Consider the following 60,567-nt stretch of genomic DNA (forward strand, 5'->3'; position numbering starts at 1 on the left):
TTTCTACACAAATTTTGCGCTCTAGAAACATGATGTACAAAATTTGAAGCAAACTTTTGTGAAAACGCTCCCTAAAGTACCGGAGTTGTAAAATCATCAGTTTTCTGGTCATTCCAGCTTTCCACTCGTAATCTCCGTGATTGAAACGCGGCAGGAAATGTAGGAAGAATCTATTTGCTTTTATTTCCAGTGTTTCTTACAAGTTTTTAATCATTTCTGGAAACTATAATTGCGAATTTTAAGAGTTTTACCACAAATAGACAGTTATTTTAGAAGCATATACTTGAATCGTCAGCATTTTAACTGATTCACACAAAAAACGCAGAGAAATTCAGCTTCAATTTAAGCAGAAACAGTATAGTCCTCACTTACAGTCTTTCCACCCAAATTTTGCACTCTGTAAACATGAATTCCTAACATTTGAAAGCAAACCCTTGAAAACGCTCCCTAAAGTAGCTGGAGTTGTACATATTATCACTTTTCTGGTCATTTCCCACCTTTCCACTGGTAATCTCCGTGATTGAAAACGGCAGGAAATGTAGTAAGAATCTATTTGCTTTTATTTCAAGTGTTTCTTACAAGTTTTTAATCATTTCTGTAAACTATAATTGCGTATTTTAAGAGTTTTACCACAATTATACATTTTTTTAGAAGTATATACTTGAATCGTCAGTATTTTAGCTGATTCACAAAAAAAAACGCAGAAAAATTCGGCTTCAATTTAAGCAGAAACAATATAGTCCTCACTTATAGTCTGTCTACACAAATTTTGCGCTCTGTAAACAAGAATTCCTAATATTTGAAAGCAAATCCTTGTGAAAACGCTCCGTAAAGTAGCCGGAGTTATACATATTATCACTTTTCTGGTCATTTCCCAGCTTTCCACTGGTCATCTCTGAGATTGAAAATGGCAGGAAAAGTAGTAAGAAACTACTTACTTTTATTTCAAGTATTTCTTACAAGTTTTTAATCATTTCTGTAAACTATAATTGCGTATTTTAAGAGTTTTACCAAATTAGACAGTTTTTTTTGAAGTATATAGGTGAATCGTCAGCATTTTAACTAATTCACACAAAAAAAGACAGACAAATTCGGCCTCAATTTTAAACAGAATCAGTACAGTCCTCACTTAAAGTCTTTCCACACAAATTTTGCGCTCTGTAAACAGGAATTCCTAATATTTGAAAGCAAATTCTTGTGAAAACACTCCCTAAAGTAGCCGGAGTTGTACACATTATCACTTTTCTGGTCATTTCCCAGCTCTCCACTGGTAGTCTCCGTGATTGAAAATGGCAGGAAATGTAGTAAGAATCTATTTGCTTTTATTTCAAGTGTTTCTTACAAGTTTTTAATCATTTCTGGAAACTATAATTGCGTATTTTAAGAGTTTTACCACAATTATACATTTTTTTTAGAAGTATATACTTGAATCGTCAGTATTTTAACTGATTCACAAAAAAAAACGCAGAGAAATTCGGCTTCAATTTAAGCAGAAACAATATAGTCCTCACTTACAGTCTGTCTACACAAATTTTGCGATCTGTAAACAAGAATTCCTAATATTTGAAAGCAAATCCTTGTGAAAACGCTCCCTAAAGTAGCCGGAGTTAAACATATTATCACTTTTCTGGTCATTTCCCAGCTTTCCACTGATCATCTCTGAGATTGAAAATGGCAGGAAAAGTAGTAAGAAACTACTTACTTTTATTTCAAGTATTTCTTACAAGTTTTTAATCATTTCTGTAAACTATAATTGCGTATTTTAAGAGTTTTACCAAATTAGACAGTTTTTTTTGAAGTATATAGGTGAATCGTCAGCATTTTAACTAATTCACACAAAAAAAGACAGACAAATTCGGCCTCAATTTTTAACAGAATCAGTACAGTCCTCACTTACAGTCTTTCTACACAAATTTTGCGCTCTAGAAACATGATTTCCTAAAATTTGAAAGAAACTTTAGTGAAAACGCTCCCTAAAGTACCCGCAGTTGTAAATATCATCAGTTTTCTGGTCATTTCCCAGCTTTCCACTCGTAATCTCCGTGATTGAAAACGGCAGGAAATGTAGTAAGAATCTATTTGCTTTTATTTCAAGTGTTCCGTACAAGTTTTTAATCATTTCTGGAAACTATAATTGCGTATTTTAAGAGTTTTACCAAATTAGACAGTTTTTTTCGAAGAATATACTTGAATCGTCAGCATTTTAACTAAGTCACACAAAAAAAGACAGACAAATTCGGCCTCAATTATGAACATAAACAGTATAGTCTTCACTTACAGTCTTTCTACACAAATTTTGCGTTCTAGAAACATGATGTACTAAAATTTGAAAGCAAACTTTTGTGAAAACGCTCCCTAAAGTACCCGGAGTTGTAAATATTATCAGTTTTCTGGTCATTTCCCAGCTTTCCACTCGTAATCTCCGTGATTGAAAACGGCAGGAAATGTAGGAAGAATCTATTTGCTTTTATTTCCAGTGTTTCTTACAAGTTTTTAATCATTTCTGGAAACTATAATTGCGAATTTTAAGAGTTTTACCACAAATAGACAGTTATTTTAGAAGCATATACTTGAATCGTCAGCATTTTAACTGATTCACACAAAAAACGCAGAGAAATTCAGCTTCAATTTAAGCAGAAACAGTATAGTCCTCACTTACAGTCTTTCCACCCAAATTTTGCACTCTGTAAACATGAATTCCTAATATTTGAAAGCAAATCCTTGTGAAAACGCTCCGTAAAGTAGCCGGAGTTATACATATTATCACTTTTCTGGTCATTTCCCAGCTTTCCACTGGTCATCTCTGAGATTGAAAATGGCAGGAAAAGTAGTAAGAAACTACTTACTTTTATTTCAAGTATTTCTTACAAGTTTTTAATCATTTCTGTAAACTATAATTGCGTATTTTAAGAGTTTTACCAAATTAGACAGTTTTTTTTGAAGTATATAGGTGAATCGTCAGCATTTTAACTAATTCACACAAAAAAAGACAGACAAATTCGGCCTAAATTATGAACATAAACAGTATTGTCCTCACTTACAGTCTTTCTACACAAATTTTGCGCTCTAGAAACATGATTTCCTAAAATTTGAAAGAAACTTTAGTGAAAACGCTCCCTAAAGTACCCGCAGTTGTAAATATCATCAGTTTTCTGGTCATTTCCCAGCTTTCCACTCGTAATCTCCGTGATTGAAAACGGCAGGAAATGTAGTAAGAATCTATTTGCTTTTATTTCAAGTGTTCCGTACAAGTTTTTAATCATTTCTGGAAACTATAATTGAGTATTTTAATAGTTTTACCACAATTAGAGAGTTTTCTCACATGTATGTAATGGAACCGTCAGGATATTAACTGATTAACACAGAAAGTGCAGAGAAATTCGGCCTCAATTTGAAACAGACACAGAATAGTCCTCACTTACAGACTTTCTACACAAATTTTGTGCTCTGTAAACATGAATTCCTAATATTTGAAAGCAAATTCTTGTGAAAACGCTCCCTAAAGTAGCAGGAGTTGTAAATATTATCAGTTTTCTGGTCATTTCCCAGCTTTCCACTCGTAATCTCCGTGATTGAAAATGGCAGGAAATGTAGTAAGAATCTATTTGCTTTTATTTCAAGTATTTCTTACAAGTTTTTAATCATTTCTGCAAACTATAATTGCGTATTTTAAGAGTTTTCCCACAATTATACTGTTTTTTAGAAGCATATACTTGAATCGTCAGCATTTTAACTGATTCACACAAAAAAACAGAGAAATTCAGCCTCAATTTTAAACAGAAACAGTATAGTCCTCACTTACAGTGTTTCTACACAAATTTTGCGCTCTAGAAACATGATTTCCTAAAATTTGAAAGCAAACTTTTGTGAAAACGCTCCCTAAAGTACCCGGAGTTGTACATATTATCAGTTTTCTGGTCATTTCCCAGCTTTACACTGGTCATCTCCGAGATTGAACACGGCAGTAAATGTTGTAAGAATGTATTTAGTTGTATTTCAAGTGTTTCTTCCAAGTTCTTAATCATTTCTAGAAACTATCATTGTGTATTTTAAGAGTTTTACCACAATTAGACAGTTTTTTAAGAAGTATATTCTTGAATCGTCAGCATTTTAAGGGATTCCCACAAAAAAGGCCAGAGCAAATCAGCCTCAATTGTAAACATAAACAGTTTTCTCCTCATTTAGAGGCTTCATACACAAATTCTGAGATCATTAAACATGAATTCCTAATGTTTGAGAGCACATTCTTGTGAAAACGCCACCTGAGGTAGCCGGAGTTGTAAATATTATCAGTATTTTCGTCATTTCACAGCTTTCCACTGGTAACCTTGGTGATTGAACACGGCAGTAAATGTAGTGAGAATGTATTTAGTTGTATTTCTAGTGTTTCTTACACATTCTTTTTTTAAATTAAATATTTATTCAGATTATTACATTTGTTCCTCTTTTTTCCCCCCATAACTCCCCTCCTCCCAGTTCCCGCCCTACCCTCCGCCCTCACTCCCCACCCACTGTCCTCATCCATAGGTGCACGATTTTTGTCCAGTCTCTTCCAGCATCTCCCACACCCCTTTCCTCCCCAAGAATAGTCAGTCCATTCCCTTTCTATGTCCCTGATTCTATTATAATCACCAGTTCATTCTGTTCATCAGATTATTTATTCACTTGATTCTTAGATTCACTTGTTGATAGATGCATATTTGTTGTTCATAATTTGTATCTTTACCTTTTTCTTCCTCTTCCTCTTCTTAAAGGATACCTTTCAGCATTTCATATAATCCTGGTTTGGTGGTGATGAACTCCTTTAGCTTTTCCTTATCTGTGAAGCTCTTTATCTGACCTTCAATTCTGAATGATAGCTTTGCTGGATAAAGTAATCTTGGTTGTAGGTTCTTGATATTCATCACTTTGAATATTTCTTGCCACTCCCTTCTGGCCTGCAAAGTTTCTGTTGAGAAATCAGCTGACAGTCGTATGGGTATTCCCTTGTAGGTAACTGAGTTTCTTTCTCTTGCTGCTTTTAAGATTCTCTCTTTATCTTTTGCTCTTGGCATTTTAACGATGATGTGTCTTGGTGTGGTCCTCTTTGGATTCCTTTTGTTTGGGGTTCTCCGCACTTCTTGGACCTGTAAGTCCATTTCTTTCACCAGGTGGGGGAAGTTTTCTGTCATTATTTCTTCAAATAGGTTTTCAATATCTTGCTCTCTCTCATCTTCTGGCGCCCCTATAATTCTGATATTGGTACGCTTGAAGCTATCCCAGAGGCTCCTTACAATATCGTCGCATTTTTGGATTCTTTTTTCATTCCGCCCCTCCGGTTGGGTGTTTTTTGCTTCCTCGCATTTCAAATCATTGACTTGATTCTTGCGCTCCTCTGGTCTGCTGTCAGGAATCTGTATAATAGTCGTTATTTCAGTCCGTGTATGCTTAATTTCTAGTTGGTTCCCCATCAAAACATCGAGGGTCTCATTAGTTTTCTTGTAGATCTCATTAAGTTTATCGGCAGCTTCTAAACATTTCTTGAGAGATCTTAAAAGTGTGGTTCTGAACTCTATATCTTCCATTGACAATTTTGTCCTGTTTCTTTGTCTCCGCATTTTGTTATGCTTTCTTGGTGCACCCCCTAGTGGTCTTTGTGCGCAGTCTTGTAGTTAAGCCTTGATTGTTGTAGCTAATACCAGGGAGGGTTTGACCTCCAGGCCAAGTGGCTATGAGAATCAGCTGTGTCTGCAGTGAGAGAACTTCTGTCCTCTGGGAGGTGCTAATCTGGCGTTTGCCTGAGGCTATCCGGCAAATGCCTCTGTGCAGGGCTTGGGCGGGGCGGGTCGCACAGGATCAACAGAGTGGGCCACAGAGAGCAGTTATGGTGGCTCTCAGTCCTGTCCCCAGGGGCTCTGCCTCTCTGAGTCCCAGCAACTGCTACACACCTCGGCGAGAAAGCTGCACTCGCTCTGACCAAAGCGAGACAGTCCCGCTTCTCCCGTTTGAGTCTGGGTCCCTAAAGACTCGCCAGTATCTGGAGCTCAGAGTCTGCGACTCCCTCCCGATTGAAAACGCCAACCGCGCCCTCCTCCGCCAGCCCACTCCGCGCACTCCGCACCTCAGAATTTGATTTCAGCACTGCACCTCCTCTGAGTGTCCGTATGCGTTTCTCTTTCCTCCTAGTTGTAGGACTTCCGCTCAGCCAGCGTTCCTGTGGTTCTGGGTGATGTCTGTTCCGTCTTTTATTTTCACTTTTGAAGTACTTGTTCAAGGCAGCAAACTCCGGCATTAACCTATGCCACCATCCACGTTCTTATTAATTTCTGGAAACTATGATTGTGTATTTTAAGAGTTTTACCACAATTAGACAGTTTTTGTAGAAGTATATACTTGAATCATCAGCATTTTAACTGATTCACACAAAAAATGCGAGAGCAAATCAGCCTCATTTTTAAACATAACCAGTATTCTCCTCACTTACAGTGTTTCTACACAAATTTGCGCTCTAGAAACATGATTTCCTAAAATTTGAAAGCAAACTTTTGTGAAAACGCTCCCTAAAGTACCCGGAGTTGTAAATATTATCAGTTTTCTGGTCATTTCCCAGCTTTACACTGGTCATCTCCGAGATTGAAAATGGCAGGAATAGTAGTAAGAAACTATTTGCTTGTATTTCCACTATTTCTAAGAAGTTTTTAATCATTCTAGAAACTATAATTGCGTATTTTAAGAGTTTTACCACAATTAGAGAGTTTTCTCACATGTATGTACTGGAACCGTCAGGATATTAACTGATTAACACAAAAATGCAGAGAAATTCGGCCTCAATTTTAAACAGAATCAGTATAGTCCTCACTTAAAGTCTTTCTACACAAATTTTGCGCTCTGTAAACATGAATTCCTAATATTTGAAAGCAAATTCTTGTGAAAACGCTCCCTAAAGTAGCCGGAGTTGTACATATTATCACTTTTCTTGTCATTTCCCAGCTCTCCACTGGTAATCTCCGTGATTGAAAATGGCAGGAAATGTAGTAAGAATCTATTTGCTTTTATTTCAAGTGTTTCTTACAAGTTTTTAATCATTTCTGGAAACTATAATTGCGTATTTTAAGAGTTTTACCAAATTAGACAGTTTTTTTCGAAGAATATACTTGAATCGTCAGCATTTTAACTAAGTCACACAAAAAAAGACAGACAAATTCGGCCTCAATTATGAACATAAACAGTATAGTCTTCACTTACAGTCTTTCTACACAAATTTTGCGTTCTAGAAACATGATGTACTAAAATTTGAAAGCAAACTTTTGTGAAAACGCTCCCTAAAGTACCCGGAGTTGTAAATATTATCAGTTTTCTGGTCATTTCCCAGCTTTCCACTCGTAATCTCCGTGATTGAAAACGAAAGGAAATGTAGGAAGAATCTATTTGCTTTTATTTCCAGTGTTTCTTACAAGTTTTTAATCATTTCTGGAAACTATAATTGCGAATTTTAAGAGTTTTACCACAAATAGACAGTTATTTTAGAAGCATATACTTGAATCGTCAGCATTTTAACTGATTCACACAAAAAAACGCAGAGAAATTCAGCTTCAATTTAAGCAGAAACAGTATAGTCCTCACTTACAGTCTTTCCACCCAAATTTTGCACTCTGTAAACATGAATTCCTAATATTTGAAAGCAAACCCTTGAAAACGCTCCCTAAAGTAGCTGGAGTTGTACATATTATCACTTTTCTGGTCATTTCCCACCTTTCCACTGGTAATCTCCGTGATTGAAAACGGCAGGAAATGTAGTAAGAATGTATTTGCTTTTATTTCAAGTGTTTCTTACAAGTTTTTAATCATTTCTGTAAACTATAATTGCGTATTTTAAGAGTTTTACCACAATTATACATTTTTTTTAGAAGTATATACTTGAATCGTCAGTATTTTAACTGATTCACAAAAAAAAACGCAGAGAAATTCGGCTTCAATTTAAGCAAAAACAATATAGTCCTCACTTACAGTCTGTCTACACAAATTTTGCGCTCTGTAAACAAGAATTCCTAATATTTGAAAGCAAATCCTTGTGAAAACGCTCCCTAAAGTAGCCGGAGTTATACATATTATCACTTTTCTGGTCATTTCCCAGCTTTCCACTGGTCATCTCTGAGATTGAAAATGGCAGGAAAAGTAGTAAGAAACTACTTACTTTTATTTCAAGTATTTCTTACAAGTTTTTAATCATTTCTGTAAACTATAATTGCGTATTTTAAGAGTTTTACCAAATTAGACAGTTTTTTTTGAAGTATATAGGTGAATCGTCAGCATTTTAACTAATTCACACAAAAAAAGACAGACAAATTCGGCCTAAATTATGAACATAAACAGTATAGTCCTCACTTACAGTCTTTCTACACAAATTTTGCGCTCTAGAAACATGATTTCCTAAAATTTGAAAGAAACTTTAGTGAAAACGCTCCCTAAAGTACCCGCAGTTGTAAATATCATCAGTTTTCTGGTCATTTCCCAGCTTTCCACTCGTAATCTCCGTGATTGAAAACGGCAGGAAATGTAGTAAGAATCTATTTGCTTTTATTTCAAGTGTTCCGTACAAGTTTTTAATCATTTCTGGAAACTATAATTGAGTATTTTAATAGTTTTACCACAATTAGAGAGTTTTCTCACATGTATGTAATGGAACCGTCAGGATATTAACTGATTAACACAGAAAGTGCAGAGAAATTCGGCCTCAATTTGAAACAGACACAGAATAGTCCTCACATACAGACTTTCTACACAAATTTTGTGCTCTATAAACATGAATTCCTAATATTTGAAAGCAAATTCTTGTGAAAACGCTCCCTAAAGGAGCCGGAGTTGTAAATATTATCAGTTTTCTGGTCATTTCCCAGCTTTCCACTGGTAGTCTCCGTGATTGAAAACGGCAGGCAAGGTAGTAAGAATCTATTTACTTTTATTTCAAGTATTTCTTACAAGTTTTTAATCATTTCTGGATACTATAATTGCGTATTTTAAGAGTTTTCCCACAATTATACTGTTTTTTAGAAGCATATACTTGAATCGTCACCATTTTAACTGATTCACACAATAAAAACAGAGAAATTCAGCCTCAATTATAAACATAAACAGTATAGTCCTCACTTACAGTGTTTCTACACAAATTTTGCGCTCTAGAAACATGATTTCCTAAAATTTGAAAGCAAACTTTTGTGAAAACGCTCCCTAAAGTACCCGGAGTTGTAAATATTATCAGTTTTGTGGGCATTTCCCAGCTTTCCACTGGTCATCTCATAGATTGAAAATGGCAGGAAAAGTAGTAAGAAACTATTTGCTTGTATTTCCACTATATCTTAGAAGTTTTTAATCATTTCTGGAAACTATAATGGCGTATTTTAAGAGTTTTACCACAATTAGACAGTGTTTTTAGAAGTATGTACTTGAATCGTCAGCATTTTAACTGATTCACACAAAAAAAGCCAGAGAAATTCGGCCTCAATTGTAAACATAAACAGTATAGTCCTCACATAAAGTCTTTCTACACAAATTTTGCGCTCTATAAACATGAATTCCTAATATTTGAATGCAAATTCTTGTGAAAACGGTCCCTAAAGAAGCCGGAGCTGTAAATATTATCAGTTTTCTGGTCATTTCCCAGCTTTCCACTGGTAGTCTCCCCGATTGAAAATGGCAGGAAATGTAGTAAGAATCTATTTACTTTTATTTCAAGTGTTTCTTACAAGTTTTTAATCATTTCTGGAAACTATAATTGCGAATTTTAAGAGTTTTACCACAATTAGACAGTGTTTTTAGAAGTATATACTTGAATCGTCAGCATTTTAACTGATTCACACAAAAAAAGCCAGACAAATTCGGCCTCAATTGTAAACATAAACAGTATAGTCTTCACTTACAGTCTTTCTACACAAATTTTGCGTTCTAGAAACATGATGTACTAAAATTTGAAAGCAAACTTTTGTGAAAACACTCCCTAAAGTACCCGGAGTTGTAAATATTATCAGTTTTCTGGTCATTCCCAGCTTTCCACTCGTAATCTCCGTGATTGAAAACGGCAGGAAATGTAGTAAGAATCTATTTGCTTTTATTTCAAGTGTTTCTTACAAGTTTTTAATCATTTCTGGAAACTATAATTGCGTATTTTAAGAGTTTTACCACAAATAGACAGTTTTTTTAGAAGTATATACTTGAATCGTCAGGAATTTAACTGATTCACACAATAAAACCAGAGAAATTCAGCCTCAATTATAAACATAAACAGTATAGTCCTCACTTCCAGTGTTTCTACACAAATTTTGCGCTCTAGAAACATGATTTCCTAAAATTAGAAAGCAAACATTTGTGAAAACGCTCCCTAAAGTAGCCAGATTTGTAAATATTATCAGTTTTCTGGTCATTTCCCAACTTTCCACTGGTAGTCTCCATGATTGAAAACAGCAGTAAAAGTAGTAAGAATCTATTTACTTTTATTTCAAGTGTTTCTAACAAGTTATTAATCATTTCTGGAAACTATAATTGCGTATTTTAAGAGTTTTACCACAATTAGACAGTTTTTTTAGAAGTATGTACTTGAATCCTCAACATTTTAACTGATTCACACACAAAAAGCCAGAGAAATTCGGCCGCAATTGTAACCATAAACAGTATAGTCCTCACATACAGTCTTTCTACACAAATTTTGCGCTCTATAAACATGACTTCCTAATATTTGAAAGTAAATTCTTGTGAAAACGCTCCCTAAAGTAGCTGAGTTGTAAATATTATCAGTTTTCCTGTCATTTCCCATCTTTCCACTGGTAGTCTCCGTGATTGAAGACGGCAGGAAAGGTAATAAGAATCTATTTACTTTTCTTCCAAGTGCTTCTTACAAGTTTTTAATCATTTCTGGAAACTATAATTGTGAAATTTAAGAGTTTTACCACAAATAGACAGTGTTTTTAGAGGTATGTACTTGAATCGTCAGCATTTTAACTGATTCACAGAAAAAAAGCCAGAGAAATTCGGCCTCAATTGTAAACAAAAACAGTATAGTCCTCACTTACAGTCTTTCTACACAAATTTTGCACTCTATAAACATGAATTCCTAATATTTGAAAGCAAACCCTTGAAAACGCTCCCTAACGTGGCCGGAGGTCTAAATATTATCAGTTTTCTGGTCATTTCCCACCTTTCCACTGGTAATCTCCGTGATTGAAAACGGCAGGAAATGTAGTAAGAATCTATTTACTTCAATTTCAAGTGTTTCTTACAAGTTTTTAATCATTTCTGGAAACTATAATTGCGTATTTTAAGAGTTTTACCACAATTACACAGTTTTCTTAGAAGTATATACTTGAATCGTCAGCATTTTAACTGATTCACAAAAAAAAAGCAAAGAAATTCGGCTTCAATTTAAGCATAAACAATTATAGTCCTCACTATACAGTCTGTCTACACAAATATTGCGCTCTGTAAACAAGAATTACTAATATTTGAAGCAAATTAAAGTAGCCGGAGTTATACATATTATCACTTTTCTGGTCATTTCCCAGCTTTCCACTGGTCAGTCTGCATGATTGAAACGGCAGGAAAGTAGTAAGAAACTCTTACTTTTATTTCAAGTATTCTTACAAGTTTTAATCATTTCTGTAAACTATAATTGCGTATTTTAAGAGTTTTACCAAATTAGACAGTTTTTTTTTGAAGTATATAGGTGAATCGTCAGCATTTTAACTAATTCACACAAAAAAAGACAGACAAATTCGGCCTAAATTGTAAACATAAGAAGTGTAGTCCTTAATCACAGTCTTTCTTCACAAATTTTGCGCTCTAGAAACATGAATTCCTAAATTTGAAAGAAACTTTAGTGAAAACGCTCCCTAAAGTACCCGCAGTTGTAAATATTATCTGTTTTCTGGTCATTTCCCAGCTTTCCACTGGTAGTCTCCATGATTGAAAACGGCAAGCAAGGTAGTAAGAATCTCTTTACTTTTATTTCAAGTGTATCTTGCAAGTTTTTAATCATTTCTGGAAACTATAATTGCGTATTTTAATAGTTTTACCACAATTAGAGAGTTTTCTCACATGTATGTACTGGAACCGTCAGGATATTAACTGATTAACACAGAAAGTGCAGAGAAATTCGGCCTCAATTTGAAACAGACACAGAATAGTCCTCACATACAGACTTTCTACACAAATTTTGTGCTCTATAAACATGAATTCCTAATATTTGAAAGCAAATTCTTGTGAAAACGCTCCCTAAAGTAGCCAGAGTTGTAAATATTATCAGTTTTCTGGTCATTTCCCAGCTTTCCACTGGTAATCTCCGTGATTGAAAACGGCAGGCAAGGTAGTAAGAATCTATTTCATTTCATTTCAAGTATTTCTTACAAGTTTTTAATCATTTCTGCAAACTATAATTGCGTATTTTAAGAGTTTTCCCACAATTATACTGTTTTTTAGAAGCATATACTTGAATCGTCACCATTTTAACTGATTCACACAATAAAAACAGAGAAATTCAGCCTCAATTATAAACATAAACAGTATAGTCCTCACTTACAGTGTTTCTACACAAATTTTGCGCTCTAGAAACATGATTTCCTAAAATTTGAAAGCAAACTTTTGTGAAAACGCTCCCTAAAGTACCCGGAGTTGTAAATATTATCAGTTTTGTGGGCATTTCCCAGCTTTCCACTGGTCATCTCATAGATTGAAAATGGCAGGAAAAGTAGTAAGAAACTATTTGCTTGTATTTCCACTATATCTTAGAAGTTTTTAATCATTCTAGAAACTATAATTGCGTATTTTAAGAGTTTTACCACAATTAGAGAGTTTTCTCACATGTATGTACTGGAACCGTCAGGATATTAACTGATTCACAAAAAAGAGGTTAGAGAAATTCGGCCTCAATTGTAAACATAAGCAGTGTAGTCCTTACTCACAGTCTTTCTACACAAATTTTGAGCTGTATAAACCAGAATTACTAATAATTAAAAGCAAATTAGAGTGAAAACGCTCCCTAAAGTGGCCAGAGTTGTAAATATTATCAGTTTTCTGGTCATTTCCCAGCTTTCCACGGGTAATGTCCGTGATTGAAAATGGCTGGAAATGTAGTAAGAATCTATTTACTTTTACTTCAAGTGTTTCTTACAAGTTTTTAATCATTTCTGGAAACTCTAATTGCGTATTTGAAGAGTTTTACCAAATTAGAAAGTTTTTTTCAAAGAATATACTGGAATCGTCAGCATATTAACTAATCACACAAAAAAGGAAAGACAAATTCGGCCTCAATTATAAACATAAGCAGTATAGTCCTTCCATACACTCTTTCTACACAAATTTTGAGCTGTTAGAAACATGTGTACTAAAATTTGAAAGCAAACTTTGTGAAAACACTCCCTAAAGTACCCGGAGTTGTAAATATTATCAGTTTTTGGTCATTCCCAGCTTTCCACTCGTAATCTCCGTGATTGAAAACGGCAGGAAATGTAGGAAGAATCTATTTGCTTTATTTCCAGTGTTTCTTACAAGTTTTTAATCATTTCTGGAACTATAATTGCGAATTTTAAGAGTTTTAGCAGAAATAGACAGTTTTTTTAGAAGTATCTACTTGAATCGTCAGGAATTTACTGATTCACACAATAAAACCAGAGAAATTCAGCCTCAATTATAAACATAAACAGTATAGTCCTCACTTCCAGTGTTTCTACACAAATTTTGCGCTCTAGAAACATGATTTCCTAAAATTAGAAAGCAAACATTTGTGAAAACGCTCCCTAAAGTACCCGGAGTTGTAAATATTATCAGTTTTGTGGTCATTTCCCAGCTTTCCACTGGTCATCTCCGAGATTGAAAATGGCAGGAAAAGTAGTAAGAAACTATTTGCTTTTATTTCAAGTATTTCTGAGAAGTTTTTAATCATTTCTGGAAACTATAATTGCGTATTTTAAGAGTTTTACCACAATTAGAGAGTTTTCTCACATGTATGTACTGGAACCGTCAGGATATTAACTGATTAACACAAAAATGCAGAGAAATTCGGCCTCAATTTTAAACATAATCAGTATAGTCCTCACTTGCAGTCTTTCTACACAAATTTAGCGCTCTGTAAACTAGAATTCCTAATATTTGAAAGCAAATTCAAGTGAAAACGCTCCCTAATGTAGCAGGAGTTGTAAATATTATCAGTTTTCTGGTCATTTCCCAGCTTTCCACTCATAATCTCCGTGATTGAAAACGGCAGGAAATGGAGTAAGAATCTATTTGCTTTTATTTCTAGTATTTCTTACAAGTTTTTAATCATTTCTGGAAACTATAATTGCGCATTTTAGAGTTTTACCACAATTAGACAGTTAATTTAGAAGCATATACTTGAATCGTCAGCATTTTAACTGATTCACACAAAAAACGCAGAGAAATTCAGCTTCAATTTAAGCAGAAACAGTATAGTCCTCACTTACAGTCTTTCTATCCAAATTTTGCGCTCTGTAAACATGAATTCCTAATATTTGAAAGCAAATTCTTGTGAAAACGCTCCCTAAAGTAGCCGGAGTTATACATATTATCAGTTTTCTGGTCATTTCACAGCTTTCCACTTGTCATCTCTGAGATTGAAAATGGCAGCAAAAGTAGTAAGAAACTATTTACTTTTATTTCAAGTATTTCTTACAAGTTTTTAATCATTTCTAGAAACTATAATTGCGTATTTTAAGAGTTTTACCACAATTAGACAGTTTTTTTAGAAGTATATACTTGAATCCTCAGCATTTTAACTGATTTAGACAAAAAACGCCAGAGAAATTCAGCCTCAATTGTAAACATAAACAGTATAGTCCTCACATACAGTCTTTCTACACAAATTTTGCGCTCTATAAACATAAATTCCTAATATTTGAAAGCAAATTCTTGTGATAACGCTCCCTAAAGTAGCCAGAGTTGTAAATATTATCAGTTTTCTGGTCCTTTCCCAGCTTTTCACTGGTAATCTCCATGACTGAAAACGGCAGGAAATGTAGTAAGAATCCATTTACTTGTATTTCAAATGTCTCTTACAAGTTTTTAATCATTTCTGGAAACTATAATTGCGTATTTTAAGAGTTTTACCAAATTAGACAGTTTTTTTTGAAGTATATAGGTGAATCGTCAGCATTTTAACTAATTCACACAAAAAAAGACAGACAAATTCGGCCTAAATTATGAACATAAACAGTATAGTCCTCACTTACAGTCTTTCTACACAAATTTTGCGCTCTAGAAACATGATTTCCTAAAATTTGAAAGAAACTTTAGTGAAAACGCTCCCTAAAGTACCCGGAGTTGTAAATATCATCAGTTTTCTGGTCATTTCCCAGCTTTCCACTCGCAATCTCCGTGATTGAAAATGGCAGGAAATGTAGTAAGAATGTATTTGCTTTTATTTCAAGTATTTCTTACAAGTTTTTAATCGTTTCTGGAAACTATAATTGTGTATTTTAAGAGTTTTACTACAATTAGACAGTTTTCTTAGAAGCATATACTTGAATCGTCAGCATTTTATCTGATTCACACAAAATAAGCCAGAGAAATTCGGCCTCAATTGTAAACATAAACAGTGTAGTCCTCACTTGCAGTCTTTCTACACAAATTTTGTGCTCTATTAACATGAATTCCTAATATTTGAAAGCAAATTCTTGTGAAAATGCTCCCTAAAGTAGCCGTAGTTTTAATATTATCAGTTTTCTGGTCATTTCACAGCTTTTCACTGGTAATCTCCGTGACTGAAAATGGCAGGAAATGTAGTACGAATCTATTTACTTTTATTTCAAATGTTTCTTACAAGTTTTTAATCATTTCTGGATCTATAATTGCGTATTGTAAGAGTTTTTCCACAATTAGACAGTTTTTTTAGAAATATATTCTTGAATCGTCAGCATTTTAACTGATTCACACGAAAACGCCAGAGAAATTCGGCCTCAATTGTAAACATAAACAGTGTAGTCCTCACTTACAGTCTTTCTACAGAAATTTTGCGTTCTATAAACATCAATTCCTAATATTTGAACGCAAATTCTTTTGAAAACGCTCTCTATAGTAGCTGGATTTGGAAATATTATCAGTTTTCAGTTCATTTCCCAGCTTTCCACTTGTAATCTCCGTGATTGAAAACCGCAGGAAATGTAGTAAGAGAGGCTGAGGAAGCTCTTTCTTGCTCTTATTTGCAAGATCAAAATCAGAAGTTCCAAAGCTAGAGTGGCAGCCTTGGTTTCTATGGCATAGGTGTGAAATTGTAAGATAGCCATAAAGTAATCAAGCAGGTGGTTAAAATGCCATGTCTCAGCTGAGGTCAACTTCAGTTTATATTTCAACTTGTAGTAATTTTAAAATATATAGTATTGGTTTCTGAGAGGAAGGGAGAGGGAGTGAGGGATAGAAATATCAATGAGGAGAGCGAATCATTCATCAGCTACCTCATGCACACCCCACACTGGGGATCAAGCCCACAACCCAGGCCCTGACTGAGAATTGAACCATGACCTCCAGGTTCATTGGTCATAGCTCAACCACTGAGCTTTGAAACCTATAGAAAGGAGGATATAAAACCCTTGAATTCCCACTACAGGGTGCTCATATCAGCTGAACTGTCTGCTTGTGCTTTATGCCAAGTGTATTTTTAATAAATTTGCTTGCCTTGCTTGCTTAATAAATTTTCTTGCTTCACTACAACACTGCTGTCACTCATCTGAAATCTTTCTTAAAGTTTGACAAGAGCTGTAAAAGGGCTCTTGTCATGGAGCTGTCCACTAACACTAGGACAGTGCCAGTGTTTGTTACAGGTAAGTGAGTCTTGTTACAGGTGCAAGGTTCATGTGCCTGCTGCTTCAAAAGAAAGGCCAACCGTACTTCAGAGTAGTGAAAGGTTTATTGATCAAGAAGGCCTAGCTCAAGGATATGGGAGTGTTTAATGACTTCCACAAATCCAATTTAAGAGACCTTAAGTTTCAAGCATCTTTTATTGCCAAAGGAAGGGAGGAAGGGTGAGGCAAGAGGTGGGTGCAGGCAGTAGACAGTCAGTCATCTAGGTGTCAAAAGAGATCCAAGGACGATTGCAAAATTTCTAAATCTAAATTCACTTGTTCCTGGTTGGTCTGCTGATCTGGGTCAGGTTCTGGAGACTCTTATAGTAGGTGTACCAGTTAATAATGTAGATTTTTTTCAATAGATGGAGTTACACATATGTTGATATATATGCAATTTGATATATATGCTATTTTGTTGTATTGACAGCAAGCTTTAAAACTTCGTATGTGAAATTTGCTGAAGGTGTTAACATCATAGATATTTTTATGCTTAAAAGTGTCGAATTTTGAGCCAAAAAAAGAGCATTTGCGGGAAGTTTTAATTCATTAATTTATTTTGAAGAAAAAGTTATATACTTCGGGAAGCTTATGGTGAACATGCTCCATCTCAAGATACTTGTGTACGATGGTTTACATGCTTTAAAACTGATAATTTCTATGTGAAAGACAAAGAATGTCCAGGTCAACCAGAAAAGTTTGAAGACCAACAATTATAAGCATTTTTGGATGAAACTGCGTGTCAAACTCAAAAACAACTTACAGAAAGATTGAACATTGCTCAGCAAACAATTCTCGATCATTTACAAGCAATGGGAAAGATTTTAAAGGAAGGAAAATGGGTGCCACATCAACTGAACAAAAGACAAATGGAAACCCAAAAAGTCATCAGTAAAATGTTACTCCTACGGCACGAAAGAAAATCTATTTTTGCATCGAATTGTGACTGGCTATGAAAAGTGGATTTATTTTGAGAATCCCAAATGCACAAAATCACAGGTTGATCCAGGTCAACCATCAACATAGACTGCAAGGCCAAATCGCTTTGGAAAGAAGACAATGCTCTGCGTTTGGTGGGATCAGGAAGTTGTGGTGTATTATGAGTTTCTAAAACCAGGTGAAACCATTAATACTGATCGCTACCGACAACAAATAATCAATTTGAACCACGCTTTGATGGTGAAACGACCAGAATGGGACAGAAGACACGGCAAAGTAATTTTGCTTCATGATAACTACCATCATACACTTCAAAACCAGGTAAAGACGCGTTAAAAGATCTGGCCTGGGAAGTATTAACCCACCCGCCGTATTCACCAGACCTTGCTCCTTCAGATGACCACTCGTTCCGATCGATCGATGGCACACGCACTTTCTGAGTGAAAGGTTCAGAGTGAGCCGGGGTCGAGCACCTATGACATGAGGCCATAATGTATCAAAAGAGATTTTATTCCGACTGTGTGGGTGCAGGTGGGCTGAGACCGAGAAAGGCATCAGCGAAGAGAGCAGGGAGAGGGAGGTTTTTATTGATTTTTGCTGACTGCAAGCTGCTCTGCTCAAGTAAAGGCCTGGTCCGTCCTTGGTTCCTCCCGTCCCAGGTGCCTTTTGGTTATCTAAGCTATGCTGTGCTCAGGCTGTAAGCTTTCTGCAAGATCTCTGCTAAGCACAATAAGTCTTTCTCTGCCCCATTATTCTCTTTAACCCTTTCACTGATCAGCACTTCAAAATGTACGAAGAAGTGGAAAATTGGGTCTCTGAATGGTTTGCCTCAAAACAAGAAAAGTTGTATTGGGGTGGTATCCACAAATTACCTGAAAGATGGGGGAAATGTGTAGCTAGCGATGGGCATTACTTTGAATAAAGCACTTTTGATGTTTCTCTTGAAATTATCGTGTTTTCTTTGATTACAAAATCTGCATTATTATCCAGTACACCTAGTAAATCTTTGAAAAAAATTAATTACTTTGTGCTTATTTCTCCACTTCTTGGCTGACAAGGGGTTGCTCAAGCCTCAAAAAGCATTCCTGTAGCTAATTAGCATCATTGCAGGAGCTATCAGTCTGAAGGCCAGAGAGAGGAGCATTTCACTCTGTTACAGCCTCAGTAAATATTTAATGACTAAAAGAGTGAAGGAAAACAAAAACAAAAAACCTTCATTAAATAGGAAAAATAGCTTTTCACTACAAATTCTGTGCAATAAAAATGTTACAGGGCAGTGAGAAGCTAGAAAATTTTTAGGACAAGTGGAATAGGGAAACTGAGACAGGAAAGTTAAAACAAGGCCAAACAGTGAGGGCAATTTGCAGCTGGCCTGCAGATTACAAGCCATTATCTTTGAGAGCAAATGGTTAGTGCCTCCCTCCAGAGAGAATGCAGACAGGAGGGGGAGGAGAAAGGAGAAAGGCAGTTTCATTTCTTCTACTAAGCAGAGAAGCCAGCATCCTCAAGGCTGGGCAAGATAAAGCGCAGACGCTTCTCATGTGTCCTGGGAAGGCCACACAAAGTAATAAGGAACCTTGAGAATTAATCTGCACCAACATATGCAGCAGGGAATTCTGAAACCTATAGCCAGGATGGTACATAACGCCCCCAACCCCCACCTGACCTGCTCTGCAGATTAGCTGAGCGCCCGTCTGCGCTGCATAAGCCAGATGGATAGGTTTGCTAGCCTAGCTTCTGTGATAAATGTGCATGCTTTAATTTTTAAAATAAATTCACTTTAAGACAATGTGGTGATTGCCCGGATTCACCCATTTGAATGTATTCCTCGGAGTAGGACTGTCACTGAGGTGGGGACTTAGGGGCTGTCCCAGGGCACCTGCCTGTGAGAGGCGCCGGCACAGAACACCTGCCCAGCCAGTCCGGGCCCGTCCCAGGCGCAGCGGCGGGGGAGCGCGTGTGCAGGTCGCGCAGCCACGAAGACAACTCCGACCCCGCCAGCTCGCTCCCCGCGCTAACCTTGGGCCTCCAACCCAAGAAGCCAGTTGGCGCCGGTCTGAAGCCGTCGCCTTTGACAGACTGTTTATACTTCCTGAGGAGGCACAGAGGCGACGAGAGCGAAGGATCGGGAGGTAGAAAGATTTTTGATTCTCACGCCACGTCTGGCACGTGTTGAATAATTTTGTAACCGCTGCAAGGAACAACGTTCGGACAAAAGCAGAGCTCGGCCCACACGGACCCGGACAACGGCCTCCCCCTCCCAGCCCCCTCGCACGGCCCCGCTCCTGGCCCCGCCCCTCCGCCCTGGTGCCGCCCTCTATCGCAGGGCGTCCTGTGATTGGCTGTCGGGAGTGCGGCCGCTTCTCCGGACGTTGCGTCACGCCGCGAGCCGGGGAACTGCGCGCGCCGACGGCGGGGGCGGGTGGACCGGCTGAGCTGCGCGCCTGAGTTTCGCTGCCGGAGGGTCTGTGCGGTTGAGGCGACCGGGACTGAGGTGCGGCTCCCCGCTGCGGGCACCCGAGGTCGCCGCGCTCTCGGGGGCCTCTGGGGGCGCGAGGGCGGTGGCTGCGACACAGCTCGCGGCGCGTCGCCGGGGCCGCCCGCGGTGACCTGTGGCCGGGGCGGCGCGGGGCCTGGGCCGGGGGGGCTCGCCCTCGCGGCCTCTTCTCCCCGGACGGCGAGTGCTGAGTCACCCCGCCGCCCCGCAGAGAAGGGGGTGCCCGCGGCGGTGTGGGGTGCGTGGACGGGGCGAGGCTCGCGCGGGCGCTCGTAGCGGCCCGGTGCTGGGGCGGCCTCTCGGGCGCCTGGAGGGCCAGGATCCGAGGCCCCGGTCCGACTCCCGGGGCCCCTCCGGCTGCGGCGCCCGCGGCCGCCCGTCCTGGGGGCAGGGCCCCGCGAGCCGGGCCTCCGGTCGGTGCGGGGCCCGAGGGCGTCCCCGCGAGGGCAGGCGGGCCGGTGCCGGCGGACCGGGCTGGAGCTCGGGGTTCCCGGGGCCGGGACGCGCGGACGGGCGTGTTGAGCGGGAGTTGGGCTTCGGGTGCGGCCCCCCCGGAGGGGGGAGCGTTGGGACCCGCAGAGCGAGCTCGGGATCCACACCTACAGGTGCATCCCGGAGGTTTCAGGAACTGGAACATTTTACACCCTATTTGAAGGGAAGTCGTTTTGGGCATGTTTGGCAGAAATGTGCTTGGGTTCCGTTGATGTCTGGTCACCGTGCGATGCAGGATGACCTTGAGAGTTGCTGGTCTCTCTGGGTTTTGTCGGCTGAGTTCCCCGAATTAACCAGGGACGCGCAGGGGTTTAACGTCTGGAAGCTACTTGAGTCCGCCCTTCCGCCGGCTCACGGTGGCCTCTGTCTGTCTGTCCCCCAGCACCTGCGCCATGCTGGCCGCCAGGCTCGCGTGTCTCCGGACGCTGCCGCCCAGGGCCTTCCGCCCGGGCCTGCCCACCAAGGCCGCCCCCGGGCTGCGGGGCCCCGGCGGGCCGGGCCCGTGGCCCTCCGCCCCCGGCCGGGTAAGCGCCGCCCTGCCCCGCCCCGCCGCCAGGCATTTCCCGGAGCAGTTGCCGGAGGAAGCCCCGGGTTCGCGCTTCCTCCCATTAGTGTTGTGTCTTTCTGTTCCATCTTCATCTCGTGTGAGAAAGGACCCGGGACGCCTCCGTTTTTGCGGCTCTCGGTTTCTCCTGGAAATCACCAGGGGGTGGGAGCGAGGGGGAGCCTAGCACGACGGACTGGCCGGGACGAGCGCCCGCTGCCAGGCACGGGCCGAGCTGTGTCGTTCCAGCTTTTGTTTAGGAAATAGCTGTCCGGTAAGAGCGAGAGCGACTTCCTTAGATGATAGATTCCTCCTGGCATTCAGAGACGTATACATTTTGAGACGTGAGGTAGATAAGGACATACAGAACCTAGAAGAGATTTACCTTTTCAATGGACCGTTTCACTCTTGAAAAGGAGCTAAAATGGAGGTAGTAGTCGTTCCTCCTTTTGGCTTTATGTTAAGGAAAGAAACTTTCTTGAGCCCATTTTCCAGATAAAAAAAATGTAGCTAATAAAGTTTGTAGTTTATGGAATATAAATTCTGAAACTTAAACTAAGAAGTTCAGTTATAAAAGATTAGCAAGTCACTTTGAAGATAGAGCACAAATACAATAGGGTCTCCATTTAACATTTAAATTGGCTACCGTACTTTAATAGTGAAAGTACATGCACATAAAGCACCAACTTTATATGGAGGTTTCTAGTGTAACGAGATCCTGTCTTATCGTTAACTTTCTGTTTTGTTGTGGGTGGTGTATGTCTTGTTTTCATGTGTATCAGGAATATGCCACCAAAACAAGAATTGGGATCCGGCGTGGGAAAACCGGACAAGAACTCAAGGAAGCAGCATTGGAACCGTCAATGGAAAAAATATTTAAAAGTAGGTGCCTGACCAGATCCTCATAAAAGCCTAGTGTTGAGGGAGGGTCCTATTAACTGGCTGCCCCAGAGGCCTCTCGGAAGCAGGACCGCAGTTTGCAATTCAGCTTTGCAAGTTGAGAAACTAGATTGCTAATCTACCCAAAGCCAGCCCAGGCTCCTTAACCTTGCAAAATGTCCATCTATTATGCGGGAGACAGCCCTCATTGGTATCCTTTGGGGTATTTCTGGTCAGTAAATTGGCCCTAAAAACCAAATTATATGAATCCTATAGCCATGGAATAGTAACGTTTGTGAACAAATGGAGACTAAAGGGAGTAAGCTGGTCTTTATGAATACCTTTCACCAGTTAGAGTTAATAAGTTGTTTCTTTCTCAGTATTAAAAGCAAAAGCACCCTCTCCCTTAATTCAGCGGCATAAACATGGGTTACGTTTTTCTTTGATTCTTTTTTTCTTGACTCCATATAAAGCACCATCTTTGCTAATGTCACTGTAGACACAATGCGATCTAACTCAACATTTCTTTCTCATGTTTAAAATTATTTTATTGCTTGATGGATTTTAGAGAGAGAGAGGAAGGGGGGGGAGAGGGGAAAAAACATCTATTCTACTTTATATACACTCATTGGTTGATTCTTGTATGTGCCCTGAACAAGGATGGACCCCGAAACCTTGGAGTATCGGGATGATACTCTAACCAACTGAGCTACCCAGCCAGGGCTCTTTCTCATCTTTGCTTTCTAAATGTTATGAGGACACACCCCAAATTCTTATGAGTAAAATAACGTATCACAGAAGTCTCCCCACATCTACAGATACACTGCCTCTAATTTTGTTGGAGACGAAAGGTTAACCAAGTCTGATCCTTTTTGTACTAATTATTACACCTTTGTTTCAGCAGTGTTCTTACTAGTCCCCTAATTATAAGGCCATTTCTATATATACTAACTAGAGGCCCGGTGCACAAAAATTTGTGCACTCGGGAGGGTCCCTCAGCCCAACCTGTACCCTCTTGCAGTCTGTGACCCCTCAGGGAATGACCACCTGCTGGCTTAGGCCTGCTCCCTAGGCGATTGGGCCTAAGCTGGCAGTCAGACATCCCTCTGGCAGCCCCGGAGTCCTCAGAGGATGTCCAGTTGCCAACGGGGAGCAGGCCTAGCTGCAGTTGGACATCCTTAGCGCTGCTGAGGAGGCGGGAGAGGCTCCCACCACCACCACCGCTGTACTGGCAGCCATCAGCCTGGCTTGTGGCTGAGCAGAGCTCCCCCTGTGGGAGCACACTGACTACCACACACTCCTGCATTGAGTGTCTGCCCCCTGGTGGTCAGTGTGTGTCATAGTGACCAGTCATTCCCAGTCCTTCTGCTGTTAGGGTCAATTTGCATATTACCCTTTTATTATATAGGATTATAGCTATTACAAAGAAGTGTGGTGTATAGTTTGATTTCCCTCATTTACTGTAAGTATGGGGAAGGGCTTACTGCCAGCATTTTAATTTAGTTAAAACATGACAGTGTTAACCTGCATTTCCTCCTGTGTTCTGCAGTTGATCAGATGGGAAGATGGTTTATTGCTGGAGGGGCTGCTGTTGGCCTTGGTGCATTGTGCTACTATGGCTTGGGAATGTCTAATGAGATTGGAGCAATTGAAAAGGCTGTGTAAGTAAATTGTTCCCAAACAGTTCTAGCCTTAAAGCCTCCAATTTTCTTCTCATACTTACCTTTGGCCACTTTGGGAATGTTTTATGTCTAGTCTTCTTGTGTAGGAGAAAAATGAATACAGATAGAATCTCTTGTTTCCATGACCTATATTTATTCAAACCTAAATAAACTTCTTTTTCCAAGGTTATATGTATTCAGGTAAGGAGAAAATGTGTCACTTTGTATATAAGCCAAATGCTTATGTCTTTTATTATGGTCGTGCTTATTTTTTAAAGCAGATTCACTAAGGCATAATTTATATAAGTTCACCCATTATCAGTATACAATTCAGTGATTCTTGAATGTATAGAGGTTCAACTATCACCACACCTGTTTTAGAACATCCCCATCACCTCGAAAAGATCCCTTATGCTTAATTGAAACCCTTTCATCCCCAGTCCCAGGAAACCATTAATCTTCTTTTTGCCTTTGTAGATTTACCTTTTTTGGACATGTAGTCAGAATAAAATCATGCTGTGTGTGGTCCTTTGGGCCTGGATTCTTTCACTTAGCACAATGTTTTTGAAGTTCAGCATTTTGTAGAATGCATATATCTCATTCTTTTTTGTGTGTTTTATTTTATTTTAATTTTTTCAAACTTTTCCATCACCATTTATCCCCTCTGTGCCCTCTTCCACCTCCACCCATTCTCCGCCCCCCCTTATATGTCTTTTATCATTTACGTTTTATGGTAACTTCAATGTATGCATCATTTTCGTTCCAAATGAGGTGAATAAGATTTAGAGCAGTAACATATTTCCCAAGACCTCCCAGCTAATCTTATTCAACCAAAATTCATATTCAGAATCTTATAAATTAACTTTTTTTTTTTTTTACAGAATTTGGCCTCAGTATGTGAAGGATAGAATTCATTCTACCTACATGTATTTAGCAGGAAGCATTGGTTTAACAGCCTTGTCAGCCCTGGCAGTGAGCAGAACTCCTGTTCTCATGAACTTCATGATGAGGGGCTCTTGGGTGGTAAGTCAGCTTGTTTTTGCTTACCTTTTCTACTCCGTATCAAAAGATTAGACAAAAAATATTGGGGCGGGTGTTAAAGGGAAAGAATACCTTATTAAATTGAACAGGTTTTTGTTCAAATAATATATGAAATTAGTAGTGCAGCTGAGATAGAGTAAGAAGTATACAGTGAAGTACTTCAGCTATTCTTTGTTAAATATATATTTTATAGTGGCAAAGGGGTTGGAAACCAAACTTACAGGAATGTCCTATCTAGCAGCAGATACCAAACTGCCTGTATTTTGCATATCTTACAGCAATTTACTAAAATTAAGGGGGATTCCAAACCATCTTAGAGGTCAGTGGGAAATGCATATCACAAAAACCCTAACATTCTATACTATTAAAAGTAGAAAGTGCCACAACTATTCTGAGTTTTCTTGACCCTGTATAAGGAATATTGAATGAGTGTTTCTTGTGCATTTGTTATTTTACTAGATACCAAAAACTGATTTCAAGTGTGTTGACTATTTTTCTACTCTCTGGTTGAAGAAATAAACTAGAGTAAGTGGTAAAGAATATACAATAAGAACTAGAAAGTTTAAAATCAGTGGAAAGATTATTTTTGTCTTGGACTACTAGGGAAGTTCCATGAAGGACAATTTTATCTCATCAGGGCCATTGAAGCCTGGCATTTCTTATTTTAGGAGAGTACAAGGGTAGTCCAAGTTTGCAAAACAGCTTGAGCAAAGAAAGCAGTCATTAAAAATGACTTTACAGTTCATTAGCATATTTGAGGTTTGGTGTGTGAAGAAGACAGAAAGGGGCTGTGTGATTGGCAAGCTGAGAGTAGTGCCTAAGCAGTGGGAGGCCATTATAGATAACTGGACCAGCAAAAGGCCGATGAGCATGGAGAACTAATGTGGAAGAGCCGGTGTACTAGCTCTGCCTTTGCAAGATCTGATGATAAGAGTGTGAACTAGAACAATGAGTGTGAGGCTGGACAGGAAGGGAAGATGGGAGAGTCTATGTAATACTCAGAGATGTCCCATGGCAAACCAGTTCTCCACAGGTAGCCCAAATCCATCTAACCTCCAAATCTGTAGTATTTCCACATTATACATTCCAAAAGGAGAAACACTTACAGTAGCATAGTTAGTATTCTTAGGATATTGCTTCCCAGATGGGTGTCATGAATTACCTAGCCCCGTGGTCAGCAAACTGCAGCTCGCAAGCCACATGCAGCTCTTTGGCCCCTTGAGTGTGGCTCTTCCTAAGCCTTAGGAGTACCCTATTTAAGTTAATAACAATGTACCTGCCTATATAGTTTAAGTTTAAAAAATTTGGCTCTCAAAAGAAATTTCAATTGTTGTACTGTTGATATTTGGCTCTGTTGACTAATGAGTTTGCCGACCACTGGCCTAGCCTACAGGTTCTAGAAGACAGAGAATAAGCATGTGCATTCTCACCAGGAATGTTAGTTTAATCAGTAGTACGTAATTTACAATAGTGCCTTTTGTAATTAAGCATGCATGGCTATATGAGGGAGATCAAGATATGCAAAGGAGTTTAGCCCCTAAAATAAGACATTAAAGAAGGTTTGTGCATGGGCCATAGTCTCAACTCCCTGTGGGCATTAGATCACTCTCATGTGCTTTTGCTCTCATACTTAAGTAAAAGTTTAGAAAGCCAGACAGATGCTACAGTGGTGAAGATGTAGTCTTTTGGGGAGGGGGGGGGGGGTGGGGTTCCACGTCTGTAGACACTGATCACTGTACTAAGTGTCTTTGGACAGAGGAGAGTCATCTGACACCTCTTGGCAGCAAGGGGACCCACCATAAACCTTCCCAGACAAAGGGAAGTCCTTGAGTAAGTCAGACGGGAAAGAGTTCTTGGGCACAATGAACAGAATTGTAGAGGTATGAGCCAGAGGCATGTCTGTAGCCCTACTAGTTCCCTGCAGCTGGAGTGGAGACTGGAAAGCTGAAAGGCAAAAAGTGGAACTGGATCATGAAGGACCTTAAAAGAAAAAATGTGTAAATTGTGATAAATAACCTGAAAATGCTTTGCACAGAGATGTATGAAGTAGTTTTTAGTAATTGTGCATTGGAAAATGGTAGACTAGAACTCAGCATGCTTTTCTGTTTAATGTGAATGAAAGCAGCAGGTGCCTGCGTGTCAGACAGTGCAGACGACGAGGCAGGTCTGGAGCATCGCACGGGATTCTTAGCATCTGGAGAAAAGCCTTCCCAACCAGAAGCATTCGCGTTCAGTTATGGTGTTTTTTTAGTAATTGGCCAAATACCTGCTACCTGATTCTGTCCAAAAGCTACAAGGTTACAGTTTTTCCTTTAAATTTCCTGGATATTATCATCTTTCTTCCATTACCTATATTTCTTCCTTGTTATATATACAAGGGATCTTTACAAGTCATAACAATAGAAATCTAAGGCAAAGAAAAGGAAAGGACCAAGTCAGCCAGAAAGTTTGAAGGAGAGAAGCAGTCTTATTTCTCATCTTTTCCATGTGCTTTTATTTTTTCAGGTTTCTTTTAGCAAGTGTGCTGTATATATTTTAATTGGTATATCATGACTAATATTTTTAAATGCTATTAGTGCTATACTAAAATATAATTGAAAATAATTCTGGGACTTTTAAAGAGATTTTGTGAAACCTTTGTCTAAAAATAATAAAGTTTTTTAAAGATGACGTTATTAGTCAAAGCTTAACTCATTCACTTAAAGCTGTCTGCAAGTCTAAGGGCACCGGCCTTCTCGTCACGTGGCCAAACGGAAATAAAGGCCTTTAATATGTTGGGAAAACATGGTTTCTTGGAAACACTAACTGAAAATTAGAACTTGTGGGTTTCTACTTTGTTATTGTATAAGGATAGATTTTTCTTAGTAATATGTGTCTTTCAGACAATTGGTGCAACCTTTGCAGCCATGATTGGAGCTGGAATGCTGGTACAATCAATACCTTATGACCGGAGCCCAGGCCCAAAGCATCTTGCTTGGTTACTGCATTCTGGTATGTTCTAGTTTTCAGTTGTTATTAAATAAATCTTGAATACTACCTTTGAGGTGGCTTTTCACAATCATAAATGCTTTGTACATAATTTAGTTAAGCTTCATGTTTAGAAAACACTTGTAATTTTCCACTTACTACTGTTTATATACTAAGACCAGGGACATCCCCAGTATTACACTTGCCTCCTGTATAGTCTAGTACATGCAGAGATTTTCTTTTCTGTGTTTCATCTAATACCAGGAGGATTTCAGACCTGATACCCATCATTTGAGAATTGTTTATATTGTGTATCTTTAAAAAAATTAAAATGGTGAAAAGAAGAAGAAGAGGTTTTTGCAGTGCAGTATTTTAAGAAAGCAGTCAAAAAACTGTTTGGAAATACACATTTGTGACTGATGCGTTTAGGATAGTTGTTGGCACAAGGTAACATTGGGCAGCAAAGGCTGTCAGCCGTGCTGTTGCTGGGCAGTTTTCATATCCTTGTAGGTAGATGTAGTGAATTTTTTCTTAATTGTTGCAAGACAAATATTTGAAAGTTCAGACAAAGTTTTCTACCTCAAGTTTCCTGGAATAGTTTGTTCCTAGGTTGAATAAAGAGCCAACCAGACCGAGAAACAAAAATGCTTAGGTGAATGTTCTCTACCACAAAACAAGACATTGTATAAGCATTTCCCTGAAATTTCCAGGGAAACAGACTCTGAAATGTTCTAGCATGGTTAGTAAATGGAAATCAGGTTTTTGGCACTCAATAACAACTTTGGGGTGAAATATGTCATTTATATGATTCTTATGCTATCTTTATTTTGCTAACTTGAGACAGCATGATTTCCCAACCTTGTTTTCAAGTCTCTTGGGTGTTAGATTATTCAATCATAGATGTTCTCCCTGGAGCTTTGCAGGAAAAATGACTGGTTGGGTGGGAGATGGTCCCTTTTCTTCTATTACCAATGACCTGCTTTTAAGAAAAAAATTTTTTAGAATACTAGAATGTGCATTTGTTAATAAGACTTTCATTGAATCACCAAAATTCTCGTCCTCTGAATTTTAACATTTACATTTATGTTTCTAAATCTCTTGGCTACTGAGTAGTTTTGCACCTGTTTCCCATTTTAGACAATGAGTTCCTTGAGAAAACAGGGTTAGTGTCTTTTTATCTCAGATAAATAGGCAAGAGGCAGCCAATCAGTGATTCTCATCATTGATTTCTCCCTCTTCCCCTCTAACTCTCTCCCCCTCTTCCCTCTGTCCTTAGTCCAGTGGTTCTCAACCTTGGCTGCACATTAGAATCAGCTGGGAATCTTTAAAATCCCGATTTCTGGGCCTCATCCCCCCGGAAATTCTGTTTCTTTGTTATGGGGTGGGGCCACAACATTAGTAACAAAGAAACAGAATTTCCGGAGGATGAGGCCCAGAAATCAGGATTTTAAAAAGATTCCCAGCTGATTCTAATGTGCAGCCAGGGTTGAGAACCACTGCCTTAGTCTCTTAGTCACTTGTTGAATTGAATTAAGCATTTCTACCTGCTTTGCTTACAAAACCCCCCCCTTTTTTTTTTAAATATATTTTATTGATTTTTTACAGAGAGGAAGGGGGAGAGAGAGAGAGTTAGAAACATCGATGAGAGAGAAACATCGATCAGCCGCCTCCTGCACATCTCCTACTGGGGATGTGCCCGCAACCCAGGTACATGCCCTTGACCGGAATCGAACCTAGGACCCTTCAGTCCGCAGGCCTACGCTCTATCCACTGAGCCAAACCGGTTTCGGCACAAAACCCCTTTTAATCTGATGTCATTGTAGCATATAAATTACTTGAGTCGGTATTTTTTTTAAAAAATATGTTTTATTGATTTTTTGCAGAGAGGAAGGGAGAGAGATAGAGAGTTAGAAACATCGATGAGAGAAACATCGATCAGCTGCCTCCTGCACACCCCCTACTGGGAATGTGCCCGCAACCAAGGTACATGCCCTTGACCGGAATTGAATCTGGCCGACACTCTATCCACTGAGCCAAACCGTAGGGCTTGAGTCGGTATTTTATGTGTGTTGTGGGGGTGGGGTCCTTAAGACCACTAATTCATTCAGCAATTGATTAGTACTCAGAGCTGACGTTTATTACAATGAAAGGATGCACAACTGGATCAGCAAGGGGGAAAGATACAGGCAGAGTCTGGAGTTGGAGAAATACACGGTCTTACAATGCTCTCCTTGCTGGGGGAGCACACCAAGAATGGGAAAAGAGGAGGAACGTGTAGTTTTTCTGCCCAGGGAAGCCAGTAGAGACTCAGTGTCCAAGGTTTTTATTTTTAGTTTATTTATTTATTTATTTGTAAATATATTTTTATTAATTTCAGAGAGGAAGGGAGAGGGAGAGATAGAAATATCAATGATGAGAGAGAATCACTGATTGGCTGTCTCCTGCATGCCCCACACTGGGAATTAAGCCTGGAACCCAGACCTGTGCCCTGACCAGGAATCGAACTGTGACCTCCTGGTTCATAGGTCAATACTTAACTACTAAGCCAGGCAGGCCAGGCCCAAGGTTTTTATTGAAAGCTGATCATGTAGGCACCCTCCTAGCTACTATCAAAAACCAGACTGCCTGCCTTGGCTGGTGTGCTCAGTGGTTGGAGTGTCAGCCTGCACACCAAGAGTCACGGTTTTGATTCCCAATCAAGGGCATGTACCTGGGTTCAGGTTCGATCCCTAGTCCCAGTTGGGGCACATGTGGGAGGCAACCAATCAATGTGTCTCTCTCACATTGATGTTTCTCTCTCTTTCTCCCTTTCTTCCCTCTGTCCTCTTTCCTCCCCTCCTTTCCACTCTCTTAAAAAAAAAAAAAAAAATCGATATAAAAATATCTTCAGGTGAGGATAACCACAAAAAATGAATAAAAAAACCAAACCAGACTCCCTAAAGGAAAGCAGGTATTCAGCATAACTCAGGTGTTTGCACCAGTAGCCTAACCCTGTCAGTTAGAGAACTGTCCAAGTGCCAGGTTCTCAGATGAGAGGCAGGACTAACCTGGCAAGCAGGCCTTTGTAAAGACAGCCCTAGGCCTGCTATGTTAACCCATGGCTGCACAGTATGAAGGCCAATTTCTTACTTTTTTTTTTTTTTTTTTAATTGTTGTGGCTCAAAATTTGTTTTATTCTTCATAAACGTCTTAGGAAGCTGGGTAGATATTAGCATATTCATATTTCATAATTGAGGAAACAGGCTGGGTGAGTCACACACCAGGAAGCACCAAAGTCAAGACTGGCACCCCAACCTTGTTTTTTCAAGTCCTGCATTGCCCATTGATTACTCACTGGCGTCATTGAGATGGGACCCAGAGGGTGTTTGGATGATTCAAGGACAACTGCTCACAGCATCAAAAGGACATCAAAGTTGACATTTTTTATCCAGATGTTTAGTACAGCTGTGGTCTCAATCAGGACCAAGTGATACTTCACAGAAATTACTGAAATGCTCATTGAAAAACTATTCTAATTGTGTTATTCCCCCAACTTTTTTGAGATGTAATTGACACACAATCTTATCTAATAAAGAGGGAATATGCTAATTGACCCTCATGCCGTCGCAAAGATGGCAGCACCCACAGCCAATAAGGTGGGAAGATGCTAATTGACTGCACCGCCCTCAAAGATGGTGGTGCCCACAGCCACAAGATGGCAGCGCCCAGTCCCCTTAGCCCCCCAGCCACCCAGGGCAGCCTGAGGCACAGACAGGCCTCGGATGGTGGCTGCTCGGCCTCCCGAGTCTCAGGTAACCAGGACGGGCTGAGGCTTGTGCTGCCGGCAGTGGCAGCAGCAGAGGTGTGATGGGGGCATCGCCTTCCCCTGATCACCAGTTCACCTCCCACCCCTGAGGGCTCTTGAACTGTGAGAGGGGGCAGGCCCGGCTGAGGGACCCCTCCTCCAGTGTATGAATTTTCATGCACCAGGTCTCTAGTATTGTGTAAGTTTAAGGTGTGCAACATGTAGATTTGATACATGTATGTGTTGCAGAATTATTACCACCATGGCATTAAATAACACATCCACACCATATTTGCCATTTCTTTTTTCCTAGTGGGAATATTTAAGATTTACTTTCTTAGCAACATTCAAGTGTATGATGCAGTATTATTAGCTATCATCTCTGTCAAAAACTCATAAATAACAAGTAAAATCAGTGAATTACTGAAATAATAATTAGTAAAAGTTAATAGTACACACACCAAAATGACAGCCTGCAAACTGGGAGCACTTAACCAGAAATATCAAATGAGGCTAGGGTATCCTATATAATAAAAGACTAATATGCAAATTGACCAAACAGCGGAAAGACTGGTGGCTATGACGCGTGCTGACCACCAGGGGGCAGACGCTCAATGCAGGAGCCATCCCCTGGTGGTCAGTGCACTCCCACGGGGGAACACTGCTCAATCAGAAGCCCTGAGCCAGGCTCACGGCTGGCAAGTGCAGCAGCCGTGGTGGGAGCCTCTCCCACCTCTGTAGCAGTGCTAAGAAGTCCGACTTCTGTGGGGAGTGGGCCTAAGCCATTATTTGGACATCCCCCGAGGGCACGAATTTCATGTACCAGACCTCTAGTATTATTATAAAGCAACTTATATAGTGAGAAAGCAGTGGTTGGTGGTTCTTTTTTTTAATTTTTTATTTTAACTTTTTTATTTTAACATTTTATTGATTTTTTTACAGAGAGGAAGGGAGAGGGATAGAGAGAAACATTGATGAGAGAGAAACATCGATTGGCTGCCTTCTGCACGCCCCCTACTGGGGATGTGCCTGCAACCAAGGTACATGCCCTTGACCAGAATCGAATCTGGGGCCCTTCAGTCCGGCCTTCCACTAAGCCAAACCGGTTAGGGCTGGCTGTTTGTTCTTCACAGGGATTGGTTATAATAGAATTTTCTGCGGTTACCTCATATCAGCCTGGGAAACAGTTCAAATTTTGCTAATGACTTCCAGAGGCATAAGCAGGAAATGACCCAGGTCAAGTTAATCTTGTAAAATAAACTAAATTGAGCTTTATTTTTATGACTAAACTGGTTTTGTCTGCCTAGGGAAAGTTCACATCTAGTCTCCATTTGTTTATTTTAATGTCACCATGTTGTACATTAAATCCTCAAACTTGTTCATCGTAGAACTGGAAGTTTATACTTTTTACCAATGGCTCCACAGTTCCTCCCCCGCCCCAAACCCCGCAAACACCTGGTAACCACCAGGATACTCTGTTTCTCTGAGTTTGACTCTTGGATTCCATGTATAAGTGAGATAATACTGTGTTTTTCTTTCTCTGTCTGACTTATTTCACTTCGCATATTGCCTTCAAGGTCCATGTATGTTGACAAAAATGGCAAGATTTTGTTTTTTATGACTGAATAATGTTCCATTGTCTATGTATGTATTTTTACCCATTTATCCATTGATGGACACCTAGGTTTTTTAATCTTGACTATTGTGAATAATACTGCAGTGAACATGGAAATGTAGCTATTTCTATGAGATCCTGATTTTAATTTCTTTTGATATAAACCCAGAAGTGGGATTGCTGGATCATATGGTAGTTCTGGCTATAATTTTTGAAGAACGTCCACACTTGTTTTCTACAGTGGTTGAACCAATTTGCTGAATTCCAGTTTTCATTCACAATAATAGCTATCCTTGTTAGTTTTATAATTGATTTGTCCTTAAGCAGCACACAGCTATAACCACTTAAGATTTTTATCAGAAAGTGTCATTGAAAAGTCTGAACAGTCTCCTTAAAAGTTTTGATAAAAATTTTGCTATCAAATGTAAAACTGATGGAAATCCCAACAGAAATATTATACAGAAGAATTTTTACTTAGTATCTTTTCCTAGAGCAAAAAAAATTTTAAAGTTATTCATCATGAAATACAATTAATTACCTTACTACTTGATCTAGAAATGTTATTCTCACAAAAGGAACACACTAGTATTGAAATGTTAGTATGAAGACAGCTCTGTGCCTATTCTGTGAGTTAAACTATACACATTTAATGTTTAAGAAAAGGGTAACTTGTTCTACTCACCACTGAAATAATGCCTTATCTAAGATTTATTTGTTTGTTTATTTACTTATTTATTTTTGGTTAATTCTCGCCTGAGGGTATTTTTTCCATTGATTTTTAGAGAGGATGGAAGAAGGGTAAGGGGGAAGGAAGAGAGAAACATCGATGCGAGAGAGACACATTGATAGGTAGCCTCCTGCACATGCGGGCCTGTAACCCAAGTACATACCTAGACCAGGAATCGAACTCGGACCATTCAGTCTGAGGGCCAAGGCTCTTACCACTGTGCCAAACTGGTCAGGGCAAGATTTATTTTTCAGTTGAATTCTATTTACTTGGTTAAGTATATTGATAACTTTCACTGTAATTTTTATGAGGCTCTTTATAATGACAGTTTAAATTACTTTTTACAAGTTATGATTTCGTTCCTTATTACACAATGTAACAGACCTCTAGTCTTGAAGTTCCTACATTTTAAAAATACATATTTTTTTATTGATTTCAGAGAGGAAGCGAGAGGGAGAAAGAGAAAGAAACATCAATGATTGGAGAGAACTATTGATCAGCTGCCTCCTGCATGTCCCCTACTGGGGATCAAGCCCACAACTTGGGCATATACCCTGATTGAGAATTGAACTGTGACCTCCTGGTTCATAGGTCAACATTCAACCCTGAGCCACATTTAAGATTAGCATAATATACTCATTTTCTCATCTTACTTTGTTTAAGACTAAAGCTAGGTTTGAATCCAAAAAATTAACTACAGCATGGAATTTGACAAAGTCACTAAAAATGTAGGTTAGTGTTTGTACTTTTGAGTTATGGCTGTTTGACTAGGAATAATGCTGCTGCTGTGATTTTAGAATCTGGATAGTCCCAAGTTTTGGTTGTAGGATTGTGGGGGTAGTGTTACCTAAATAAGGGGAAGGCTTTTCATATTGTACTGTTTAACATAAGATAAAATACATTCAAAGGGCATGTTAGAAGTGGCATTTTCCCTTTGGTTGTTTAGTAAAAACCACTTGCTTTCTCCAGGTGTGATGGGCGCAGTGGTGGCTCCTCTGACGATATTAGGGGGGCCTCTTCTCATCAGAGCTGCATGGTACACGGCAGGCGTCGTAGGTGGCCTCTCCACTGTGGCCATGTGTGCACCCAGTGAGAAGTTTCTGAACATGGGAGCACCCCTGGGAGTGGGCCTGGGCCTCGTCTTTGTGTCTTCACTGGGTAAGCCACTGTGCTTTGACAGTTGGTTCTTGGTTCGTGATGTACCAAAATCATCTTATGTACTCAGGTTTCCTACTGGGGGGGAAGATATTTAGTCATTTTTAAAAGTTGTTTAAAAGATCTGTGCTAATTAGACTGGATTTTCTTATTTGGCATCATGGCAAATCATTACTATTGGTTTACCAAATGCACCTAAAATGGCAAAGTTGGTCTGCAGAACACATGAGCATTGCTCTGATGCAGAGCCTTCCTGTAATGTGGGTAAGCCACCCTTTGCAGAAATGAGTATCATTGGTTTTGAATTGAATGTATATAAAATTAGACCGTGCTTATAACTCAGATGCTTTTTTATGTTGGTATACCAAAGAAAAAAATTAAAAATAGCATTAACTATATATATAGTTAGAGAAAAGTCCCTTTTTTAAAATAACCTTTTTCCCCCATTTTGATTTCAGGATCTATGTTTCTTCCACCTACCACTGTGGCTGGTGCCACTCTGTACTCGGTGGCAGTTTATGGTGGATTAGCTCTTTTCAGCATGTTCCTTCTGTATGACACGCAGAAAGTCATCAAGCGTGCAGAAATAGTGCCAGTGTTTGGAGTTCAAAAATATGATCCCATCAATTCGTAAGTAGTCTTTAATGTCTTTGTTATATAAAGACATTTGTTTCATTTTGTCCTGTTTTATGATTATTTTAGTTTCTTAGGGCTGCCATAACAAACGGTACAAACTGGGTGGTTTAAAACAAGAGAAATGTATTCTCTCACAGTTGTAGAAGCTAGAGGTCTGAAATCAAGGTGTCCTCAGCGTTGGCACCTTCAGAGGCCTCTGTGGGAGGGTCTGTTCCTTGCCTCTCCTGCCTTCTTGGCAGAGCCAGCATTCCTTGGCTTGTAGATGCATCACTCTGACCTCTCTGTCTGCACACGGTGTTCTTCCTGTCCTGTCTGTTGCTGTCTCTCCTCTTATAAGAACAGGAGTCATATTTGGTTAAGGCCCACCCTACTCCAGTATTCATCTCAACTCACATCTTAATTATATTCGCAAAGATCCAGTTCCTAAATAGAGTCACATTCACAGGTAACCAAGGATTAGGACTTGGACATACCTTTTGATTTCAACCCACAACAATGGCTTTGTCAGATTTTACTATTTTATTTCTATTGCTGTTTGGTCTATTCTCTCTCTAGTAAACTGTGTATCCATAGAAATTTTATTCTATTGCAGGTAAGTAATATTTAGGTATTCAGTTAATTCATAATAATTAGCCTGATGGTGTTCTTGTTGGTTAATTAATTTTAATATTTAATAGACTTTAGAACTGAAGAAAAGATGTATTAGTTGGGTATTCATTGGAAAGTGTAAATAATTGACTTGAAATGTTTAATCGAAAAGACTTTTACTAAAAATTGGAAATATCTTACTATGGAAATTTCATTTTGGAGATACTCAAATTTAACTGATATTAGGTGTTATATAATAATGCTTTTTTCCTTTTCTCCACCAAAGTAGGGTATTTTATTAAGCAATTTTCTTTGAGTTTCATGGTGTTACCACATATTTTTAAAGTAACTTATTTTTTAGAAATAGTTTTTATTGATTTCAGAGACAAAGGGAGAGAGAGAGAGAAATATCAATGATGAGAATCATTGGTAGGCTGCCTCCTACATGCCCTTCCCTCCCACCACCGGGGGGGAGGCGCGGGGGGCGCTTGAGCCCGCAACCTGGGCATGTGGCTCTGGCTGGGAATTTAACTGTGACCTCCTGATTCATAGGTTGACACTCAACCACTAAGCCATGCCAGCTGGGCTAAAGCAATTTTCTTTAATTATATTTATTGGAGTGATACTGGTTAATAAGATCATATAGGCTTCAAGTGTACATTTTTATAATCTACTAGAGGCCTGGTGCACAAAATTCATGCACTCTAGGTGGGGTGGTCCTCAGCCCGGCCTGCACCCTCTCGCAGTCCAGGACTCCTCGGGATGTCCGACTGACAGGTTAGGCCTGCTCCCCATGAGTCTGGCTTCCGGCTGAGCGGCACTCCCCCTGTGGGAGCACATGGTCTTTCCACCGTTCAGTCAATTTGCATATTAGCCTTTTATTATATTGGGTGATCTGTTTATTAAGTGGTGTGCCCACCATGCAAAGTCAAATCATCTTCCGTCACCATATACTTGGCCCCTTTACTCTCTGCCCCCCTCTGGTAATCACCATCCTATTGTCTGTCTGTCTCTGAGTTTCAGTTTTATATCCTGCATATTAGTGAAATCACATGTTTCTTAGCTTTTTCTGACTGATTTATTTTGCTTAGCATGATATTCTCAAGGTCCATCCATGTTGTTGCAAATGACAGTATTTCACCTTTTCTTATAGTTGAGTAGTATCTCATTGTGTACTAGTATATGTACCACATCTTTACCCAGTCGTCTCCCAAAGACACTGGTTGTCTCCATGTCTTGGCCACCATGAATAATGCTGCAGTGACCATAGAGCAGCGTATATCTTTATGAATAAATGTTTTAGCGTTTTTCAGGTAGATGTTGCTGGGTCATGTGGTAACTATTCTTAATTTTTTGAGGAACTGTTATACTGTTTTGCATAGTGGCTGCATTCCTACCAGCAGTGAATGAGGGTTCCTTTTCCTTCACAACCTCTCCAACACTTGTTATTACTTGTCTTGTTGATAACAGCCATTCTACCAGGTGTGAGGTGGTATCTCATTGTAGTTTGGATTTGCATTTCGCTAATAGTTGATGAAAATGAATCTTTTCTCATATATCTGTTGGTTGCTTATATGTCTTCTTGGGAGAGGTGTTTGTTGAGATCCTTTGCCCATTTTTCAATTAGGTTTTTTGTCTGGTGTCCCCATGTACAAAAATTAATTCAGGATGGATTAAGACCTAAATATAGGATCTGAAACAATAAAGTACATAGAAGAAGGCATGGGTACTAAATTTATAAACCTTGGTCATAGAGAACATATCAGGAATTTGACCCCAAAGGCAAGGGAAGGAAAGGCAAAAATAAATGAATGGGACTATATCAAACTGAAAAGCTTCTGCACAGCAAAAGAAACTGCCGACAAAACAAAAAGGCAATGAATAGAATAGGAGATGATATTTGCAACCGACAGCTCCAACAAGGGGTTAATATCCAAAATATATAAAGAACTCCTACAACTCAATTTATTTGTCTTTTTTTTAATACTAAAACTGTAATGATGGTTTTTAAAATGCTGCTATAATGCTTACAGATTCATAACAGTTTCTTTGGATGAAGGGGGAGTAGGGCCTTAAGGGAAGGGTATATTATATTTTAAAATGCCAGACTTGTGTCTAACACATTTTTGTAAAGGTGTTTCTTTGTTTTTGTTTTGATTCTTGTATTGTCCAACACCCATTCCTCCCTCCCACCCCCCATCAAGATATTATACTTATAGTAGAGTGTTAGAGGATAAAATAATGATTTTTAAACTGCTCATTGCCATTTAAAAGATTAATCTACCAGAAGAAAATCTTGACTATTTTCTTGTCGAGGACTTCCTTAGTTGGCATATCTTGTTTTAAAATTTCCATTTTATATACCTAAGTTAAATAATCAGTATTGCTTTTTCTTCTTTTCTAGATTAAGAAATAGTTGTTGTCATTGTTATTAGAATTACATACTTAAACAGGTATTATTTTCTTTTCTAGGATGCTGGGAATCTACATGGATACATTAAATATATTTATGCGAGTTGCAACTATTCTAGCAACTGGAAACAGTAGAAAGAAGTGAGGTGACTCCGCTTCTGACATCGCTAATGCGTCAGATTCCTGGCTTGTCTAGTAGGGCAGGTATTCATTAAGTGGTTTGTTGAAGCAGCTTTTGTTGAAGTTTAGAAGATAAGAACTTGTCATTATGTTTGAAATGTCCCAGTAATGTGATCCTTCAGGCCTGCTTTTTCTTCTAGAGAATAAATTCCGTAGTTCTCTGCCAGATAAGCGCACCCGTGTTCAGTTCTCATTTTTGAGTGATTCTGAAATGTTTTCATGAACGTGAAAACTGAGGTTTGTGTTGTGAGAATTTTAAGTGTTTATCTTAAATTTATTTTAAGTAAAAATTAGCAAACTTACGTTTACCTGTTTAGATTTTGGAATGCATAATATTAACAAGTAATGTCATGAGTGGCATGGAGGTTTGGTAAAGGGACCAAACCTTTACCAAAGAAAGAAATAAAGGGTCACCTGCAGCTTTTCTTTGAATACTGGCTTTAGGACTTGCTATTTGGAAACAAGTCATCACTTTAATATTTCTCTCCTGAGCTTACAAAAGCGTTGAGCACAAAACAAAGGCATAGGTGATAAAATTTCCTGCTGTTCCTTTTCAAGCCTCTTTCCATTGTAGATGTGACCATATTGGCTTCTCATTGTTTGACATTGTTAGGATGCTCCAGAATTGTAATCATACGGAGAATTCCTAGTATAAAATGCGTGTATGTGCAAGCTTTACTTTTGAATATTCTAGAACAAAATATTCCTTAAAATACTTTCTCAGGATAAAATATTCAAAGTATATAAACAGTTGCTGAATTTTTTGCATATTTATTGAAATGTTTAATAGAATACATGCTTGTTTTTTTTCACCTCTTCAACTTTTGAAGCTTTATTAGAAAAATCTGTTGTGGTTTACACTATGAAAGGAGTTTTTCTCCTGAGACTTGGTTTCTCATGTTCCCTCTCAGATGAAGCACTAAAAGAAGGAAAGCAAAGCTACTCTTTCTTCATGGAGTACCTCAGTCAGAATTGTAATGGGCAGAATGCTTCATGAGAGTGTCCTCGAGCAGAATTTTCCTTCTCTCCTTCATAGACCGTTCCTTAACTCTCTTGTGACATTTGTAAGTGTTTGAGAACAGAAGAGTTATTTTTGGAAGTTCTTAATGAATGAAAAAAGTGTGTATGATTATTGAGATGATTGGTGTGTTTGACAAGAATTTATTACAGTAACCCAGAAAAAACTATTCTAACCACATCAAGTTACCGAGGACACTTATTTTTGAAATATTAAAGGTTCCGCCAGATGTTGATTGGTCTGTAATTTTTCCAGCTGAACTATATGCATATTTTTTGAATAGGGGATTTGTTCAAGAAAGCAGCTTATTCTCTTCCCAATGTAGTATATATAGTGCAGTGTGATTATGACCATGCACTGACAGCTGGACTTAACTTCCTACATGACCCAGGCAGTACTTCACGGCACTGTCCCCATTTGCTCATCCAAAATGAAGAGGACAGCAGAGCCCACCTGCAGGTGACATGTGCTGTCACTTCGTAAACACTGGGCATTTTAGCTACTGGTTTATTTGTTTTTGTTATTTTCCCCCTGAGAACAATTCTATTTTTTCCTACTTTGGTTCTGGTACAATGTTAGTGTGACCTTAAAGTGAAATCTTAAAGGCCCTTTTGTCTTCAGTCACATTTTGGAGCCCAGAGTTTATATCTTTATGCTTGGATGGTATCACACACACAAAACAAACTATAATTTTAAGCATGGCTCTTAGGCAGAAGCTTATCCAGGAAATCAAGGGTGTTGGTTTTTCAGTGACCTAGTTTTTTATTTTTTCTGACTTTGCTAAGACAGTGAAGACCTTTCAATAAAAAAGTGTGTCTACCATGCTAGCTGGCCAGGGGAGGCACATCTCCGTGCAAACAGCCATTGTTTGTTATGGTGTCAATACGAGAAGTGAGCAAAGGACTGAGTTTCCAAGCTGTCCCAGGAGGAAGGCTTCAGGTACATACAGTAGTTACAGTGCACAAAACGGGCATTTCATACAGCAGGAGGATGACGGAGGAACATGGAGAAAGATGGCAAGAAATGAGAAGTTCTCTTGAAACCTGGTTTCCTGCTCACAACGTATGTTCTGTGCTTAGAACACTGACCCCTTGGACTTTTCTGTGCTCTTTGAAGTGTTAGCATCATGTTTCCTTTAAAATTGTTCATCTGTATAGAATGTGTCCACATTGGAGTTCCTGAAACTAAATGATACCCAAGATTTGTATCATCCCAGTAGTCTAGAGAGGCTGGTGTGTGTGTGTGGGGGGGGGGGTTGGGGGGGGGGGTAAGCCCTTTGCACAAATGATAACCTTCCTTTGAACTAGGTGCTACTGTCTTCATTTTGCAAAGGAGTACACTGAAGCCCCCAAGTTTAATTTTTGTAACAAGGTCATATGGCTGGGAAGGAGAAAGTGGTAGAGTTGAATGATCCTCCTAACCTGTTACACTGGGAAGTTTGTGATGAATGCCATAGGGCTGGGATCCTATTTGAGAATCAAAAGCACTGTACCAGTTAAATAGGCAGGCTTGGAAGTCTATTGAACACACCCAGGATGTTAGCATTCTAGTGTTTATCAAAAGGAATTGACCTCGGTCAAATGGTGGTGATGCTTTACTTCCTCAGGTTCTATTTTTTTATTTTATTGATTTTTTACAGAGAGGGATAGAGAGTTAAAAACATCAATGAGAGAGAAGCATTGATCAGCTGACTCCTGCACACCCCCTACTGGGGATGTGCCCACAACCAAGGTACATGCCCTTGACCGGAATTGAACCTGGGACCCTTCAGTCCACAGGCTGACACTCTGTCCACTGGGCCAAACCGGTTAGGGCTCAGGTCCTGTTTTTATAGAGTATCAGAAGTTCCAGTGCACTTGGAGCTACAAATCAAGCCTTTTTTTTTTTTTTAAGGTGAGTGTAGTTGATAAGATGGACTCCTCCCTAAATGTACTCAATTTATGTCACTCAGAGTAGAAGCCATTTTTCAGGAGAAGACATGAAGGCTCTGACCTGGAGGACTTGCTCTTCAGCATAGCAGCTCATGAAAACAGAAAACTCCCCCAGTATTAACACTTGAAAGCAGCAAAGGGGCATTTGTGTCAGAAGCAAAGATGAAATCAGAAGTCTGAGTGGGGAGGGGATGTGTGGGCTATCTGGCCAGTTAGCACGAGGGCAGGTCCAGCACAGTCTCTTCCGGCCTCACCTTCCATTCTGCCTGGTTCACAGCTCATACGGATTCCTCACCTGTGAGATGTCAGTCCTCCTGAGGGGCCTCCACCTTCTACCTTCACCTGGAAGGTTGATGGGTGGAGGGTGTTACAACCTCACTGGATGCATTTGGGAGCTGGGGAGTACCTGTGGCTACACCCAGGAATACAGAATTGATATTTTCTGGCAAGACCAAATTGTCATTAGTTCTCACGAGGCACACAAGTCTGTAAACAATTTTTAAAAAGGCTCTTGCTCTGGCTGGATTGGCTTGGTTGATAGAGCGTCAGACTGTGGACTGAAGGGTCCCGGGTTTGATCCCAGTCAAGGGCATCTGCTTGGGTTGTGGGCCCAATCCCCAGTAGGGGGTGTGCAGGAGGCAGCCAATCAGTGATTCTCATTGGTGTTTCCCTCTGAAATCAATAGAAATATGTTTTAAAAATAAAAATGCTCTCCACTGAGACCCTTGTAAAAGCTATCTGATCAGCTGAAGCATGGTGTCAGTTGGCCATCGTTCCCCCAGACTAGGCTTTCGTGTGCCTGGAACACGTGGGCTGCACACCTATGTGCCCCAGTGGGATTGTGCGTAGCATCACAGCTGCTGAAAATTGGTTCATGTGGTGATCTCAGAGAGAGGGTGGACATGGCTTAGTTTCGTTTACTCAGTAGCCGTGTTACCTCAATGCTAAGATGCAGTATTTTTAACACTTGGTTTCAATTTTTTTTTTTTTTTTTTTTTTTTACGGAGCTAGCGTATCTTAAAATCAGTGGCATTTTAGAACTGAAGAAATGCGGTGTTTTCCAGTGATTTGTTTTCCATAATTTCCCAAGAGTTCATTATTCTGTAAGAACAGGTATCTAAAGGATAATCATGGTAATTGCCAATAGCAATGAACTTTTCCTGATGATTCAGAGGGAATCTTTCACACGACAGTACTAGCCTAGCCCCACCCAGTTATGTGTCTCATAAGGCTTGAATGCAGAATGACCCAAACAGGAAGACCAGTGGAAGCTAAGAGCATGAATGATTTGGTTTGATCTGACTTCGTTAGGAAGAGTCAGGGATTTGTTAGGTTGGTTCAGTTTGGTGCTTCCTGAAAGAACTAACTCAGCACCAGCTGTGGAGAGAAACAGGAGAACTTGTGTCTGCCCTGCCGTCGGGCCATCGAGAAGACAGGCATCTGATGGGCAGAGGCAGGGTGGCAGCAGGAGAGCGAGCGGGAGGAGGCCGAGGTGCTGCTGGCTAAGAGCAGGGGGTGCTGGAGCCGGAAGCCCCTAGGATCAGTGGGGAGTTTCCAGCACAACACAACTGTCAATCACCAAAAGTCCCTCCTTAAGAGATAAGCCAACAGATACATATTAGATGCTGTATTAGATACCATGCCGTGAAAATGTGAGAAACAGCAACAAATGACCCAAGGTAGTTATGAAATAGTTATCTAGAAACTCCAAAAGCGTAATCCAGACTGAACGCTGCAGGAGTGCAGAGCAGGGACAGGTGTATCAAATGCCCACAGGAAGGCAGGTGTCCCCAACATCCTGCAGAGGGCTGGTGGCTGGAAGGGGCTTTCTGCTTTGGTGGGAAGGGAATGTCTGGGACACCCCCACACACAGCATCATGGGAAGTATCCTGACCTACCTGGCAGAGGACCCAACCTCTGCCAACACACCAAATGTGCCCGTGACTCTGCTTGTGTCTCAGGTTATGTCACCCTCACCGTACTGGGTGCCTCAGCAAGGGAAATCGTGATAACCTACCTCTAAGTAGAAGGCATTTAAAAAGGAGTTGGAAAAATTATGGCAGGATCTTCACTGTTAATCTAAGTGGCAGGGAAAGGGGCACTTGGTAGGAAAATGAGGTGTTTGTTGTATTTTCCAGTATATTATAGCAAGGAAAGTACATATGGTGAGAAAGTCCATTGAAACACACTTTTCAAAAGAACCATGAAAGCAGAACATCACCCTGAGGCCTTGGCACGTCTCGTCTCCGAGTGGAACTGGACCCAGAGCCTTCAAGGTGCTGCAGCCCTGACAGGCTGTTTGCAGGGAGCCCAGCGTTGAAGCTTCCCCAGGACTGCCGAGCCCTGGCCGCACCTCAGACATCGCCCTGTCCCGGTGGTGCCAGGTGGGAGGGTGGAGATGGGAAAAGCTGACACTTATTTTCTGGGAAGCCTGCTGTCAACCCTGCAGGTCAGAGACCAGACACTGACAGGATCCATCCCAGCCAGCTCCGAGAGCTGGCAAAAGACTTTGGCACCCCCTTCTCCCTGTGGCCCATGCCTCATGCTTGCTCTACCAGTTCTCCCTTCTCTGTCAGAATCCTCAGCTGTGACTGGTGCTGGCACCCGCCATTTAGGCCTGAATTTTAGTGGGGATTTTTTTGTCCTGAATTGTGGCAAGAAAACACAGTCATTGCTCTACCAGCATGTCAAACTTGTGGCCAGTGGGCCGCATGCCTCATTTATTTAAACAAGGCATGGGGCCCTCCGGCCGCGAGTTTGACATGCTTGCTTGAAGAAGCACTATACATCCTTGAACATAAGTGGGGGTTGCTATTTTTTGGAGACAGGTTGCACCCCACTTCCAGCAATCAACCACCTAATAATAAGAAAGATTATCTTCAGATACCAGGACGCGTTAGCATTGCACTCTCATCAAAAGGATGTGTTCCTCTCCAGCCGCAGCTGCTGTTGTAATTCGCAACAGACACTAAGGAACAAGACAGCTGTGCAGCTATTCCAGGGCCACTCAGTGGCAGAGTTCTGGTTATTCACGCAGCCCAAGGCCCCGAAGAGGTGCTATCAGACAGCCCGAGTTAGAGGGAGAGGCCTGCCCCCACCTCAGTTTTCTTCATGCTCCTATAAAAGAACTTAAATGAGGGACTCTAGATGATGGAGTTGTGATAAAGCTAATTTATTAAAGCATGCACATTTATCACAGAAGCTAGGCTAGCAAACCTATCCATCTGGCTTATGCAGCGCAGACGGGTGCTCAGCTAATCTGCAGAGCAGGTCAGGTGGGGGTTGGGGGCGTTATGTACCCTCCTGGCTATAGGTTTCAGAATTCCCTGCTGCATATGTTGGTGCAGATTGATTCTCAAGGTTCCTTATTACTTTGTGTGGCCTTCCCAGGACACATGAGATGTGTCTGCGCTTTATCTTGCCCAGCCTTGAGGATGCTGGCTTCTCTGCTTAGTAGAAGAAATGAAACTGCCTTTCTCCTTTCTCCTCCCCTTCCTGTCTGCATTCTCTCCTGAGGGAGGCTCTAACCATTTGCTCGGGAGTGTGAGTGAGTGTGCTTGGCTGGGGAAGATAATGGCTTGTTATTTACAAGCTGGCTGCAAATTGCCCACAGTTTGGTCTTGTTCTAACTTTCTTGTCTCAACTTCCGTATTCCTCCTGCCCTGGCATGTTCCTAGCTTCTCACTGCCCTGCAGCAGAGCCTGGGCCATGTGGCACCTGTGCTTTTTAGAAGACCAGGGTCCTGAGTCCCCCTCCAGAGCCTCCATGGAGAGAAAGGGCAGGAGGGCAGGGGGCTCAGAAGCAGTGGCCTCACAGGTGCCCCAGCAGGACAGGGAGTGGCCACAGGTCGGAAGACGGCCCCCTTGTGTCCTGGAGCAGAAGGCAGCATTCCAGCATGGGCCTGGGAGGAGCCCAAGTCCTGCTGGCAGCCACCATGGTGGGCAGGTGGCCCGCCATCGGCTGTGGGTGGATGGCCTCCCAGTAGTGGAGAGAGTAATGGGGAGGGTGCACAGCATCCGGGAACCGAGGGACCAGCCAGGTGAGGGCGGAGGGAACAGACAGGATTTACCAGCCTTGACCCCAGGGGCAGGCTAGAGGCTTATGAGGAAGCACAGATCAATGGTAAAACAGAGGAAGCCATTAGTTGTTTGTGCATGTTCAGGGTGGCATGTAGGTGATTGTCGATCCCATGAGCTCTGTGGAACCAACACGTCAGAAAAGAACCTCAGCATTGGAGCCACATAGGCTGCTGCTAAGTTGCCATAACATCTCCTGTGAGGGGAGGAGTGTTTCCTTGGTACAAGATGAAACTAAATGCCCATGTCCCTGAGGCTGGGGAAGAATTCAATGAGAAAAGAATTGAAGGATCACTGAAGTGGTCCCAGGAGTCTGACCCCTCCTCCTATTATAAATTCACCTGGAATTTGCTAAGCAAATGAGGGAGCATCATTGCAGGGCCAGGAACGCCCCTGGGGAGAGGAGTGGTGGCCCAGAGTGAAGGGAGGGACCAGCTTAAGGTGCTGGTGTAAGGGGAGGAGCTTCAGGCAGTTTCCTAATTAGAAACCAGAAATTTGACTGGAAACCGTCTCCTTCCTGGCACTCCCCTGTGCGAGTTAGGTGAGCCTCTAAGACATTTTCTCAGGAGGCTGCCAAGTGTCAAATCATCTTTGGAAATTATTCAACACCTCAAGCTTGATTATTTTTGTACCCAAACTGCATATGCTTAAAACTAACAGATGTTCCTATTAAAAATGCTTCTCATTTTTACCTCTCTCAGCTCAACATGAGATTTTAAATATTCTAAAGAGTCAAAGACATTTCTTCCTTTTTAAAATTAAGACATCCACAGCCATCTGTCTTTGAAATGTTAAGAAAGCAGGTGAAAATCCGAGAGCAGGGATTGTCTTTGGGGAGTGGGGTTTGGGGTAGAACTTTCACTTTATACCCTATGTTTTTAAATTACTGCAGGCAGAGGTTGCTGAAGTAATTTTTATAAGCATTTAAAAGCAGGTGGGATTCTGACATCTGAATCCATCCTTCCCGCCAAGCATGCTATCCCAGGAACACCCGCGGATCTGAGAACAGGGTGTGTGGTTGTGCAGGGAATGGAAGCCAAGAGAGCCAGTCCTTCTGCTCTTAGCTCTCAGTGCCCTTATGATTCTGTTCTGTGTTGAGAGGCTGGCATCTATTTCTCTGACTCAATAGCTGAGTGGCTGAGGGTCCGCAAAATTACTCAAGCCCTGGACCTTGGAGCAGACGAGTACCTCTCTTTAGTAGCCAGTCCCTCCTACTGTCTCTGCCTTGCAAAGCAATTAGAGTTCAAGTCTGAGTTGGACTGCATTGCTGCCCTGGGCCAGGGCGGGCTTCCTCCCCTCTGACGCTGGTTTGCCAGTACAGAGAGTAGCTGTTTCAGCAGGCAATGGGTGAGTGCAGCCAAAGGTATGCCATCTCCCAGAGGACTTGGTGGTGGCACCCAAGTCACCCAATAAAAGTAAATAAAACAATGGCAATAGTTCTTGATAGGAACCATGGATGTAATTCTAACTGGGAAAGCACCTGTAATGTGCAGTTAGTAAGAATAGCTGCTGCTGGCAGATGCAGCTCAAGACAAGTCCCACCCTCGCCCTACCCTCCTTTCAACAATGGCCGCCCTCAAACCTCTCCTGGGCACCAAGACTGGAGTTGTCTCTGGAAGAACCCCCCCACCCCCTGGTCTTCCTGGCCACACCCTCGCTGAGGCCATGCCCACTCAATGTGGCCATCAAGGCTGGAAATCGCTTGGAAAGGAAACCAGATGGGCTGGGTGACCATCCACGGGACATCGGACCTCAAGCCAGCAGCCCCTTTGTGTGGATGGTTTAAAAATGTTGTAAACACACAGAAGCTTACAGGCTGACTGTCGTGACATCCCCTGGGCCCTGACGGGCTCACTGAGCCGACTGACACTCTTGTCTAAATTGTCCCCTGAGCTCCAGGCAGGAGGCTGCGGAGGGCGCGGCTGCCAGTCCAGGGCAGCATGAGCATCTGGATGGGCTGCTGGGCAGCGGGCCTGGAGGCTTGAACCAGATGCCGCCGTGTCCCCCGCGCCTGTGGGCCCAGCGGAGCCTGCTCTTGGTTAGAAGGGCACACAGGAGGGTGAAGGAGAGAAGGACATGCGAGCACAAGGGGAAGCACTCTGTGGATCTGCACTGCGGCCCCACCAAGAAAGCCCGAGGCCAGCAGGCGCCTTCCGCGCCCCGGGGCCAAGCACTCAGCCTGGCGCGGGGAGGGGGCCACGGAGTCTCGGGACGCCCGCAGCAGACCCTCCTCACACCGGTTCCTCACCGGACTGCGAGGAAGGCAGCCCTGTGCCCCCTGCCGCGGGGATGCAGGCAGCACAGGCTCCGCCGCCGCTGCGTGTGGCAGTGCAGAACCCACCCGGCTCTCTGACTCCCACATTCCCCCAGGGCGTTACCGGCCTCCTCGGGCCACAGCTCCACAAGGAGCAGGAAGAGCTGTGCGGATGGAATGATCACGGACACTAAAAGTTAATGTTCAACCCAGGGAAGGGGCTCTTCCTGGCGGTTTCCTGCTCTGGCCACTGAGGCCCCGCTGGGCGCTCCCTGGGCTGGGCCACAGCTCTGCTTCCAGCTCACCAGGCTCTCACCTTCTTGAAAAGCTGGTTTCTTCCTTTTGGGAGGGGCTGGCTCTGCTCTTTATGAGAATTCCAAGGTTGCTGCGGCCCTGCCCATTTGGGAACACCTCTCCCGGCACTCGGAGTCCTTGCGAAGGAGTTCCGGGGCTCAGCTGCCTCCCGGACGGACAGGAGGCCCGGCCGCACCATGCGGGCTCTGGTCCTTGGCGGCCTGCTCTGCACGCTGCTCCTCTGCTCCTCCGTCTTCTCCGTGGAAGGTAGGACCGTCCCGGGTGCTGGGCCTGATGGGATGTCAGCACAGGGAAGGCTGGAATCAGGAAACGTTGGAGGGCAGGCCTCTGGCAAGCAGTCCTGGGCCCCAAAGACAGTCTTCCTCCTGAGTCTGTGCAGCCCTTCTACCCCCAGTGTCACACCAAGGTGGCGGGGCGCCTTCGCCATCGTCTCCTCAGCTCTGAGCACACACAGGCGGAGGGAGGGCAGGCTCCCCGCAGACCAGACAGGGACTCCCCGCCAGATCGCTCTGCACCGAGGTCCCGCCTCGCTGGAATTCAGGGCCACTGTGCTGTCCTGTGTCACGCTCGAAGCACAGCGAATGTGTGTTGAGTGAATGAGTAAATTAATTAATAGGTTATCTGAGTCTGAACATCTCCCAGACTCATGCACAGCAGACACTGTGGCAGAAGGCATGAGAGGGCACATGCGTGGGTTTAGAAGTGGGGGCGCTTCTGTGCCTCCTGCCTTCTGCCATCAGATAGCTGAGTATTTTGAGCTTTTTCTCTTGCCTAACTTCTCTAGAAACTGCTACTTTTACTCTTGTTTCAGTGGTTGCGGTTATTTAACATTTATTGGGGTTGGGGATAAAGAAATATGTATAGGGGTGAAAACACCCATCATTTCATGCTGCAAGAATAGCCATGTTCAACATTTTGATTATTTCTTTTCAGTATTGCATGCCAGCATTTTTTGTAGTTGATAAATTCCTGCATGTTTGATGTTGTCTCTTTATTAATCCCTGCATGATTACACTCACCAAACATAGTTATGATTGAAACCCTGGGAACATTTACACCAGAATGTCAGCAACAGTGATCTCTGAGCAAGAAGGTGATAGGAAGCATTTGTTTTCTAAAGTGCCTGCAGGGACAGCGCGTGTCTATGACGTGCAGCCAGGGCCTGGAACCCGCATGCACAGGGCCTGGCAGTGCGGACAGACCTCCGTTTGCCATGTGGAGGCTGCCACTGCGCCTTCAGGAGGATTTAATGACGATGAAGCTCTTTCCCCATAGTTTCCCATCCATTTAGGAATATCTCTGGCAGATTCTCATAACTTGCCATCAAGTGAATGTGCATGATGAATTTACATGCTTAGACATTGAGATGGTTGACAACTTTGCACTATTTTAGGTCTGTGGCAAAGGCATATGTGTACATAACACAATTCCTGTATTTAGGGCACTGTCAGGCTCAGTGGCCATGGTGAGAGCCATGGTGTCGAAAGGCAGAGACACTTTTGAGTGAGTGTTTCTCGGACAACAACACGAGAAACAGATTCTGGGGGCAGAGATTCTCTCCATATGGACTTTATATTCCTAAAAAGTAAATCCCCTCCAGGCCCCTCCTTTACCTGGGCCTCCCAGAGCCCATCCTGAGCTTTCTCAAGCAGCACGTCTGAGCCCTGAGCCGTGAGAGCTAAAGCTCACGCCAGTCATTCCTGCACAGACCAAGCCCAGTGCCCCCTGTGTCCGCCCGCAGGAAGAAGGCACCCACGGCCGCCTGCCAAGCCCTGGAAAGGCAAGCCCTGCTGTTCCCAAGTTCCAGATCCTGCCCTGAGGACCCAGAAAGGTGAGCACCGCACCCCATGGGGCTGCGTCAGCCCCGCCCGAGCCTGAGGTTGGCCTGGTATGGAGGGGCCATAGACAGATAGGATCGCTGCCTCGTGGGGCTTCCCGTCTGTGGGGAAAACTGACCAGCCCAGCCCCAAAGTCACTAAATGAATCATTTTGAACTCAATATGTTCTGTCAAAAGAAAGAACAGGATGCAATTATGAAATGGGGAACAGAGGATGGAGGGAGAGGGTGCAGGCAGGGGGTCTGTGATTGGAGGCCAGAGGGAGGGTGGAGAGGTGCTCATGGAAGCTACCAACCAAGGCAGGGCTGGTCTTGGAGCTGGTGCAGAGGTCGGGCAGATGAGGCTGGCAGGTCAAGAGTCCGGGAAGTACAGGCAGGCAGAAGGCCTGGGCAGTGCTGGGTGGCAGGAGGCGTGCAGTGGGGGAGGCTGCAGGCACCAAGGTCCCAGCCACGCCAGGGGCAGACTGACGCATAGGCGTGGGCTGGCTCGGGTGAGAGGTAGGAGTGCTGGGCCTCTGCTGACCTGTGGTAGGCGGGTCCTAGAGCCTGGGACAAGCACAGGCCTTCAGGGGAAGCTGCAGAGCCTGCCATCAGCCAGGCCTGACACAGAGCCAGGGCCCCTGCCCCTACTCCTCGCAGCCCAAGGTTCCTTGCAGGACCCACAGCCGGCAGCCAGGCCTGACCAGCTCCAAGAGCCTGTGCACCAGAGGGAGCTGAGTGGCTCCGCCTCAGGCCACTCCTCTGAGGAAAGGCATCGCCTCCCGCAGGGGCCGGTAGAGGTACTAGACCTCACACCCTGAGCCCAGGGCGCCCAGCACCCAGGCCAGGTGGAGAGTGAGCTGCTGACAGGCTGCCTGCAGCTCAGCTCCCACCTGAGGCCCAACCAGGCGCAGGAGCCGTGTTTCATGAAAGAAATAAGGCAGAAATCTAGGGAAGAGAAGCAGCATCTACCCCATGCGGAGAGAAGGGCGTGCTCAGACCCTCCTCAGGATGCGCCTGCTTGGAGGCAGGAGGGGAGTTAAGGACGTATGCACAGCACACGCTAGCACATGGCTCCCTCGAAACAGCCGGCTCGTGTTGGACGGGATTCTTTTTAGTGTGTATATTTTTTAAATTCCATTGCAGAAATTTGCAAACAACTTAGAACAAGAAGAGCAAAACAAACATTTCTATTGTGTCCTTATGCAATCTCAGTTAAACCCTGGGAACAACGGGGAAGCATTGTCACTGCTTTACAGATTGGGAAACTGAGCCTGAGGCAGAGCGAGGAGTCCGGTGTGTCCACTCTTCCCACTGCAGCCATGCTTCCCCCAGAGCCGGCTCCCCGCAGCGCATTTATGAAGCCACTTACGTGCCCCAGGGGACCGCGGACTCACCTTCTCAGTCAGCCACCTGCTCCACCTGCTGGCCACCTCGCTCCTCGCTGGGGTCAGTGTAACAGTTGAAGCCGCCTCACTGGCCACGGCCACGGTGGAGCCAGTGGGACGGCCCCGAGTGCCCTCCATGTGCCTGTTGTATCTTGGGAGGAAGTGTGAGCGGGCCCAGGATGGCGGGGTCAGGAGGAGCGAGGTGCACGCTGAGAGCAGAAGCCATGTGTTCTCAGCCAGGCTTGGGGCTAGTGCTGTGTGGCCAGCAGCGGGCTGGGCGTGCTGGCTCTGCTCTCTGTACTGACGGAAGAGTGTCCATGTGCCTATCTTTGGAGAGAGAACATAGCCAGGTGGCCTGGAGGTGGTCCCTGCGCCCCGCGGGCTGTGGCCCATGCGTGGGCATCAGCTGCTCCTCAGCCTCCAGGCTCTCCTGAGCTCTGTTTCCCTGCAGGTGAAGCAGGTGTTGTGTCTTTATTAATCCCTGCATGATTACACTCACCAAACATAGTTATGATTGGAACCCTGGGAGCATTTACACCAGAATGTCAGCAACAGTGATCTCTGAGCAAGAAGGTGATAGGAAGCATTTGTTTTCTAAAGTGCCTGCAGGGACAGCACGTGTCTATGACGTGCAGCCAGGGCCTGGAACCCGCATGCACAGGGCCTGGCAGTGCGGACAGACCTCCGTTTGCCATGTGGAGGCTGCCACTGCGCCTTCAGGAGGATTTAATGACGATGAAGCTCAGGGGAGTAGGGACGGGGATAGGACGTGCCAGGCATAGGACTCTGGGTCAATCCGACAAAATCATCTTCAAAAATCAATGTGCCAAGTGGCGGATTATTGGAGTACACTTACCAATTTACTAAAACAGTCTTTTTCTCAAGTGTTAGAAACGGGCAGCAACCTGTACAGCTGCACTGTCATAGCGCAGTTTTTAAAGCAGGGTTCCACCTGCTGGCCGTGAGCACTGAAGGGCGTCGGGCTTAGGTTGGGGTCTGATGGCAGCTGTTTAAGCCCCACCAGCGGCAAGGCCTCCTTCCCTTGCCCCACCCACCCCTCCCCCCCGCACCCGGAGGCAGTCAGTGAGGAAACTCCTGGGGGCCTCCCTGGGAAGGCCCTCGAGGCTGAGAGCTGGGAGCCCGGGGCCACCGCACTGCTCACAGCCCAGAAAAACCATCACCCTCGTGGCGCTGGGGTGAAGGGGCACAGAGGAGTTCCTCCCACCATGGGATGGGCCCTGTTTTCAGGGAGGGGCCAGACTGCAGACACAAAGGGCCATGAGTGTGACAACTTGCAGATTTCGGCAACTTTGGGTGGTACCATGGGTATAGGAGGGCTCAGTGCAATGGTCCCTGGACGGGGAGGTAGGGAGGGTGGCCAGCCCATGCTGCCCAATTAGAAGGCTCGGATCAGTGGCCTTATTCCCTGTGATTATGTCCATTCGCCAAAGCAACATAGCAAACACTCCCCACTTGGGTGGTCAAACCAGTAAGTGTTTACTATTTTCTGTGAGTCCCAGGTCAACTGGCAGCTCTGCTGTGCTCGCTGTGCTCAGTCACTGCTGATCTTGGCTGGGCTCTCGGTTCTGGGCTCAGTGGTCTTGGATGGTCTCACTCGGGCAACTGGACCTTCCACACAGTCGCTCTCCCTCCAGCAGGCCAACCCACATGGGGCTGCAGGTCTCACCTCTGTGAGTAGAAGCACTTAAGCCTCTTGAGGCCTCAGAACTGGCCCAGCTTCCTCTCCATGTCATCACTTCATGGTTAGCCGATGCCCCGCACCAGCACTCAGCCTCAAGGAGCAGGGAAGCAGACCCCATGTCTTGACGGGAAGCTGCACAGTCACATTGCAAAGAAGGGGTGGAGACTTGTGATCATATTGGCAATCAGTCAACCACAGCATTTGCTGTGGGAGCCAGAGAAGAGAGTGTAGGGGTCGCAGGGTGGGGGTCAGTGGAGGGGAGCAGTGCTCAACCACGGGCCTCCAACAGAAATGCTGGGGGTTTTCACAATGTGAGTCAGCATAGACCTCACCTGTGTGTGGCTGTGATGATCACTGGGAAGACAAGGGCATCTTCACATAGGAACAGATACAGAAGCCATTAGCACTATTTGTGATTGAGACAGGAGGCGTGGATAAACTATGATGACTAAATTTACTTTCTATATAGCTAGTAGTCATATAGCAACTGCTGTGCAGCACTTACATCTGCTAACTCATTTAGGTTGGGGTCAGATGCAGCTCTTTAGGCCCCACCTCCTACTAATCCTAAGAGTTAGGTACTATTACTATGGCCATTTTTACACATGTGGAACCAAAGCACAGAGAGGTTAAGTAACTTGTTGAAGGTCACACAGCTAGTAAGTGGTAAAGCTGGCTCTGCCAAATGACCTGGCTCTAGATTCTATGTTCTTAACCCTCTCACTGCCTTGCATAGTAATAGCCTGGAAACAGAAGGAGAAAAAAAAAGAATAATCCCATTACCATAACTTAATAACCTTCTCATTCGTGTTTCCTTTGTTTTGTCATGCAAAATGCTTGCCTGGTTTTATTTTTTATTGTATATCATTCTTTAATTTTTAAAATTCACATTACATCATAATCATTTTTTTATGTTACAACATAGTCTTCATAATCATAGTGCTTATTACTATTAAATTTTTCCACTATTGGAAACAAAACTCTGAAGAATACCTTAGTGCATGCAGTTTTTTCTTTCTGTGGATTATTCGTCCCATAAATGGGACCCAGCTCTGACACACACGGTGCTGGAAGGTGGTCTGAGGGGCGGGGGCCTGCATGTGGGCAGGGCCTCCACCCGGGCCCTCAGCCTCCATGGACTGTGCTCTTGACAGAGCCAACCAAGCAGCTAAGCCACCTTCTCTCCATCTCCTGCGAGGAAATCGGATTTCTCTCTGTGCCTCGGGGAGGAGGGTAGAGTTTGATTCATGCTTTGATTGTTTTCAAGATTGTGTCTAGAAGTGAATCTTAATTGTGTTTCCCCTCTCTCCACCCCTGGCTTTGCCTGCTGTGTCTGCCCTTTGCTCCTTCCCAGGACACCGTGTGAGGATCTGCAAACCATGCAAGTTCAAGCCAGCGTCCCCCTTCTGGGTGGTGCCCGGGGCGCTCCCACAGGTTTAGTGTCCCCCAGCAAGGCTCAGTTCCTGAGGCGCCCCCGGGTCCCCCCTGGAGCTGGGACTGAGGCACAGGCCCTGGGAGCCTCTGCCCCAGCCACTGGTCTCCTTAAAGACACAGCATCCCTGAGCCACGTTGGATTGTTCTTGCCCTGCCTTTCAGAAAAGCAACAATAAAGAAAGAAGAGCTTGGAATGCTTGCCTTTCTGAGTGTCCTTGGACAAATAACCTAGCACCTCAGGACTCACATCCGCGTCAGAGATATAAAAGCTGATGAGGAAAACTCAAGGCCAGGAAGGCCCCTTATCGCTGTTCCGAAGGCCTCCATTCACCTGCTTCAGCCTTCACTGCTGTGAGCTGGGTGTTGGAAAGCTTCCTCTTGGGCAGCAAGGGCCCTGGGGAAGTTCTAGAATTTCAGATCCTGGTCCCATTGTGCCACCAACCATCAGAGTTACTGTGAACCAGGCTCAGCCCACCTGGCCTCAGCCCCTCCCTTCCCCCCCAGCCCCCCCCGCCCCGGCCCCCGGCCCCTGCAGCGCAGACAGGATTCCCCGGACACATGCAGCGGTGAATCCAGAGCCTTCAGAGCCTGCGGGGTGCAGGGAGCAGGCTCCCCAGGGCAGCTGACTGGCTGCAGAGGCCCCTCCGTTCCACCCCTGCCCAGCCCCTCCACTTGTACCCAAAGGCCCCTGAGGGGTCCTTTCCTATCTTCCCCATGAGCGTCGGCAGGAATCTATAATAATAAAAATGTAATATGCTAATTAGACTGGACAGCCAGGCAGCCTTCCGGACAGCCTTCTGGACAACCTTCCGGACGAAGGCTGGGCTGCAAGGGCCGAGCCCCTGGCATGAATTTCATGCATCGGTCCTCTAGTGAATAATAATCAGACAAATAAGCAAAATGCATGGCGCATCCTTGTTTGGGCAAGTCTGTCAGAGGATGTGAGCCTCAGGGTTCTGCTGAAGAAAAGCCCGTCATCACAGCACACCCAATGCAGAGCGGGGAGAATGAGAACTAGCGACAGCAGCAAGGCCTTCACCAACACCCCAGGATTCAAGTCCCAGTCCTGCCTAGGATTCCTCTTTTCTGTGAAATAAAGAGCACAGGACCTACTTAGAGGGCAGACAGGAGGCTCCAACTAGTAGAGGATGTAAAGTGCCCACAAACAAAGGGTTGGCTCGCGGGGGCAGGGACAGGGTGGGGGGCTTGGTTCAGGGAAGTCGCTGCCTCCCTGCCCCCACCCGGGGGAGTGTTTGTGTCCACTGTGGCTCAGAGGGACAGATGGCCCAGGTCTGAGAGGCTCATCTCTCAGTAAAGCTCCCTTTAATCGGATTCTCCCCACAAGGTGAGCCCCACAGACATGTCAGCCTGCTAGGCCGCCAGGTGCAGGGCTGATGGGAAGAGGTGCTCTGCACAGCCTCGGGGACATGGTCCCAGGGCAGCCAGCAGTCCTTGCTTTGTTTTCCAAGCTTCACTCACAGGCACACGCCTCACGCACTCACTCTCACCCCTCCGGGTCGGCACTGGTCAGGCTGGGAGGCTCTGAGGCTGTGGTGCACCAGGAGGCTGAGGGCTGAGGAGCCAGCACAGTTCCACAGAATGGGGAGCATCACGGGCGGGGCCGGCTGGGAGGTTGGGGAAAGGAGGAGCTGGTGCCTGAGCTGAGTTCTGGGGAAGCTCCAGCTGGGAGAGAAGGTGTCCATCTGTCTGTATGTCTGTTTGAGGTGAAGAAAGGGTGCAGCAAGGGCCAGGCTGGAAAACTTGAGTATTTGAGGAAAATTCAGCAACTGGACAGCAACACCAAGGGACAAAGAGAAAGGGGGGATTCCCTCTGGGGCCCTATGAGCCCCTAGATATGTAGAGTTTATTCTGAGATGAGAAGAGCCAGAGACACTGTGAGCAGAGGAGAATGCAGGCAGGGAGAGGGGCCTGCTGGGATGAAGGCAGGACAGTGGGCCAGGCAGACGGGAGGGGAGACGTGGGCTTGTGGGCTGTGTGGGCAGGGACCATTCCTGGGAGCGCAGGGCTCCCACCGAGAGCTTCCCCGGCAAGGGGACCCTCACCTTCCAGCAATGCCGAGAGCCGGCCCTGCTCCCTCTATTCCCCACTCCTCACACCCTCCAAAACAGGAAAAGAAAAAAATCTCACACAAAATTAAACACCTGTACTCAAGACTCAACCAGGAGGAACAATTCAAAGGCCACGTGCCCGACCACTGAGCCAAGTCCTTCTTTACCCTCAGAAAGCCCCAGGCCTGAGGCCAGCCCTCCGAGGACGCTGGGAAGGGAAGGTCAGACATTAAATGCACAAATAAAAGTGTAACCGGACAACCAAGCGTCCGCTGCCTGTCACTACTTGAGCCAATTCAGTAGAAACCGGGTTGAATCATATGAGCGTTTAGTCCAGTCCTGCCAGCAGCTGGGTGAGCAGCAGGTCGTCCACGAAAATCTGCTCTGCCTGCCCCCCCCCCCCCCCCGGCCCCCCGCTCCCACCCCTGCCACATAAGCCACTGCATATAGAGGTAGAAGGACAAAAGAAAGTAGGCAAAGGGCAAATGGGCAGTTTACAGACACGCCAAGGGCTGGGTCCTCAAAGGGCTGAGTGATATGCAAGGGCTGGGGCTACCTGGGGAACAGCCAAAGGGAGTGCCGGCTCCCACGCAAACAGGTTTCTGCGGAGCTGCAGGAGCTGGAGCACCCCTCCCCTTCCTCGCCACATGGGTTTTAATTGGTGAGTCTGCGGACAATCGTGTGCATAGGGTTTTCAAGGCTCTCAGGGACCCTTTGAGATGACAAGGAAACCCCAAACATCTGAAAGTGACTTTTAGTTAGAAAACTGGACTTCTCAGCTCCCTGATTCCTTGAAGAACTCAGCCATGTTTGCAGTGGTGCCATTAGAGAAAGTGTGCCATCTCCATAGCAACTGAAGGGGCCCATACTCCCTGACTGTGTGGGATCCTGTACTGCTGACAGCTTCAAGCTTCCCAGACAGAATTGGGTTCAAATGATGGCTCACGTCATGTGCCCACTGTGACGTCAGGGGCCTCAGGTTCCCGTCTCTGCAATGAGACTGAGAGCCTCTTGCGGAGAGTAAATCAGACGAGAAATGCCTGGTTCCACAATAAAAGCCAAATGGTCACAGATCTGCTTCCACCAAACAGGGCCCCCGCTCCCTCCAGGCTTCCTGGAGCAGTTCCATTCCCGCCCCTAAAGGGCCTCCTGTTGGCGCCGCACATGTTACAGCCCCATGTGCCGACCCTCTGCTGACTCATCTCCCAGGGTATCTCTGGGCAAACTGTTGAGGGTGCCCTTCATGGGGCAGAGAGGCCACGTCTGGTTTGGTCAGTGCTCCGAGGCCCTGCTGTGGCCCCGGGGACCCTGCAGCACTTCCCTGCCCTGAGAACAGCAGGCAACTCCTGGGACCAGGTGAGCCAGGCTTCGGTTCAGTCAGGGGCTGGCCCTGTGCTTACTAGCAGCCTGGTAGCCTGCGCCAGCTCCAGAGGCAACTGGTAGGCTTGCTATCAGTAGCTCCATCCCTGGAAAGGGTTACTGGCTCATCTGCTATTTAACGTGTCAAACCACACTGCGCCTCTCCGGACCTGCAGAGTGTGAACCAGAGGTGGGAGGTGTCAGGTTATAAGATGTCAGAACTGAAAAGGTCCTTTTCTACATCAAAATGAACCTTTCTGCTCAATTCAGTGATTAAATATGCTGTGGATCTGAACAGGAGTCGAGAGCAGGGGTCTCCACCCCTTGCTATTGGGTGGAGTCAGAGAGACATGCCCTAGACCTGTGGTTCACAAACAATGGAAATACATCCTGCATATCAGATATTTACATTACGATTCATAACAGTAGCAAAATTACAAATATGAAGTGGCAACGAAAATAATTTTATGGTTTGGTCACAACATGAGAAACTTCATTAAAGGGTCATGGCATTAGGAAGGTTGAGAACCAATGCCCTAGAAGGAACTCCTTACAGGGACCTGCCTTAGAGGGACCTGCCCTAGAGGGACCTGCCCTAGAGGGACCTGTCCTAGAGGGACCTGTCCTAGAGGTACCTGTCCCAGAGAGACCTGCTCTAGAGGGACCTGTCCTAGAGGGACCTGTCCTAGAGGGACCTGTTCTAGAGGGACCTGCCCTAGAAGACCTGTCCCAGAGAGCCTGTCCTAGAAGGACCTGCCCTAGAGGGACCTGTCCTAGAGGGACCTGCTCTGAGGGACTTGCCCTAGAGGGACCTGTCCTAGAGGGACCTGCCCTAGAGGGACCTGACCCAGATGGACCTGCTCTATAGGACCTGTCCTAGAGGGACCTGTCTTGAGGGACCTGTCCCAGAGGGACCTGTCCTAGAGGGACCTGTTCTAGAGGGACCTGTCCCAGAGGGACCTGTCCCAGATGGACCTGCTCTAGAGGGACCTGTCCTAAGGGACCTGTCCCAGAGGGACCTGTCCTAGAGGGACCTGTCCTAGAGGGACCTGTTCTAGAGGGACCTGTCCCAGAGGGACCTGCTCTAGAGGGACCTGTCCTAAGGGACCTGTCCCAGAGGGACCTGCTCTAGAGGGACCTGCCCTAGAGGGACCTGCCCTACAGAGACCTGTCCTAGAGGGACCTGCCCTAGAGAGACCTGTCCTAGAGGGACCTGGCCAGAGGGACCTGCCCTAGAGGGACCTGCCCTAGAGGAACCTGTCCCAGAGGGACCTGCTCTAGAGGGACCTGCCCTAGAGCGACCTGTCCCAGAGGGACCTGCCCTAGAGGGACCTGCCCTAGAGAGACCTGCCTTAGAGGGACCTGTCCCAGAGGGACCTGCCCTAAAGAAACCTGTCCTAAAGGGACCTGCCCTAGAGGGACCTGTCCCAGAGGGACCTGCCCTAGAGGGACCTGTCCTAGAGGGACCTGCTCTAGAGGGACCTGCTCTAGAGAGACCTGTCCTAGAGAGACCTTCCCTAGAGGGACCTGTCCTAGAGGGACCTGTTCTTGAGGGACCTGTCCCAGAGGGACCTGCCCTAGAGGGACCTGTCCCAAGGGACCTTCCCTAGAGGGACCTGTCCCAGAGGGATCTGCCCTAGAGGGACCTGCTCTGAGGGACCAGTCCCAGAGGGACCTGCCCTAGAGGGACCTGTCCCAGAGGGACCTGCCCTAGAGGGACCTGTCCCAGAGGGACCTGCCCTAGAGGGACCTGTCCCAGAGGGACCTGCCCTAGAGGGACCTGTCCCAGAGGGACCTGCTCTAGAGGGACCTGTCCCAGAGAGACCTGCTCTAGAGGGACCTGCTCTAGAGGGACCTGCTCTGAGGGAACTGTCCCAGAGGGACCTGCCCTGGAGGGACCTGCCCTAGAGGGACCTGTCCATAGGGACCTGCTCTAGAGGGACCTGCTCTAGAGGGACCTGCCCTAGAGGGACCTGTCCCAAGGGACCTTCCCTAGAGGGACCTGTCCCAGAGGGACCTGCTCTAGAGGGACCTGCTCTGAGGGAACTGTCCCAGAGGGACCTGCCCTGGAGGGACCTGCCCTAGAGGGACCTGTCCATAGGGACCTGCTCTAGAGGGACCTGCTCTAGAGGGACCTGCCCTAGAGGGACCTGTCCCAGAGGGACCTGCTCTAGAGGGACCTGCTCTGAGGGAACTGTCCCAGAGGGACCTGCCCTAGAGGGACCTGTCCCAGAGGGACCTGCCCTAGAGGGACCTGTCCCAGAGTGACCT

General features: G+C 43.9%; 2 protein-coding genes across 3 annotated transcripts; both read left to right on the forward strand.

The window, feature by feature from the left end:
• Positions 1-20,116: 20,116 nt before the first annotated feature.
• On the forward strand, positions 20,117-39,110 carry GHITM (growth hormone inducible transmembrane protein). Of its 2 annotated transcripts, none has more exons than XM_036355943.1 (9): positions 20,117-20,250; positions 21,128-21,269; positions 22,072-22,171; positions 23,718-23,829; positions 24,711-24,852; positions 27,753-27,861; positions 34,933-35,121; positions 35,577-35,748; positions 38,815-39,110. In XM_036355943.1, exons 2-9 carry the CDS (start codon positions 21,138-21,140, stop codon positions 38,897-38,899), a joined length of 1,041 nt encoding a protein of 346 aa, XP_036211836.1. In that variant the 5' UTR covers positions 20,117-20,250; positions 21,128-21,137; the 3' UTR covers positions 38,900-39,110. The 2 variants fall into 2 exon arrangements, with proteins under 2 accessions (XP_036211836.1, XP_036211837.1); XM_036355944.1 differs by lacking the exon at positions 20,117-20,250 and adding an exon at positions 20,468-20,491.
• Positions 39,111-48,565: 9,455 nt separating this feature from the next.
• CUNH10orf99 (chromosome unknown C10orf99 homolog) lies at positions 48,566-55,062 on the forward strand. Its single transcript, XM_036355969.1, is given in 6 exon segments — positions 48,566-48,604; positions 48,606-48,626; positions 48,628-48,679; positions 48,682-48,774; positions 50,237-50,359; positions 54,789-55,062. Coding segments are annotated over 6 exon segments (399 nt in total). The 5' UTR covers positions 48,566-48,580; the 3' UTR covers positions 54,875-55,062.
• The last annotated feature ends 5,505 nt before the right edge of the window (positions 55,063-60,567 follow it).

Source organism: Myotis myotis, unplaced genomic scaffold (genome assembly GCF_014108235.1).
Source record: "Myotis myotis isolate mMyoMyo1 unplaced genomic scaffold, mMyoMyo1.p scaffold_m19_p_24, whole genome shotgun sequence".
Classification (NCBI taxonomy): Eukaryota; Metazoa; Chordata; class Mammalia; order Chiroptera; family Vespertilionidae; genus Myotis; species Myotis myotis.

What these genes read in the sequence shown, in the direction of transcription:
- GHITM (XM_036355943.1), top strand. Translation starts at nt 21,138, where the DNA reads ATGCTGGCCGCCAGGCTCGCGTGTCTCCGGACGCTGCCGCCCAGGGCC. An exon ending in AATGGAAAAAATATTTAAAA is followed by an intron (nt 22,172 to 23,717) that starts GTAGGTGCCTGA and finishes TGTGTTCTGCAG; the next exon opens with TTGATCAGATGGGAAGATGG. An exon ending in CGTCTTTGTGTCTTCACTGG is followed by an intron (nt 35,122 to 35,576) that starts GTAAGCCACTGT and finishes TTTTGATTTCAG; the next exon opens with GATCTATGTTTCTTCCACCT.